Source organism: Peromyscus californicus, unplaced genomic scaffold (assembly GCF_007827085.1).
Source record: "Peromyscus californicus insignis strain IS unplaced genomic scaffold, ASM782708v3 Scaffold_5__1_contigs__length_169319896, whole genome shotgun sequence".
Classification (NCBI taxonomy): Eukaryota; Metazoa; Chordata; class Mammalia; order Rodentia; family Cricetidae; genus Peromyscus; species Peromyscus californicus.
Window position 1 is genome coordinate 156,221,076 of NW_026294573.1, and position 69,903 is coordinate 156,290,978.

A 69,903-nucleotide genomic window follows, 5' to 3' on the forward strand; every position below is an offset into this window, starting at 1 on the left:
TCCTGGTTATAGATCCAAAGAATCTAAGCCCACATACCACATACATATTTGCATATACATGTGTATTACTACACTCTCAAAAACCTCAAATATGGAATTAATCTGACATCCACAAAAAGGCAAATGGATAAAGAAAATGTAGTAGATATACACATTATAATTTCATTCAGTTTTAAAAACGTTTCAAATCATGACAGTTTAGATAAAATTCATGAAACTGGGTGTCAATATATTAAGTGACAAAAAGCTGACCAACACAGAAAAATGTGATATTTTATATGACATATAAAACCTAGATTTTATATATATATAAAATATATATATATGTGTGTGTGTGTGTGTGTGTGTGTGTGTGTGTGTGTGTGTGATTGTGTGTGTGTGTATGGTGTATGTAGGACATCAAAGAAGAAAGAAAATCATGAGAGTGATTACAGAGGTCTAATATAAGGTGAAAGGAAAAATAGTGGGTAATAAAGTGTAACTGTCATGAAGACAGATGTGAGAATTACTTTGTAGGAAGGTAGGAACTTGAAAGAAGGAGGGATAGGAGAGATGGGAGCATGGAGAAGACAATCAGAAAAATATAAAGAAATATACATGTAGATGTAACAATAAATCTCAAAATATTGCTATTAGAAAGAAAACAGGACATACTGGTGTAATATATATTTGTAAAATTTTAAATTATTTAAATTTTATGGAATATTATAATTTGATGAATAATGATATTTAATGTCATAATCAGGGTAGTCAACATTTCCATCTGAAACATTTTTTAAATTTCTTGATTAATGAATCAATGACAGTATTTATGGGTTACAGAGTTATGTCAAATGTGTGTGTGTGTGTTTGTGTGTGTGTCCTCATCAAAGTTGAGAAATTCACATTTCTTTCTCATATGTCTAATATGTTAACTTACAGATAGTTTACTTTACACATTAAATATATTGCATAGGACAGAAACCCAGTTTACTTTCCTTGTAATGTAATTAGAAGATGCTATGTCATCTCATTCAATGTTGTGTGTTGCCATATTCCTGCCATGTGCCTATGCTAATACCTAGCAAATTACAATAGAGCATAAATTATGACTTTCTAAAATACCCGGTAAAACCCTAGTCATTCAAAATTCTGGGGATCATCAACCTTTTAAAATTAGCTATATAGATTGGATTGGGTAATACTTTCTGAAGAGTCAATAAGGACATATTTTTGGCTGTAAATGTTGTGTGGTCTCTGTCACCATTGTTGAAGTAGGCAATGTACAGAGAGAGCAACAGAGAGGAATCACTGAATGTGGCTCTTTGGTTATAGTACACTGATTCCTTTCCTTAGACAGCACTTTACACAAACTTTCCCTCTTAGTGAAAATATGATAAATATGACTAAAGACAAATCTACTTATAAATGCTATGATTTGTTGTGTGTGTGTACAAAGTACACTTGCCAACATGCTAAAATGCTGTGAACACTTATATATCTTAGTGATAAAAGAAATTTCCATATTCTTTTAGTTATTGTGTATTTAGAAACTTTAATCTTATTTCTACTCATTATTCACAGAATAAAGGTGTTTAGGAGGTGAAATTGAAATTGTATAACAATGTTTGGGGTGGACATGATATAAGTAAGGACTGTGTTTAACAACATATACATCTAAATGTGAAATTGTAATAAAATTAGGTTATGCTTAGTTTCAAATAGACTTCTCCTTCCGTCAGGATTTTTAGGAAGGAATTAATTTATCTTGGTCCTCAGATGGTGAGACATTGAAAAACAATTGACAGTAACAAGTGATTGTGTCAAAACAAACAGCATGTCCATTAAGGTGAGCTTGAAGCCAGTAACACAGAAATCCACAGAAAAGAAAGACTACCTGATAGACATGCTCGATATTAGGAGACTGAATCACTGGCATGAAAATGAGAAAAACTGATGATGCTATAGATCCAAATATAACTGGAAGCCACACCTGAAAGGAGAAAAAATTTTAAGCTTATTGATGGCATGCTAAGTTCCTATGACAAAAGAACATTATATTTGTTACAGAACCAATAGGAAGTGAGTGCATACATATCTTCAAAAGCTTTAGAGTAGGTAGTCCTGGTATTAGCTAGTCAAAAATTAATTTATTGCATATCATATATCATAAAAATATGTGGTGAATTTTGTTGTACCCTAATAACATTTGACTGAAGATCAGTGAACAGAACAAGCCACTAGATTAAACATAGAGGCCAGGCAATGAAAACATACACCTTTAATCCTAGCACTCGGGAGGCAGGGATACATCTGGATGGATCTCTGTGAGTTCAAAGCCCCCTAGTCTACAGGAGATTGATTCAGTCTAGGAGAGAAACAGAGCCAGGCAGTGGTGGTACACACCATTAATCCCAGTATGTTGGATTCACACGCCTTTAATCCCAGCACTTGAGATATCATCCTTTGCTATCAGTACTTGGGAGGCACACAACTTTTTATCCCAGCACTAGCGAGGTTGAGACAGGAAGTGATATGGCTGGGCAGAGAAAGGTATATAATTCATGAGGAGGCAGGAACTAAATTTTTTGGCTAGAGGCCTTTTGACTAGAGAGGTATTTTAGCTGAGGACTTAGAGGCTTTCAAACAAAGGATTTGTGGAGTTGACAAGTGAGATATGGCAATTGCTTGTTCCTTTGTCTCACCATCTTTCTGTATTTACCCCAATATCTGGCTTTGGGTTTTTTATCAAAAGACCAATTAGAAATCATGCAACAAAAATGTTGTTGTGAACTTACATATTTAAATACAGTGTACTTGAATTAATATTTTATTCATCCCACTGAGTCATTCATCACTAAAGCCAGCTCTTTATTTTCAAACAATAGAGAAAAGGGTTCCCATGTGGAATTGCCATAAATTGAAATAGCAGCATCACTCTACTATTCATCATTCCAATGATCTTTTATCTGAATTAGGAAAACTACTACATATTTACTCATAGCCAAACTTCCCCCTTCCTTATTATCTTACTTTTTTATTAATTTTTTAGTTGGCATACTGTAGTGATGTATTTACATGTGTAATGAGTGTTTATTTCTGAAATTTTTTTTTTTGTTTTGTTTTGTTTTTTTGGTTTTTCGAGACAGGGTTTCTCTGTGTAGCTTTGCGCCTTTCCTGGTACTCGCTTTGGAGACCAGGCTGGCCTCGAACTCACAGAGATCCGCCTGGCTCTGCCTCCCGAGTGCTGGGATTAAAGGCGTGCGCCACCACCGCCCGGCTATTTCTGAAATTTTTATAGCCACAAATAAATCAGTTATGTTCTTATTCTTCCTTTCATTCCGTTTTCCTTCTTGCTTATCTCTTTTCTTCCACAAAATTATTTCCACTTTGGCTTTAAAATAAATGTCTGATTATCTCTTTTTGTTCTCATTAATCTGTCTTTTGAACAAAAGGAGATCAAGGGGACACAATTTGGAAAGGAAGAAGTCAATTTTCAGTTTTGCAGATGATATAATAGTATACATAAGTGACCCCCAAAGTTCTACCAGAGACCTCCTACAGCTGATAAACTGCTTCAGTAAGGTGGCAGGATATAAGATTAACTCAAAAAATCAGTAGCCCTCCTATATACAAATGATAAACGGGCTGAGAAAAAAATCAGAGAAACATGACCTTTTGCAATAGCCACAAATAATATAAAATACCTTGGGGAAACTCTGTCTAAGCAAGTGAAAGTCCTGCATGATAAGAACTTTAAGTCTCTGAAGAAAGAAATCTAAGAAGATATCAGAAAATGGAAAGATTTGCCATGCTCATGGATAGATAGAATTAACATAGTAAAAATGTCAATCTTGTTGAAAGCAATCTACAGATTCAATGCAATCCCCATCAAAATCCCAACACAGTTCTTCACAGACTTGGAAAGAACAATACTTAACTTTATATGGAAAAACAAAAAAGCTAGGATAGCTCAAAGAATCCTGTACAATAAAGCAACCTCTATAGGCATTATGATCCCTGACTTCAAGCTCTACACTAGAGCTATAGTAATCAAAACAGCTTGGTACTGGCATAAAAACCAACACGTGGACCAATGGAATTGAATTGAAGACCTTGACATTAATCCTCATACTTATGAACATATGATGTTCGACAAAAAAGCCAAAACTGTACCATGGAAAAAAGAAAGCATCTTGAACAAATGGTGCTAGCATAACTGGATGTCAACATGCAGAAGATTACAAATAGATCCATATCTGTCACCATGCAGAAAACTCAAGTCCAAGTGGAACAAAGACCTCAACATAAATCTAGTTACACTGAACTTGATAGAAGGGAAAGCAGGAAATAGTCTTGAACGCATCAGCACAGGAGACCACTTCCTAAATATAACACCAGTAGCACCAACAGTGAGAGCAACAATAAATGAGACCTCCTGAAACTTAAAAGCTTTTGTAGAGCAAAGGACACGGTCAGCAAGACAAAGCGACAGCCTACAGAATGGGAAAAGATCTTCACCAACCCCACATCTGACAAGGGCTGATCTCCAAAATATATAAAGAACTAAAAAAGCTAGACTTCAAAATATTGAAAAATCCAATTAAAAAATGGGCTACAGTGCTTAACAGGGAATTCTCAACAGAAGAATCTCAAATGGCTGAAAGGCGTTTAAGGAACTGCTCAACATCCTTAGTCATCAGGGAAATACAAATCAAAACAACTCTGAGATACCATCTTATGCCTGTCAGAATGGCTCAGATCAAAAACACTGAAGACAGCTTATGTTGGAGAGGATGTGGACCAAGGAGAACACTCCTCCACTGTTGGTAGGAGTGCAAACTTGTACAGCCACTTTGAAAACCAGTATGGCAGTCTTCCTCAAGACCCAGCAATACCACTTTTGGGCTTATACCCTAGGAATCTTCAATCTTACCACAAGGACACATGCTCATCTATGTTCACATCAGCATTATTTGCAATAGTCAGAACCTGGAAACAACTTAGATGCCCCTCAAGTGAAAAATTGATAAAGAAATTGTGGTATATATATACAATGGAGTACTACTCAGCAGAGGAAAAACAATGACATCATGAGGTTTGCAGGCAAATGGATGGAACTAGACAAAATCATCCTGAGTGAGGTAACCCAGACTCAGAAGGACAAACATGGTATGTACTCACTCATAAGTGAATACTAGATGTGAGGGAAAGGAAGGGATGACCAGACTCCAACCCACAGCTCCAGAGAGGGTAGCTAGCAGGGTAAAACTCTAGGAGGGACACATGGATGGCCCATCTAATGGGAAGTGGAGGAGATCTACATGAGTGGACTGGGAGTGGAGGGGTGGCAGAGGGCAAGGTGTGGGGCATGAAAACATAGGGAAATGGGAGGGTCGAGCTGGAACAGGGACAGAGTGGGAGGGGAGGGAGATTCCATGATAGATGAGGACATCATGGAAATAGGAAGAGGCAGTGTGCTGGGGATGCTCTCAGGTATCCACAAGGATGATCCCACCTTGGAGTGCTGGCAGTGGTCCAGAGAGTGCCTGGACTGGTCTACTCTGGTGACCAGTCTAGTGAATAACCTAGTTGTCATCATAGAGCCTTTGTCTAGTGACTGATGGAAGCAGATGCAGAGATCCATTGCCAGGCGACAGGCTAAATCCAATGGATGAGGGAGAGGAGGGTTTCTCGGGGTAGAGGACTTTGAGATCATGATGGGAAGACATGTAGAGATGACTGGCCACACTAATGGAAGCCCAAGAACTGTTGACTATTGGCTGTGGAGCCCCCTTGGGACTGGACTATGCCCTCTAGATAAGGAAGACAGTTGTTTGGTTCCAACTGTTTGGGGAGCACCCAGGCAGGGGGATCAGGATCTGTCCCTGGTGCATGGGCAGGCTTTTTGGAGCCCATTGCCTGTTGTGAGATGCCTTGTGCAGCCTTGGTGCAGTGGGGAGGGGCTTGGACCTGCCTAGGTTTAGTGTGCCAGACTCTACTGACTCCCCATGGGAGACCTTGATTTGGGGGATGTGGGTACGTGGGGTGGCTAGGTAGGGAGGCCTTGAAGGTAGGAGGAGGGAGGAGGGGTATCTGTGGGTGGTATGTAGAGTGAGTAGAAAATTTCTTAATAAGGAAAAATCAAAAGAAAAAAATAAAAGAAATGCACTGAGACTCTTAGATTAGTGATACCTAAATAAAAATATCTGTCAATGTGTCATAAGCTGGGAGTGAGGGCTACAGAAAGTCCCACATAGGAATTGTCTTAAATGCTAGCATTTGAAAGAAAAATAGTAAATGGAGATGAGATATACTCCTATTGTAGACTGTGTTGTTTCATTAAAAAAAAGAAGAATCAAAAAAAAAAAGAAGAATCAGTTTTGGTCTAGCACTTGCCTTGATATCTTGTTGCTTTATTGCAATCAAATTTGATAATATTTTTCAATTATTGTCTCATTATTAATGAAATATGTATTAATTATTCACAGAAATTAAGTGACGTGTGCCGTTTTGAAAAAAAACTCTTTCTTTAGGCATCATCATTCCCTTCGATCCCATTTCTATGTTTATTTTCAATATGTGCATGTGTACAAATACATATTTTAACAAAATAAATGTGATTTCTGACCTTAAGTGTAGTTATGTATAATATTATATTTATTGATTTAAAAATGTTCAATTATCTCTTTATTTCTTTAACTAAGCCAAAATTTCCCATTGTATCTGATTCTCCTTATGTGGTCTCATATTCATATTGGAAACATTTTGTTAAGAATTATTGTGTATATATTTTTCAGAAAAATTATTTTGTAGCTTTCTATATTTTTATAAATTCATAATGGTCTTATACATACCAAGATTTTGTAAGGATGGATCTGATGATTTTCCCTACAATTCTTGTTTTATTCTCACTTTTCTTTTCATATATAAAAGAACATTATTTTTACATGATATTTGAAATGGTAATAGAGCAAGCATTCCATTACCAAATACCTACTTTTCATGTTGTAGGTCTTTCACCAGGGATTGGTCCTAGAACGTACTAGGGAACTTGATTCTTTTTATCTTCAATTCTCTGTGTCAAGAGCAACTTTTCTTGCCTGACTCTTAAGAAGGTACCATCTCAATTCCTTGTTCTATTTGCTTTTCCACAACCATGTTCCTACATGTTTTTTGTCATTTTGGAAATGGTTCTGCCTAAATGTATTCTAACATCAAATGGACATCATTAGATTCTGTGTCTTTTCAGATTGTTAATCAGTTTTATACAATATGCCATTATATAGAAGACTCAGTGTTTTCTTCACTAAGAGTGTTTTCTATGTGTCCATTTTATAATATCTGATAACAAATAGGTCCTTAAATATAGGTCTGAGCATTGCTCTATTTAACATCTGCTGTGCTGATTCTTTGCACTATGCTACACAAATACCCAGTCTTTCAGTGATATCACATTTTTAGATTAATAATGTTTCTAGTTTGGACACACATCACACTGAAATACTCCTTGCTCTTGAGTAATCCTCTTGTACACTATAAAGATTTTTCACTAGAATTAGATTAATTAAATTCTGATTGGCCAGTCTCCAGGCAGGAATTATAGGCAGATCAACCAACCTAAGGATGCTTGGAGGAAGAAGAATGGATTCAGTAGAGTAATCAAAAGATGGAGAGAAGTTGAGATGACCATGATGCCATACTCAGAAAATGTACCAAGCCACATGGCAAAACATAGATAAGAAATATGAGTTAATTTAGTTAAAGTGTTAGCTATCAACAAGCCTGAGCTATTGACTGAATATGTATTATTTATATTAAGTCTCAGAGTTGGTTATTTGGGACCAAACAGTTATGACAGAAAAATTACATCTACAAATAGCACCCAAAATGGGGCATAGATCTACATAAGACCTAAAAAGCTTAAAATGGGGTTCTAGACACAGAAATGGAGCCAAGCGCTGCTTCCTAGTCTCATGTCTCTCATGCTAGCCACAGCACAGAGCTGCATCTCCTTAAAGCTGCCAGCTCACCTTGGAAACTGCAAGGTGGGATCCTGCAGTCTCTCACCCTGGCCATGAGCTAAGCTCTGTGGCAGTTTCCTTCCGTCTCTCACGCTAGCTGCAGTATAGAAAAGTCTCTCCTAAGACTCACCCCCAAACACTATGTGCTACTGCCATGTGCTAAACTGGAAAATCCTGGGAACTAAGAGCAATTTAAGATTTGTCTCATGTGAGGAAAAAAAATACAGATATGCAGTAAAGATAGATGCAGACCAAAAAATCCTTTAAACAGGTTACAGTGTGTTTAACAATATATGTAAGCTTTGAAGAGAAAGAAAAGGGGTTCAGAAAGTCCTTTAAAAAGGAATAGAATAATGAAGAGTAAAAAATGCCACATTAAGAGTTGAATTACACAGAGAGTCTGGATTCTTTGGCTGACTTGTATACAGTACACAGTATATACTTGTAACAATGTAGATATGTATGTTACCTTTAAAATTTTACGTATTTTCAGAATAAGAGGATGAGACACCAATGTAAATGGATGGTCTAGGTTATCTAGCATTTCAAAATGCATCTGTTATAGTCTCCTCAAAAGTCTGCATTCAAAACAGCTTTAAGGCTTCTGGTTGAGATGGTCCACCCTCACAGACCTTTCCAGACAACACTTCATTATTATCCCATTTTTTCAAGATTCCCTAAAAATACTAGTACCACCAAACAACATGAAGCAGTCTAAAATAAACAATGCCCACATTCCTAAAAGATTGGCTATAGATTTTTTTTGGCTTTTAAGATGGATTGGTTACAAGTTGTTATTGGTCATAGTCAGGATAAAAGCTAGAAAAAGAATTAAATTCAAAGATCTCTTTCTGCATGAATAAAAGGGGGTATAATATAGAAATGGTGAGATAAAAGTTGGATTATTGAATCTACTTTAATCTGAAAGAATAACTATCAATCTTAAATGTTTACATTAGTATAGATTTGGTTTACTGATGGAAATTTAAAGTTATTTCTGTTATACTTTATGTATATTTCTACTCTTGTTTGGAGTATTATGTTTATGCACATCATTTAAAAATGTAATTTATAATAAAATAGAGATTCATAGTCATCTATAATAGTCAAACTTATAGTCACATTGGGTATGTTTTCAAAATCATATATAGATTTTAGATAGACAGGTGGTCTTCAAACACATCAGAGGTCTACAAATAAGGCATTTAAGATGCCTTAATAGCAAAGTTTTTTATGAAAATGAGAAATGTATGCTCCTGAAAGTACCAACGTACTTCAGAGTAGATGATGGGCATCAAAGAAACTCCATATAGAGTTCAATTTCTTTGTGGTGAAAGTTAGCTACTGAGCAAGAAGCTTCCCTGGCCTGAACTACTGAGAGTATGTTTACCATATTGGACAAGCCAGACACAAAGGAAAGTGATACCAATCTTTGCCAAGACAAAGCATGGCAGTTATTCAAAAATCCTTCTTCATAGTTCATCTGTGAGATATTCTAGGCCTGCAGGTTAAAGATGGATGCCCCAACATTGCAGAGGAACCTTGGATGACTGTCCATTCAGGTGACTGTTTCTGTCATTTCTTAGTTTTGGAAGCTTTTGCTCTGCACTTCCTGTTTACTCAGGTAATATTATATCCTTCTCAGGTTTCTGATGGAGTCGAAGACTAGATAGGTATAGTTATACTTATCCTTGTTACCAAATTCCAAAAAGAAATTTACAAGAGTAATAAAGTGTATAAGCTTTAAAGTCATAAAAGAATAATTTTGAGTTGGTAATGCAAGTTAGGATATAAAGTGATTTAGGTACAAAACTCTGGACTCACCAACATAGGATAGATAATGGAGTATTTTCTTTAATTTTTCCAGATACAAATAGACTGGATAGTGTAAGTGTAATTCTTACTTAATAATTGTTTTGTTGTATATAGTTATACTAAGTTAAAATTAAAACTTTTTAATTAGACAAAAAGGAAATTTTGTGGGATAATCCTCTTGTAAATTGTAAAGATTTGTCACTTGAATTTGCTTAATAAAATACTGATTGGCCAGTTGCCAACCAGGAAATAAAGGTGGGGTGACCAAACTAAAGATGGTGGGATGAAGAAGGGTGGAGTCAGGAGTGTTACAAAGAGATGCAGAGAAGGAAGATGGGCATGCCATACTAAGAAAAGGTACCAAGCCATGTGGCAAAGCATAAATAAGAAATATGGATTAATTTAAATATAAGAATTATCTAGCAAAAAGCCTGAACTGTTGGCTGAGTATTTATCATTTATATTAAGTAACAGAATTGATTATTTGGGAGCAAGTGGTGGAGAGCGCAAGACTCCACCTACAACTCCTATTTGCCATGTACTGTGTTCAGGAAAGATAATGAAAGTTAATAAACAGGAATCTGAGAGGCATTGTGTGGGTGCATTAACTGATAACTTAATTGATATGTTCATCAGATTTTTTGTTGTTAAAATGATATCTGATATGATTCTAATAAAGTCTATATGAGACTCATGTCCACTAGAATGTGCTCAACAAATGAAATTTATTCATTATTTTGACTGATGATGATTTCTTTTTATGCCCCCTGAATAAAGCAAGGTTTAAAAATATATTTATCCCAATTTCTCTGACTTATCCACATGATTATCTGAAATATAGCAGGGATATCACAATGTATCCAATGTATCATTCACTTTTGTTCATGTAGGATGTACTTGAAGAGGAAGCAATTACAAGAAAGAAGAATATGGAATATGGTACAGTATGACACTTCTCAAAATATGGTCAGTATTCAACTATTTATAAGAATCTCAAGATGAGGCCCCCAACTGGATCAAGCCTTCTGAATGGGTGAGACAGTTGATTGGCTTGATCTGTTTGGGAGGCATCCAGGCAGTGGGACTGGGTCCTGTGCTCATTGCATGAGTTGGCTGTTTGAAACCTGGGGCTTATGCAGGGTCCCTTGGCTCAGCCTGGGAGGAGGGGACTGGACCTGCCTGGACTGAGTCTACCAGGTTGATCTCAGTCCTCGGGGGAGGCTTTGCCCTGGAGGAGGTGGGAATGGGGGTTCGTCTGGGGGGAAGGGAAGGGGGGCGGGGAGGGGGGGCGAACAAGGGAATCTGTGGCTGATATGTAGAACTGAATTATATTGTAAAATAAAATAACACACACACACACACACACACACACACACACACACACACACACACACACACAGAATCCCAAGATGAATTATATAGGAGTACATAGGAGAAAATTTGTTATTGTGGAACTTATTAACAATACTCATGTACTTATTATGGTCACTGTCATAAAATACAGAAGTTTTTTTTTATCATTTTGCATAATCTCTGCAACCATGATACAGCTTAAATCTTGATGAAATTCATAGGAATATTGAGAAGGAAAGCAAAAATGATGTGACATCCCTGGATTTATGTTATATAAATGTGTGACTTACATAGTGCAGAGATAATATGAATGAAAATTGTCCATGATAAGTCTTTGCTAAAAATCATGAATTAAATAAAATATCAGATAAAGAAATAAGCAAAAAGAGGAAGCTTCTTCTACTTTGTGAAATTATTATGTGAGCTTGTTCTTTTGAGCATGGGGACTATAGTTTTCTCCTGAGTATTATTATTTGCTTCCTGGAAGATAATGATGATATCTGCCTTTCCTGCAGTGTATCAGTTATCTGCTTTCACACAATAAAAATGAAGCCTCAAATAGCACATATCACAAAAGCTTAGTTGGAAGACATAGAGCTACTACCTCATAAAATGGGTTGAAAACTGGTTAGAAGAATCTCACAGTTACTGAGCAAGTTTTAACAGCAAACAGGCTGCATATTCAATATTAGTATTTACATATTGACTTACCTTATAAGGTCTTGGTAGATCAGGCTTTTGGTACCTTAGTTTAAGCAACCCTATCACATTCAGCAAATTTACACACGATGCTCCTAGCGTCACATATTTCACTAGGTAGATTAAATCTGAAGCTATTATTGCAATAGAAGATAAAATGGTAATCAGGATGACTGCTACAACTGGAGAGTGATGATCATTAAGCATTGAATAGATGACAGGTAATTGTCCATTTTGACTTGCACAGTAAAATATTCTTGATGCTGAAAGTATTCCAGAAGAACCACTGGTCACCAGTGAAGCTGAGATTCCCAAAGAAAGTACCCATTGTGCAGAAGGGAAGACTCTGTCCATCCATGTGACAGCAATAGAATCTATGAAAATTCGAAATGCCAAAGTCATTTTTGCTTGAAAGGAAATAGAACAGCACTCTGCAATTGTTTCTGTTGTCATGCATATTGTAATAGAACTTGGTCATTTTTTTCTAGGAGAGGGAGTCTCTCACTCTTCTAATCTGTTGTGCCTTGTGATTGATTTGTCCATTAAAGCACATTAGAAGTGGATGTTTGAGAGCTGCAAGGCTGCTCAGTGCCAGGAATAACAGTTCTTGCTTTCTTGATTGTTAAACTGTCTATCTCATGAATTTACCACCCCCAACCTTTTTGTCAGCTAATAAGACAGAAAAAAGTCATTCTAGCTGTGGAGACCTAGCACTGTATTATAAGTTTCTCCCAGTAAAAATGGCCTAAAATTCAGCCAGTATGGTGTTGCATAAATAGTGAAGTTTGTGTGATGTGACACCTCCCTCACATCCTCCCTTTAATGGCCCTGTGTTGCAGATGTACTTAGAAGTGCTCCTGTCCAATATCCTTTTTGACATTGCCAAATCTTGATTATACTACTATGTCAAAGACTGAAAATATCCTAAAGAAAGACTATTTGTGGCCCTCTCTCTTTTATCATAGTATTTAAAATCAATGCTGCCCACGTCTGGAATTGAAATTTCCCCAGTAATCTCATCTGGAGGAAGGGAAAGTTGAAGCTCTGGTTCCAACTAGAATAAGCACTTGTCTCTGAAGAAAAGTTTTCATGTGTTTTTTAACAATTTGACAGACTACATAGAGAAATCCCAGAAAGTAATGAATGAGTGATGATAGGGCTACACTTTTTCCTAGTGATATTCTGATGGGTATATGTAGAAGAGCCAATCATGAAAATTAGCGCTCACATTTACAAATAACTAGCAGTATCCTAGAAAAACTGAGAGTTACAATATGTGAAGTATGGCTGAGAACTGGTTGTGACTCACTTTTTGATCCACTTCTGATGGATACAAATGACAGCCTTAATGAAAATCATGGCAGTGGGTTTCACATCTAAGAAAGTAAAGAGATGTTGTCTATTTTAAACAGCCTCTTTCATTGCAAAGATAAATGTATATTTTGAAGCATAGTGTTTATTCTTTGTGTTCTTGTCCTGATTGTTCAGGTATCTTGATATTCTTTTTTACTCTTTTCCTACTCTTCTGTCTTTGTCCTTTATTTTAGTTTTTCTTGGTACATGGCCTTTCTGGATCTATAATTTAGTTGTTATCATATAATAGATGATTTAGGTTATTTTGTTTTCAGTAGATTCATTGAATATCCCAAAAATAAACATTATTTTCATAGCACTGTATGCATACTAATTATATTTATAGTATATAAAAACTTCAATCAATTTCTTATCACAGACAGGCATCTATCCTATTTAATTTTACTTCATCATACCTGAAGAGATGATTTCCTGTGGTGTCAGAACTGCCAAGTATGATATATTAGTCAGTAAGTACAACAGAGTCACAATGGACAGGCCAGATATTACAGATCTTGTAATTGTATCAGTAGGGCTTTTTATTTCTCCTAAGAAAAATAAATAAATATATTAGAAAATGACACATCAAACATATGAACTTCCCAAAGCCCCATGTCATGGAGATGATCACATTAGGCCTCTGATAAAGCATTTCTTTCTGTCACTAGAGATTATGTATACTCTTTCTTTCACTGAGATAGAAATATTGAGGGTTTAGATATAAAATACAGATCTTCACATATTTAGTAAGCCTATTGAATGTAAAGTAGTGCTTTTTTGTCTTTGATTGTTTCCTGAACACAAGAACCTAGACATATTAACTCTTTTAAGGTACATATTTTAGAACAAAATGTCTCATGAGTCAATATGAAGGACACAATTTTGTTCATTTATAAACAGCAATCCTACTGTGCAATGACGTAACTCTGTAAACATTTTATTGTAGATGTATAGTGGTGTTAATGAACTGTGGTCTACAATATCCATTTAAGTCAGTGCAGTGTTCCCAAAACTCAGGTTTTCATAGATGATGAGGGTCAATTAACATTAATGAGTGAGAAGTAGTCATGAAAAAAAATTTATAAGAGGCCCTGTGTTGGATGGAGCATTACCAAATACTTCTTTTCCTCCTTCTACTCCATGCATGGTCTGTTATCAAGTGAGGTAAAGTTTGAACTAAAATGAATGGTCTATTCCTGGCAGTGATGACAAGAAATGAGATTTCTGAATCAATATGGAGAAGCTGGTGGTGCTGGGAGAGAATAATCACATCTATGACTTGACAGATATTCCAGTAGAGCAGTTGGTCAGTTTTCACACACAAGTTGATTAACTGGTTTGCTATATTTGCTGGAGTCTGGTGTTGAAATTTATGAAATAGGAGTTATCTCTGAGGACATTTACAGCAGTAAAATAGGTTTCCCATGAAATGAAAGAAGTTCATCTTTAAGTGAAGACTCTAAACTCTTCTCATCAAATAGTTAAATTTTAGAGAGTTGTAACAAGATTAATCCAGATAGTAAAAAGTTATATTATTACATAATGCAAATAAGTGGAACCCTACAAATACTAGGAACATTAGTACAGACATGGTTGTGATTATTTGGAATTACAAGAAACAAATGAATGCCACATATTAATAGATTATAATCATGATCTGTTTGTCTTCCTTTCATAAATCATTTGTACCTAGTAGATATTTATGGAACATTGTACTTGAACAGAAAAGAATATACCTTCTCTTCTATAGCACACATAGGTTTCTACAAAATTGACCACTTACTCAGACATAAAGTCTCAACATATATACAAGACAATTGAAATAATGCCCTGAATCATATCTGACCACCATCGATTAAAGGTGGATATTGACAACAGAAACAAGATGAATCTTCAAAACTCATGGAAACTGAACAAATATCTACTTAATGAGAACTAGGTTAGAAAAGTATTTAGAACTAAATCAATAACTTTGTAGAATTGAATGACAATGAAAATATAACACACTCAAAACTTTGTGAAACAATGAAGGCAGTTTTGAGAGAAGTTCATATCATTCATTAAATACTCATCAAAAATTTAGAATGATCTCATGCTAGTAATTTAAAGGCACACCTGGAAGTTCTAGAACAAAAAGAAGAACTCATATTCAAAAGGAATAGCTAGCAGGAAACAATCATCTCATAGCTAAAAGAAGTTAAATAGAAAAAAAATACAAAGATTCACTGAAATAAAATGTTCTAGGTTTTATTTTATCAGCTATAGAAGTTCCCTGATAGATTTTTGGATCACTTACATACATTATCATATCTTCTACAAATAGCAATTCTTGGATCTTTTCTTTTCCAATTTGTATTCCTTGATTTCCCTTAGTGTATTATTGCTCTAGCTAAACCTTTAAGTACTATATTGAATAGATGTGGAGAGAAAGGACAGCCTTGTTTTGTTGCTGAGTTTAGTTCATTTTCTTTGAGCCTCCATTTAATTTGATGTTGACTATAAGTTTGCTGTAAGTTGTCTTTATTATATTTAAGTACATCCCTCGAATCCCTGATCTCTCCAAGACTTTTCCTATGAGTGGGGTGTTAGATTTTGTCAAAGATTTTTGACATCTAATGAGATGATCATGTTGGATTTTTTTGGAGTTTGTTTATATGGTGGGTTTCATTCACTGATTTTCATATGTTGGTCCATCTCTGCATCTATGGCATGAAGCCTACTTGATCATGCTGGAACAAGGGGAACATTTCTCTATTGTTGGTGGGAGGGCAAACTTGTATATCCACTTTGAGACTCAAAATGGCAGTTTCTCAGAAAATGAATTGGGGATAGATTTATCTCAGGCCCCACCTATACCAGTACTGGTTATAGACCCAAAGGAGATATCATCCTGCCACAAGGACACTTGATCAACTATGTTAACAGCAGCTTTATTCATTTTAACCAGAAACTGTAAACAACCTAGGTGACCCTCAACTGAGGAATGGATAAATAAGATGTAATATATTTGCAATGGAGTTTCTCAGCTGTTAAAAATGACATTTTCAGGCTAGTATGGAAATAGAAAAAAATTATCCTGAATGAGGTTACCCAGATCCAGAAAGACAAACATGGTATATACTCACTTATCAGTGGATATTAGCTATCAAGGAAAGGATAATCATACTAGCGCACACAGACCCAGAGAGGCTAAGTAACAAGGAGGGCTCAAGGAGGAACACAGAATCTCCCTGAGGAGGGTAAATAGAATAATTTTTGTCAGTGGACTGAGAGTGGAAGAGGATGGGAACAGGAGGGAATCAGGTGTGGGGGATGCAGGGAGAGAGTACGGGAGTGGAATCTAAATCTAGTAGAGTCATTGAATCTAGGATAAACATTAGAATGAAATAGTTCTTTCTTACCATATCTAGGGTAACATTAGAATATAGTCATTGTTTGCGGGAGGTACATATACCTTAAAGTAATTAGAAATTGTAGAGAATATTATTTGTTTTCTGTGATTTTACAGAGTTGTTTTTCTGGAGAAGTTTTCCATCCATTGCACGACTTTGGTCACAAGACTATCATGGCATATCTGGAGTGTCTTGCATACTGGGTACTGCAAACAGTACACGATAATGACTAAAGTTGAAAAGGTGAGATTATTTACTTCAGAGAACATATAGAATATATCAAAGGTGTTTTGGTTTAAAGGAACTTGTTTATAAAAAACAAATGTATAAGCCTTTGTACAGATGTTTGAAATTCAGTTCACAAAACCTTTTTCTCCTTGTCAGTGAGCTGAAACTTACATTCTTGAGTGGCTTTTCTTCTTTGAATGTCCTATGCAATACAAAACACGGACATTTGACACCCAACAACATGGACTCAAAGAAGAGAGGTGTCTGGATACTCCAGGACTGGATGCTAGTCCATAGGGCAGGTATGTGGGAAATTCACCATCTTAGGAGCAGAAATATTTGCAGTTGCTAATATGTGTGTTAAAAGGAAATAGATTGAAAATGGATGATAAACACCCTACAGAACTTTTGTTATTATTTCAATGGCAGGCTTATTGGTTTGAGGCAACTCCTTATATTCAATTAAAAGTGATAGTATGGGATCAAGTGTTGAGAAGTTTAAGGAGAGCTCATCAGAGAGGAGAGCCTATACCAGTGAAGATTTTGTCTTTATGTAATTAATCTCTAATGCTCTGGAGCCATTGCAGAGTGAGAAATTACAGAAAGTTCACTAAGATGAGAAACAGGGAAATTAAAAGGAAACCATTCTGGCTACAAAGTGTCAGTCAGCAGAGGAGAATTTTTTTTTACAAGAAGATAGGAATGTTGTTTCAGAGGGAAAAAGAAATGAAGAATGTCAAAACACTAGAAATGAATATGTTTCTTTAGATGATACAGACTTAGAAATGAGAAAGATTGAAATGCTAACTGCACATTTGCAGGAATTAAAGACATACATGAAAAAAAAAAAAACCTAACAAGACAAAGAACATGGGGAGAAAAAATATTCCTGGTAGAAAAGAGTCAAGGAAAAGAAATCAAAAAAGAAATTTCCTCAGTAAAAAGTGAAAGTGTTTAATCAAAGACCTCTGATGCCACCTTATGAGGGAATCGAGAAATGGTTGTCTAAGGTCGTAAGGACACCTTCACAGGTGTTTCCATTTAGTATGCAGGAAATGCCTGCAAATATTCAGTATCCTAATGTTAAGTTTAGATTACAGGCCTACAGATATGACAAACTTAATATCAAGAAGCAGCAGTGGCATATGGAATGCATTCAGCTTCTCTAAGACATGTTTTAAATAATTTTGCTGCTTAGAATACAATTATTTCATAACATCAGCACTTAATGGCAGTTATATTAGAAGCTGGTCCTCAATTACAATTGAGGCTCACCTGTGGACAGAGGACTCAGCAGGCATGGAATAGCGTAATCATGGTAGAATAGTGAAAATACAGAAGGATCATTTTCTAGGTGAATTTAAATATCATGATTTACAAAGACAGGTATAATTTGATGACTCCACTATCATGCAATGTCATTTAGCAGCATTAAGGGTCGGGGATGAGGTTAAGGGGCAGGGAGGAGAACTACCTCACTTACCAAAATGACACAAAGTTCAGGGGAAGCTGACACTGAATTTTTACAAAAATCGACTTCAGCATTGTAAAAAAGCAGTATCTGATCCTGATGTTATGAAGTTTTAGCTGAATATTTGGATTTTGAACAATTTAAAAAAAATGTGTCGCCTGAGTATAATCAAGAAAATGGCCTCAACCCTCAGGAGTTTGTATGAGGTACAGAAAAGTTACATATTGGACTAATGAATATAGATCTGTGAGAAAAGTGAAAGACAATCTTATAATGAATATAGATCTGTCAGAAAAGTGAAAGACAGTTTGTCTGGAAACCTGATGAACGGCTTAGTTCAGGACCCAAGAATAAAAAACATGAGCCAACAATATCTTTTCAGCAGTGGGATAGCTAACCAGCAAAGCAGTCAGTAGAATTCAAATTCAGTATTGGAGAATTAATGCATGCTACTTCAGGAAAGCACTGCTTCAGATTTAGCTGTGGGTAAACATCTAACATTATCCCCACAATTTACTAGTTATAAAGTAGCCACTGGAGTGTGTGGTTCTCTTTCACCAGGGAAAGTAGGAATAATGGTGGCAAGAAGTAGTTTAACATCTCAAGAATTTATTGTATACCCATGAATTACATAAGAGAAATTAAAATTGTGCTTCTATAAAAAAAGACCTTGCAAATAGAAGCTGGTGATGGAATTGCTCAGTTATTATTACTCCCACAACTTAAAGATAGAGCAGCTCCAGTATGTAGGACAGGAAGGTTTGTAAGTACAGGAAGAAAGGTGCTTTGGCAAATTCATTATTGATGAAAGGCCAAAATTCAAATAAAAAATGAATGGGATTGAGATTGAAGGGTTAATAGACATTGAAGCTGGTGTATTTATACTTTCTCAAGAGTCATGGAATACAAATTGATGTTGTCAAGAGGTGTCTACTGAATTTTTAGGAATTGGAATGTTATGTCAGATAAAACAAAGTGTAGAAGGGATTAAATGTATAGAACATGAAGTACAAAAAGGGATACTAAAGCCTTATGTGCCTGATATAGCCATGAATTTATGGCAGATAGATTTGCTTCAATACCATGGAACTTGGATTAATATTCCTACAATATCAGAAACAGCTTGTAAATTATGTTATAAATGGGATGAATTCCTAGAAATGTTGTTGGGAAAATTATCAAGGAAAATCACAGAATATACAGGTTGCCCAGAAAAAAGACAAGGCAGGAATTAGCTCCCCAAATTTGGAGTAGGAGACATTGCCATTAGCCCAAATGCTCTGACTTTAAAATGGTAAACTAATAAGCCTGTATTGGTGGAGAAGTGGTCCTTGATAAAAGAAAAAAATGTGGGTGCTTGAGTAACTAGTACAGGAACAGGTGGATGCTAAATGCATTAAGGAAATTATAAGTTCTTGGAATTCCCCTGCATTTGTCATAGAAAGAATCCTGGGAAAATGGTGAATGTTTACTGATTTGAGAGGTGTAAACCAAATTATTCAATATGTGGGTCTTTTAAGACCTTGAATTCTATTACTGTCTTTATTGCCTAAAGCTTGGCCTATAATAGCTGTTGATTTAAAAGACTGTTTATCCTGATTTGTACCTATTCTTTTAGCTTTTGTCTTTTTATAGGTGAATTGAGTACATTGATATTAAAAGATATTAATGATAAGATTATTTCTTTACTATTATTCAGTTGTATAAACGATATAGAGAAAAATTTGCTTTTACAATTCCTACTTATAATTCCCAAGCTATAAAATGATATTAATGGAAAGTCTTTCCCCAGGAAATAATCCAACTCTATGTCAATAATTTGTGAATCAACCAATGCAATTGGTTCATGATTTTCTCAATTCATTATTTATAATTATATGGGTGATATCTTAATAGTTGCCTCTGATAGCAATGTCCTTTAAAGAATGTTTGTTGAGATGCAACAGATATTATGTCAATGGAGATTGCAAATTGCTCCTGGGGAATTCAAAGAAGAGATTCTCTTAATTATTTAGGATTTAAATTAAATAAATATAGATTCCAACCACAAAAGATACAGATTAGAAGAGATCAATTACACACTCTTAATAATTTTCAAGTATTATTGGGAAATATTAATTGGTTGAAGTGTACCATTGGATGGACTATACAAGAATTAAACAATTTGTTTCAAATTTTCAAGGTGATTCAGACTGAAGCAGTCCAAAGCACTCAACAGCTGAAGCAGAAAAGGAGTTGACCCACGTAGAACAGAAATTACAAAATGCCTGTGTAGATTGATTAGATTTCACAATTGAATGCACTTTATCAATTTTACCTTCTACCCATTCCCCTATTGTACTCATTATACAAAGGGAGGAAAATATTTTAGAATAGATATTTTTTAGCCTATAAACAGAGGAAAAAAAGGTAAAAAAAAACTATAGTGAAAGGTTTCTGAATTAATTAAAGGAAAGAATAAGTCTTTATCAATTGTCAGGAATTCATCCAACTGAGATTATAGTGCCTTAAACTAATGTTGAAATTATGCACTTATCGATAACTAATGATAACTGGTAAAGAGCTTGTAGCAATTATTTAGAGGAGATCAAAAACAAATATCCCAAAATAAACAACTTCAATTTATAAAGAGAACTGAATGGATTCTTCCCCATGTAGTGAAAAAAGCACCTATTTTTGGGATGCGTACATTTGGGATGTATACTGATGCAAATAAATTAGGAATGGAGGGTTATATAGCAAGAAATGCAAGTAGTCCAAAATCCTTATGCTTCTGCCTAAAAATCAAAATTATATGCCATTTTAGTGGTTTTATTAGATTTTAATGAAACTATTAATAAGATTACTGATTCTCAATATGTAGAAAGAGTTGTATTATACATATAAACTGCTGAACTAATTCATAATTAACTTTATTGTTCATGCAACAACAACAGGCAATCTGGGAAAGAAATTTCCCCTTTTTATATTATTCATGTTTAGTCTCCTATGTGATTTCCTGGGCTAAAGCAAAAGGAAATCAAGAAATTGATAACTACTAATAAGAAACATTCTAGGAGCTTCAAAATTTTACTAAAATCATCATGTTATTAGTAAAGGTTTAACAAAATATTTCATTAGGTGATGACAAGTTGAAGAAATTATAGAAATATTGTCCTACTTGCTTTGTGTAATCATCATGTAGTTTACCTGCAGGAATTAATCATAAGGGCCTCCACAGAGAGGAAATTTGGCAAATAGATGAATTTCACTTGGCAGTATTTGGAAAATTAAAATATATACATGTAGCTAGAGTTTTCCTGCCTGGCCCACAGTCAGGACAAATCTCTCTCACCCGCCAGTCCCACAGCCATTCAGACCCGACCAAGTAAACACAGAGACTTATATTGGTTACAAACTGTATGGCCGTGGCAGGCTTCTTGTTAACTGTTCTTACAGCTTAAATTAATCCATTTCTATTAATCTATACCTTGCCACATGGCTTGTGGCTTACCGGTACTTTACATCTTCCTTGTCCTGATGGCGGCTGGCAGTGTCTCCCCCACCCAGCTTCCTGTTCTCTCAATTCTCCTCTCTGTTAGTCCCGCCTATACTTCCTGCCTGGCCACTGCCAATCAGTGATTTATTCATTGACCAATCAGCAACACATTTGACATACAGACCATCCCACAGCACTTCCCCTTTTCTTTTCTTAAAAAGGAAGGTTTTAACCTTTACACATCTCCAAAGTCAGCTTGGTATATTTGGGAATTTGGGCGTAGCTTCTCTTACTACTTCTTGCTGGAGGGGGGCGCTGTATCTTCTGGGGAAACAAAGAAAATTTTAGGATCATAGAGTAGTCCGTGAGGCTGTATCATCTGAGCCAGTTGCCTTGAAACGGTTCTGGATGTTGGATCATCTGGGCCATGGTGTCATCGGAGACCTTTCAGGTGGTCTTGGCTGGTCAAACCTGATGTGTCTTAATCTGGAACAAATCCATAGCCTCTGGTTTCCTGTGGAAACAAAAGCAGAGTCTCCTTCTCAAAGTAACATATCTTTATATCCAAATTTTGAAGTCAAGGTACCTTTAAAATATGTATATTGGTTTAACTCAGCTTTTTTTTTACAATCAAATATCTCTCTGTAGTTAAGAATCCCAAAGACAACACAATCCAGATTCTCTGTGTGATATCCATCTTTACGTGGCTTATTTTTTATACCACCTTTACTGTCTCTTTAAAGACTTTATTTTTTAAAACTATCTATTTGTTTCTATAACTCTATATATCATCTTTTTTTGTCTCTTTCAAGCCTACGTATCTTTTACACACATTGTAAACTATTACATCTGAATCTGTCTTATTGTGAATCTCTTGCCTTAAACTGCAGCAGCTGTGGCTGCTGGCTCCACCCACCTCAGCTTCCCAACATGGCGGTGGTTTACCTCCAGCTCTGGGAACTATCGTGGGTCTATGCTTTTAGCCAAGCAGCGTGTAGCCTAGAAACCTCTTTTTTTGTTTTGTACTAGCAAAGGCTAAATCTACCAAGCAGCTTAATGTGCCACTTGCAGAGGCCTCATTCCTGCCATACCGCAGGTCGAGCACGCACACTAGGAACCCACCAGTAGCTCAAACCGGCAGCTGCTGCTCATTTGAGAGAGACAATTAGGAACTGTTTTTAGCTCTGTTTTAGAATCTTTTTTCAGTTTTTAGGTGGAAACTCTTGCCCCACGTTGGGCGCCATTTGTTGCTTGAGTTTTCCTGCCTGGCCCACAGTCAGGACAAATCTCTCTCACCCGCCAGTCCCACAGCCATTCAGACCCGACCAAGTAAACACAGAGACTTATATTGGTTGCAAACTGTATGGCCGTGGCAGGCTTCTTGTTAACTGTTCTTTTTTTTTTTTTTGGTTTTTCGAGACAGGGTTTCTCTGTGTAGCTTTGCGCCTTTTCCTGGAACTCACTTGGTAGCCCAGGCTGGCCTCGAACTCACAGAGATCCGCCTGGCTCTGCCTCCCGAGTGCTGGGATTAAAGGCGTGCGCCACCACCGCCCGGCTTGTTAACTGTTCTTATAGCTTAAATTAATCCATTTCTATTAATCTATACCTTGCCACGTGGCTTGTGGCTTACCGGTACTTTACATCTTCCTTGTCCTGATGGCGGCTGGCAGTGTTTCCCCCACCCAGCTTCCTGTTCTCTCAATTCTCCTCTCTGTTAGTCCCGCCTATACTTCCTGCCTGGCCACTGCCAATCAGTGATTTATTCATTGACCAAGCAGCAACACATTTGACATACAGACCATCCCACAGCATATACATCATATTATTGATATGTATTCCAGATTTTAATGGGCATTTGCTGTAAATTCTGAAGAGACTTTTGCTGCAACTACCTTTTTTATTATTAATTACCTAATATTTGCATTGACATTACCAACATAAATTAAAACTGACAGTGCTCCTGATTATGTGTCCAGTAAGATGAAATATTCTTTGTGCATTATAATGTAAAACACAATATTGCAGTGATAACAAATAATACTACAGGACAAGCAATTGTTGAAAGATCTAATCACATTCTAAAAGTGATGCTTATAAAACAACAGGGAAAAGTGGATACTCCCAGATAGATTACATAATGCTTTACTAATTTTAAAGTTTTAAATGAGAATGAAACAAGGACAACAGCTACTGAAAGGCATTGGACTGTGGAAAAACTGCAGAACTGAGTCAGCCTTTATATAAGGATGTTTTGACATTACAATGTGAACCAACAAAGGTGTTATGATGGGGTTGAGGTCATGCTTCTACTTCTGCAGAAGACTAAAAGTTGTGGACACCATTGAAATTAATAAAACTTCAACATGAGCAAGGAAGTTTTTTGGATGCCTTGGCTGTTGACATGGATAACAGTACTCAGGGAAGAAAGAGATAAAGAAAGACTTGAAGCAGACAGCTGATCCTCCTACTTGGTGACAGCATAAGAAATTGTTGGAAAAAGTGGAAGCAATAGTTTAGCTGGATAATGAATGTTACAGCTTTGTTCATTGCTCTGGTGTCTGTAGTAACTGTACAGATAACAGGGACTAATCATACTTACTGGACTTATATTTCCAATCCTCCAATTAATAAAGGGGTAAATTTTGGATATTTGGATATTTATGTTGTAGTCAATGAATCTTCTTGGCTACCTGGTTGTTATGGCCACAGAGGACCTGCTAGGCTCCAGGAAGATGGTAAGTAAATTACAAATTATATTGTGAGAGTACAAGGAATTGCTATTTGGATTGGTAAGGAACTGTTTAAATATAACCTTTCAAATTTGGTTATCTATACTTAATACTACCCAGTATTTTTCTAATAAATTACATATGCTCCATGCATATTGTTTTAGAGGATAGGAGATTAATGTTACTAGTTCCAAAAATCTGCAGTTTTGTGATATGTGGGTTACCAACAAGGAATCTGCTTGGATGCATTGACAACAATATAAAGAGTCTTGGATACTCTTTAACATCTCCCAAGTAGAAGTCATTGTTTGGTGTCCTTATGTCATGTCTTCCCTTGAGGAAAATGTTCTCACTCTTAATAGAGATATCAAGGTTTGAATGGAACTAGGGAAATTAGTCCTACTTTTGAGGTCTCTAACTAGTGCCATAGAGTTGGGATGTCAGATTACATGCTGTGTTTTGACAATTTAGTTCAGAGTAATTTGTAGAAATTAGCAAGTGTTTTATATTCTCTTAAAGCATGGAAAAAAAGGTTAAATATTAATGGTGTGTATAATGAATTGCTAAATGATCTTATTAATCAACAACCTAGAGCCAGATATTGGGATGAAAACCAAGAGATCAGAGGAGCAAAAAAGCCACAGCCACAAGTTCTTACCCTAGGAAATCCTCAGTCCAAGAGAGAGCTACTTCCTGTACACTCACACCTATATCCTTTCTGTGCCCTGCCATCTCACTTCCTCTTTCTGCCCAGCTACATCATTCCCTCTTTCTGCCCAGCTCTATCACTTCCTGTCTGTCTGTAAAGACCTTCAGACCTCTATGGTGAACTAGTGCTGGGAATTAAAGGCATGTGCCACCACTCCTGTCTCTTTTCTCAATGTGGCCTTGAACTCACAGAGATCGGAATGAATCTATGTCTCCTGAATGCTGGGATTAAAGGTGTGTGCTACTATTGCCTGACTTCTATGTCTAATATAGTGGCTAGCTGTAGCATGAATCTTAAAGAGTCTTATTAATAAATCAAACCCAAGGCCAGTTTTAGGGGTGAATGCTGAAAGATCAGAGAAGGAGAACAAGCCACAGCAACCTCACATTGCCAATTCTTCAGCTGATCCTGTTTCCTCAGACCTGAAGTCTCTGAGTCCTCATTCAGAATGAATCTCAGCTGAACTGTTTGTTTCTCAAAAGCCTAAAAGCTTAACCAGGCTCTGGTTCCTGGTCCTCACTCCTTATATACCTTTCTGCTTCCTGCCATCACTTCCTGGGATTAAAGGCTGTTTCCAGTGTGGCTTTGAACTCACCGAGATCCAGATGGATCTCTGCCTTTGGAATGCTAGGATTAAAGGTGTGCCACCATTTTCTGGCCTCTATATCTAGTGGCTGTTCTGTTCTCTGACCCCAGATAAGTTTATTAGTGTTCACAATATATTGAGGAACCCAATATCACCACAGCTGGCTTTTTCTTCTGTTATCCAGATAAGCTTTATTGGGGTGCACAAATAAAATATCACCACAATGACGATAAGTATGCTTTGTCCTTTAGGTTGGATAAAAGTCATTACTTTTCTAGCATTTGTAACATCATGTATTATTGAAAGAGCCTATACAATGGCACCCTAATAAGTATAATATCATCTGTAAATGCTATACCTGCATACTGATATTAATGCTAGTATATTATTAGATGTATCTTCATTCAAGATAAAAAACTCTGACAAAATTAGTACTAGAAGAATAATACTTGAAAGAATTATAGATACATACCACCAACTGAAAGCCAATGTTAAACTAACGGATGGGAAACTGAGAGTATTTTCTGTACATTTTAGAATGAAGTAAGTGTGAATTCTGTCTTTACTATAGTACTTGCTGACTGATCTACAGCAATAAGACAGGAGAAAACCAGTTGTGTTTAATTCTACCCTAGGTCTTTGGGCCATTCAGATTCTGGTTCCTGTCTAATCAGGTAGTGTCAGTCATGGGCTCCTTCTCCTGGCTTGTGCCTCAAGTTTTCCTTCAGTTAGCTTAATATTGGGTCTAGGTTGGTGGTCTATATCAATCATTATAATGAATAACATTCTTCCCATCCAGATTTCATCAGAGTTTTTTCTTGAATGTTATATTGAATTTGTTGAAAGTCTTTACTGTACTAAACAATATGACCATGTGATTTCTATACATGTCTAACAATGTGCATATGTTCATAAAAACCTTGTACCACTGGAATAAAACCAGTTTTATTGTGATGTATAAATTTGCTAATAGTTCTCAAATTTAACTTCCCAGAATTTTATTCATGTTATATTAGAATATTGTCAAGACTTTGTATAATGTGTCCTTATATAACTTTGGTATCAGAATAATGCTGGCTTAAGAGAATATGATTTTAGACTTTTATTTTGTTTTCCATTGTATAGACTGTGTAACATTCTGAGAACCATTGATTCAAATCAGTGATTTGTTGGCTACTCCTACAAGCTGTGAGCCACCAATTCCAAGCACATATTGCAGGCAGGACAGGTTGTGGATAGAAGGTTTTGTGGCTGCGTTGGTGTCCCAATTCCACTGGAAGCCTTGCCTAGTTGTGAAGATAACCAGATCAGGCTTCTTATCCTCCATTGCTGGGAATCTCTACTAGGATCATCCTCAGAGATTCCAGGAAGTTTCTCTTTTACTAGGTTTCCACATCATCTCCCCAAATCCTCCCATTCTGGTCAACTCTCCCTATAATCCCTCTGTTCCTCCCTCCCCAACCTGCTCCTTCCTTTTTCCATGCCCACCTGCCCATGGTCCACATACATATTATATTCTATTTCTACTTCCCATGAATATCCATGAGTCAGGCCTAGAGCCTTCCTTGTTAGTGTCTCTGAGTCTGGGAATTGTAGTCTGATTATCCTTTAGCTAATAGCTAATATCCACTTATGAGTAGATATCATGCATGGCTGGCCAAAAAGTCAATAAAATAATTCCTAGTCATATTGTGCTATACTTCAAAGATATTGCCTAGCCCAAACATTATCAGAGAGTTTTCCTACAGCAGCTAATGAGAGTAGAATCCGAGACACACAATCAAACTGTGGGCAGAGATCTGAGAAACATGCATAATAGAGGGAGGAAGAATCATAGGGCTGGAGAGGGCTTGAGGTTACCAGAAGAACACAACCTGCACGACCCATAGAATCAACTAAATAGGACTCAGAGGGCTCACAAAGTCTCAAGTGGCAGTCATGGAGCTTGCATGGGTCTGCACTAGGTTTCCTCATCCAGCCTTAATATGAGGGTTTGTGCCTAGTCTTATTGTAACTTTTTATGGCATATTTGGTTGACATCCCTGGGAGACCTGCTGTTTTCTGTAGGGAAATGAAGGAGTAGTAGATCTGGAGGAGAGGAGAGGTGGAGGAGGAACTGGGAAGAGTGGAGGGAGAGGAGTTTGCTGTCAGGATGTATTGTATGAGAGAAGAATAAATAAAAAGAAAAGTGAAAAGAAAGACAAGAGAAGGAAATAAGAGATGCAGAGTATAGTGGATATCTGGTCTATCTATGACTTTGAGGTACAGCACCGCAAGATATAGCAGGTAACTGTTCTACCTATAACCTTGAAGTTCCTGTCTCCAGGGCATGGCCTTGGGGACACTCTCTTCTCTCACTCATGGGCCTGGATGGTGTGGACTGACTCAAGTAGCAGAACAGTGAGAGACTGTACCTCAGCCTTCAAGGATTCTGCAATAATTCTCCTGTTCAATGAATTTTCTTTCTTAATAAATTCTTTTTACCCATTAAGCAGACTCCCATCGATATCTCACTTTATCTCACACCCAACCATGTGTATCTGAGACCCAAGTGCCCATATTGGGGCTACTTGTATGACTAAACCTTAATGCCCACAGGCAGCTGCTGGTGAGTTCTCCACCCTGCAGAACCTAAATGCAGCCCAATCCCCCAGGAGCTGCATGACCCCTGCTCAGGTGACCACCGGTATACAGCAGTTATATAGAGAGTCTGTAGTCCAGTTAGCTCACAAGGTGTGTGAGCCAGGCACTCCCAGGCCAGCCAGATCATGCAACACCAGTTATTATAAAAACTGACAGAAAGCACATGCATTTAGTGGCAGATAGAGAACCATGCCAGAGGGAAACATGCCCATGCTAGGTACCTTTCTAGTTCTGCAATTGTAGAGGCTGGACCAGGTCACAGACCCCAGGCTTGTAAGAGATGGCCAGCAGACCATTCCTTTACTTTTAAAACTGTTTGGTGTAGCTGCTGTCAACTCCATCTTTTGAAATTCCCACTGCCACTGCTACCATCACCATTCCGTGTGCAGCCACCACCATTGTTCAGTGTATTGACTCATTTGTTGTACTCTCGGCAGCTCTGGCCAGTACTCATGGGTAGGGGTTGCCTGGGTGAGTGTTTGGTTCACAGAAGCCCATTCAGGGAGCTGAGTCAGCTCACAATTGACCTGTCTTGGCGCTCCTCCTTTGACACCTACTGGCAAAACATTGATACTACATCCAAAAATCATCCAGTGAACCAGGCATTCCCCAAACTGGTTCATTACACCTGCAACATCTGGACACTTAGGACCATCTTTTGAGGATCTTAGCTAAGATAAATTACTTGATAATTTCACACTTTAAACTGATAATAAATAAATTTTTTTCTTTACAAATTTTAAGTACATTTTACGTTGTGGTGGATAATGTAACAATTCGAGAATTTAAAGAGTTCTTTGTTTATACTATGGATGAAATTTACAAGACATATATGACCTTCCTGGGATGTATACAATTTTTACCATAATGGTGATTAGCGTAGTAATTCATATTATATCATTAAAAACTGGTTTAATAACATCACCAAATATGAGATATTAATGAGACTAATACAGACTTTGCAAAGTGGTAATGAGAACTTAAGCAAAAGGATTCATTCTTTGGAATTTGCTAATTTACCACATAAACTTCAGTCTTCTAATAATAAATTGACATCAAGATTTAATTCTATTGAAAATAAAGGTGAAAAACTAATGGAAAACTCAGTAAATCTGCAAAGCAATCTTAATGCCATATAGACAATTTCTAAGAAGGAATGATCATCACTAATCAATAAAATGAAATCTTTAGAATAATTTGTTTATGATGCACAGAAAATCTTTTTTGATTTAATGAAGTCACTGAAATAATTACAGTACAGGAAGTAGAGAATTTAGAAAAGGTTGTGGTTAATCAATTTCAAGCTTTGGAAGAGTCTGTTAGAACTGATAATCAGACTGCTAACAAGAAGAAGGGAAATGCTAGAGAGGTAATAACATTACCAGTGCCTTACAGAGTTAGGATGTCTTAACTAAAGTCACTACACATTATGACATATACCCTGTAACTGTTTGTGAAAAGCCAGCAACTGATAAATATTCTGAAGAATATATAGAATATGGAAGCCTATACATATAAAAAATTTAAAAAACATCATGGAAGCTGTAGTTACCTATGATATACATTCAACATAAGTGAAACAGATGTTAAATATATGGTCTTCTAGAAATAGGATCATGCTAAGTGACTGGAATACTTAGTATTAGCTGTATTAGAATATAACCAGTAATTAAAATGAAAAAAGTGGTTGAGAGAAGCTAAGGTCTTTGAGCAGCAAGGTAAGATTAGAGGCTTTGAGATGTCCCAAGACCAAATTCTTGATGAGGGCTGCTTAGATGACATAGATGAACAATCTACATTTGATGAGCATAGATTATCCATATGCCATACAGCAGTCTTAAATGCTTGGGAAAAGATTCCAGAATGAGGGAAACCAACTAAGGTATATACAAAAGTTATCCAGGGGTCAAAAGAACTATTTACTGATTTTTATTTTAACAAAGATTGACCAAGGCTATAAATAATACAATATCAGACCAAGAATTAAGACAAATAATTAATTCAATCTTTGGCTTTTGAAAATGCTAATATAGAATGTGAAAGGATAATTTAACTTTTAAAGATGAGATCAGCACACATAGAAGAATGGATCCAACATGAAATCAATGTTGAGTCTCTTAACTATGATGATGAGGCTTAGATAGGAGAGGTGATTTCCAGAGGTGTAAAGAGGCATCAAAGTGCCAAATTTTAACTGTGGCAAACCAGGCCATATAAGAAGAGATTTTATACAAGGCACTTTTAGAAGCAATGCTTCTTCTAGAAATGCCACAAACAGGAGACCAAAACTTCTGGATTATGTAGAAGATGTGGCAAAGGCCAACATTGGATCAATGAATACAGATCAACAAGATACATATGAGGCAACCCTTTACCACTGGGAAATGTCTCAGGGGACCTCTTGCAGGCCTCCAGATTGAATGTGGTCCAGTCATTTCCAGTCACTATGGAGGAAATTCTTCCCCAGCACAGTTAAATAATCCATGTCTTACATAAAGAATAATTCTGCACTGGATGGTATAACAGCTTTGATAGATGGATCTAAATTTTGAAACAATACCATAAAACTAATATTTTGGCAGAGTTTCATGAATGAACAAAGATCAAAGCTTAGAGTATGAATAAATAGCCTTATTATAGAAGGCTTAGTGGACACAGGTGTAGATATGACTATAATTACACCAAATCATGGCATCCAAATTGGCCTCTTCATGAGGCAGGTTTCCAATATTTCAGAATTGGAACACTATCTCAGGTAAAACAAATTTTGAGATGGGTTGAATGCTTAGGGCCAGAAGGACAGAGAAAAAGTCTGAAACCATATATGGGTGAATATAGCAGTGAATTTATGGGGTCGTGATCTGTTATAGCAATGGAATACTCAGATCAATATTTCCCCAATTTTAGAAGTTGAACATACACCAATTCATGTTTCTGGGAATAATATTATAAGATATTACAAAAAAAATCGCAACTAACCATTCACCAACATAAAAAAGAGTACAACGGCCATTGAAGTACCAAAAGCCCTAGTTTTAAAATAGATAACTGATAAAACTGTCTGCATTGGGCAAGGACCTATGACACAAGAAAAACTACAAGCCTTAGCACAACTGTTTCAGGAGCAGTTAAATGTTCAACATATGTAAGAACCTATCAGTCCTTGGAATTCTGTACTTGTTATTAAAAAGAAATCTGGAAAATGAAGGATGTTGATAGATCTGAGGGCCATTAATAAAGTATTTCAGCCTATGGGCTCCCTACAGAATGGGATGTGCTTGCCCTCTCTGCTACCTAAAGGATGGCTTATTATAGATATTGACTTAAAAGAGTGTTTTTTAACCATATCTCTATAAGAAAAGGATAGGTACTGCCTTCAAGTACCTACTTATAATAATTCCCAGCCAGTCAAGAGATATCACTGGAAGGTCTTCCCATGGGGAATGTTAAATAGCCTCATCCTGTGCCAATATTTTGTGTGAAAACCATTGGAAATAATTCCTGCACAATTTCCACAAGTTATCATTTACCATTATATGGATGATATCTTATCAGCTGATCCAAAGTTAGATACTTTAAAAAGCATATTTGATTCTTGAAGTAGTAAATCAATATTTTCACCTCCTCTTCAAGAATTATAGGATTATGAACACATGCTGCCATGCCTCATTCTTGTTATTTTATCAGTACGTGATATATTGATTTATAATTGATCAATAAATTGTGAGTTAAAAATATCAATCTGAAAAATCAACTGTATAAAAACTAATTAAAGAACAGTAACAGACACAATCAGCATTTCCTATAAAATGAGACTCTTTTACAAACATTATATAACTCAGATCATAGACATAGTAATATATTGATACATAATGACTGCAATACTTATATATCAGGATATTTTTTACCCTCATCAGCAATGTTTCTACAGTGAGTTTATATAACAATACTAAAAACATTAACCTTTCATTTTGAATGTTTTCTTTTTGAAGTCAGGTTTTCTCTGTGTAGCCCTGGATGTCCTGGAACTTGCCCTGTACATGGGGCTGGGCTCTAACTTAGAGATCCACCTGCCTCTGCCTCCCAACTGCTGCAACTAAGGTCATGCACTATCATTGTCTGGCTAACATTAACCTTTTAAAATCAGTTATTCTAATACATTGATATATAAAGATCATCTCCTTATAGCTTTCATTTCCCTTCCCTGACAATGGAATTCTGATGTTTTTCTTTTACCATCATTGCCTGGAAAACTCTTATTGGATCACTTTAATTGCAATAAATGGAGTATAAATCTCAGTTTATTTGTCTCTAGAATCATTGTTCTTATCATAATGATTAGGCTAAATTGTTAAATTTCTTTCATATGTGCCACTGTAAATATTAAATTTAATTAAGTTTTACTAGTTATAAATAAAAACATTTACTTCAAAAAAGCATATTTGAAGAAGTAAACAAAATTTTGCCTCATGGGGGATTAAAAATTGCTCCAAAAAATACAAAGAGGAGATTCTATTAATTACTTAGGATATAAGATAGATCTACAAAAAATTAGTTCCCAAAAGATACAACTCAGGAGAGATTGATTGTAGATTTTAGTGATTTTCAAAGATTGTTAGGAAGCATTTCCAACTTACCAACTATCATTGGAGTATCTAAAGCTGGACTAGTAAATTTGGTCAATGACCTAAAAAGGGACCAGGACTTAAATAGTCCAAGTAATTATCAGGCTGAGAAGGAATTGACTCTAGTAGAAAAGAAAATATGAGAGGCACATGTGGATTGTGTTAACCCTGAACTTAATTGCATTCTGGTCATAATCCCCTCCAGACACTCCCACAGGGATTTTGATTCAAAGTAAAGATATTATATTGGAATGACTATTTCTACCACATAAACCAAGTAAGAAGTTAAAGGCATATGTGAAAAAGATCTCTGATTTGATTGTAAAGGAAAATTAAGACTTTGTCAATTGACAAGAATGGATACAGCATAAATTGTAGTACCTTTAATTAATGTGGAAATATCTTTATGAAAAGATAATGAATACTGGAAAAGAGTCTGCAGTAATTTTTTGAGAGAGATTAACAACTGTTATTCCAAAAGCAAAAGAATAGAATTCATAAACAGAACTGAATGAGTCCTTTCTCATATTGTATGGCAAAAGCCAATCTCTGGAGTCCCCGCATTCTATACTGATGAAAATAAATCAGGAAAGGTAGAAAATAAATCAGGAGATTTAAGTAAAGTGGTTCAAAGCCCTTACAATTCTGTGTAAGAGTCAGAACTGTATGACATTCTTATGGATCTGATGGACTTCAGAGAACCTCTCCATATAGTTACTCACTCTCAATATGCAGAGAGAGAGTTGTTTTACATATTGAAACTGCAGAATTTATTCCTGATAACACAGAACTAACTTCACTATTTATACAATTACAGGAAATAATCAGAAATAGGGAACATTATATATATATATATATATATATATATATATATATATATATATATATATAATATATGATATATATATATATCATACAGGTCTCTCAGGTCCTCTAGCACAAGGTAATGATGAGACTAGAAGTCTCAGACTTTCATAAGAAACACCATGTAAATAGCAAAAGTCCTACATGTTCCTTCTATAACCAAACTCCATTACCTGCAGGAAGTAATTCTAAAGGTATACAAAGAAATAAAATTTGGCAGATGGATGTGTTTCATTTTGCAGAATTTGGAAAATTATTATATGTATACCATATCATTGACACCTATTCAGGATTTCAATGGGCAACTCCTGTCTGTTCTGAAAAGGCTGATTCTGTAATTAAACACCTATTAGAATTTATTGTCATCATAGGAATACCTATACGAATTAAGACTGACAATGCTCCAGCATATGTCTCAAGTAAAATGAAACAGTTTTTTGAGTATTACAATATAAAGCATATTACAGGTATACCACACAATCCCACAGGCTAGCAGTCATAGAAAGATCCAATTGAACTTTAATGGATATGCTAAATAGACAGAAAGAGTTAACAGTGACCCATAGAAATAGATTACATAATGCTTTATTAATCTTGAATTTTCTCATTGCTGATGAGAAATAGACAACAGTTGTGGAGAGACATTGGATAACAGAAAAAAACCTGAGCTAAACCAGCCTGCTTACTTCAAAGATGTGTTGATCTCTGAATGGAAACCAGGATAACTCCTACACTGGGGAAGCAGTTTTGCTTTTGTTTCTGTGGGGAATGGAAAGCGATGGATGCTAATAAAATTAATAAAAATTCAATTTGACCAGGAGAAACCCCTTGATGAGAAGTGATAGCTCATCCACTGATGTGATAATTCTACAAGTTGTAAAGAAAACTCAGAAACAAGGGTCAAGGCAAGGTTATGTTTTTTGTCTTTATAGGAAAATAGAGATACCCATCTTCAAGAAATAAAAAGGCTTTGGTCACAGACATCTACAGAGAAGGGAAGGATCTATTGGTACCAATGTACTCTACAGGGTGTTATCTCACTGCCTGACATCAATATCTCTTTAACTCTATTGTAGTCCTGATTCAATTAGAAATCAAGCTGGCTTTGAAGTTGGAATGTGGCTCTCTCCTTCTCTAAACCCAAGCATGTTGCTAAAAGAAAAATTTGGGAATTCTGTGTCTTATCAAGAGAGTCTTCTGGTGTGGGACAGAAGAAAAGCAATAAACTAGGGACCATTGTTGCCAAGATTCTATTTCTCTCCATGCTTATTTTTGATTTCTGGAAATACTTCTTCAAGTGTTACATCATCCTAAAATCCAAGCTTTCCATTTTGATATTAATAACTTTCAACTTTTCCACAGTGAAAAGTAAGCCTTTCCAATATCAGTCTTGGAAGTCTCCAAAAGGAAGATTGGGCCACAGACTCTACCTGGTCCATAATGATGCCAATGAACCAAAAAACATCACACAATGATCAGCTTTGAACTGCAAACTCTTCAGGAAATTTCCAAGATGACATGGTCCATCATATTGCAATTCTAGTCAGAATCTCGAATAACCATATCCATTACTATGAGCCTGGCTACAGACTTTACAGCTAGCCCTATTGAGACTCAACCATTTAGGATTCTTAAAATATCCCACAGAGATATTATTGCATCCTAAACAGCAGGAAGCAATTTTAAGAAAACGATGCCCCCTCTCCCAAAGATTTCATTTTCTCAGGGTTATGGATAAGTTGTTATAGGGTTGGATGGAAAAATAAAATTTAGAGTCAGGATTCTCTTTAAGAAAAGAGAAAAAGGGAATAGATAGGTATAGGATATTAAGGTAGATTATTGTATCTACTAGTAAACTAATTTATCAAACTATCAGACTTAGATAATTTTCACTGATATGGATTCTTATATTGACACAAATATAAACTATTATTCTATTTCTATTTAAGGTAAGTTGTATATTGATACAAATTCAAAATTATAATTGTCATATTGTACATATGTTCCTCCTTCTATTTGAAATCTTTTGTATATTGATACATATTAAGGATATTGTTGTCATGTTGCACTATACATTTCTATATCCATTTAAGATAATTTATATATTGTCAGAAATTTGAGGTAATTGTCCTTATAGGGTACATCTGTTTACAGACTGTTTACCTTGATATGTGAATCCTTAGTCTTTAGGTTATTTAGATAGTTAAGGCTTATGGATTAATTGTTACCCATGCTTGTCATATCTATAGTTATATTAGTTAGGTTTTATGAGACTACATTTACCCTTATCCCCAAACACACAAAGATGCAACAAAGAAAGAAAATTACACACCAATCTCCCTCATGAACATGTTGCAAAAGTACTAAATAAAATACTGGCAAACTGAATCCAAGAACACATCAAAAAGATTTTCTACCATGACCAATTAGGCTTCATACCACAGATGTAGGGGTGGATCAACATATGAAAATCTGTCAATATAATACACCACATGAACAAAGTGAGAGAAAAAAACACATGATCATCTCATTAGATGCTAAAAAATCCTTTGACAAAATCCAACACCCCTTTATAATAAAGTTCTTGGAGAGATCAGGAATACAAGGAACATACCTACACATAATAAAGGCAGTTTACAGCAAGCTGACAGCCAACATCACATTAAATGGAGAGAAACTCAAAGTGATTCCACTAAAATCAGGAACAAGACAAGGCTTCCCACTCTCCCCATATCTACTCAATGCTGTACTTGAAGTTCTAGCTAGAAAAATAAGACAACAAAAGGAGATCCAAGGGATACAAATTGGAAAGGAAGAAGTCAAAATTGAGCTATTTGCAGATGATATGATAGCATACATAAGTGACCCCAAAAATTCTACCAGGGAACTCCTACAGCTGATAAACTTCTTCAGTAATGTGACATGATACAAGATTAACTCAAGAAATCAGTAGCTTTCCTATATACAAATGATAAACAGGTTGAGAAAGGAATTAGTGAAACATCACCCATTTCAAGAGCCACAAATAACAAAATACCTTAGGGTAACTATAACTAAGCAAATGAAAGACCTATAAGACAAGAACTTAAAGTCTCTGAGGAAAGAAATTGAAGGAGATATTAGAGAATGGAAAGATGCTCATGGATAGGTAGAATTAACATTGTAAACATGGCAATCTTACCAAAAGCAATCTGCAGATTCAATGCAATCCCTATCACAATTCCAACACAATAATCAATAATCAACTTCATATGGAAAATAAAAAACTCAAGATAGCCAAAATACTGCTATAGAATAAAGCAACTTCTGGAGGCATCACTATCCCTGACCTCAAGCTCTACTCTAGGGCTATAGTAACAAACAGCTTTGTATGGGCATAAACACCAACATACGGATTAATAGAACCGAATTGAAGACCCTGGTATTAATCCATACACCTATGAACACCTGATTGTTGGCAAATAAACCAAAATTGTACAATGGAAGAAAGATAGCATCTTCAACAAATGGTGCTGGCATAACTGGATGTGAACATGTAGAAGATTGCAAATAGATCCATATCTATTGCCATGCACAAAACTCAAGTTCAAGTGCATCAAAACCCTACCATAAATCCAGATCCACTGAACCTTATAGAAGAGAAAGTAGAAGGTAGCCTTGAATGCATTGGCAAAGGAGACCACTTCCTAAATATAAAACCAGTCGCATAGACACTGAGAGCAAAAATCAATAAATGGGACCTCCTGAAACTGAGAAACTTCTGTAAGGCAAAGGACATGATAAATAAAACAAAATGGCAGCCTACAGAATGGGAAATGATCTTCACCAAACCCACATCTGACAGAGGGCTTAACTCAAAAATATGTAAAGATTTCAAGAAATTAGACATCAAAATACCAAACAATACATTTAAAAAATGGGCTAAAGAGCCAAATAGAGAATTCTCAACAGAAGAATGTCAAATAACCAAAAGACACTTAAGGAATTCCTCAACATCCTTCGTCATTAGGGAAATGCAAATCAAAATGACTCTGAGATATCATCTTACACCTGTCAGAATGAAAAAGTTCAAAAACACTGATGACAGTTTATGTTGGAGAGGATGTGGAGCAAAGGGAACACTCCTCCACTCTTGGTGGGAGTGCATACTTGTACAGCCACTTTGAAAATCAGCATGGTGGTTTCTCAGAAAATTGGGAATCAATCTACCTCAAGATGCAATGATACCACTCCTGGGCATATACACAAGGGATGCTCAATCATACCATAAGGAGAATTGCTCAACTATGTTCATAGCAGCTTTATTTGTAATAGCCAGAACCTGGAAACAGCCTAGATGTCCTTCAACCTAAGAATGGATTAAAAAAAAAAGTGCTATATATACACAATGGAGTAAAAACAATGACATTATGAAATATGCAGGCAAATGAATTGAGCTAGAAAATATCATTTTGAGTGAGGTAACCCGGACTCAGAAAGACAAACATGGTATGTATTTACTCATAAGTGGATCCTAGATTAAAACAATGCATAATTAGCCTACAACCCACAGCTCCAGAGAAGCTGGGAAACAAGAAGGCCTCTAAGAGAGATGAAAGGATCTCCTTGAGAAAGGGAAACAGGATATCTCCATGAGTAAACTGGGTATGAGGGAGGGCAATAGAGGTGAGGGGATGAGGAATTAAAACATGAGCATGGGCAAGCTGGGAGAGGAACAGGGTAGGAGAGCAATAAAAGATATGTCTTGATAGAGGGAGACATTATGGGGTAAGGGGGAAACCTGGTGCTAGGGAAATTCCCAGGAATCCACAAGGATGACACCATCTTAGACTACTAGCAATAGTGAAGTTGGTGCCTGAACTGGCCTACCTTGGTAATAAGATTGGTGAATACCCTGAGTGTCATCATAGAGCCTTCATCCAGTAACTGATAGAAGCAGATGCAGAGATTCACATCCAAGCACAAGGCTGAGCTCCTGTAGTCCAGTCAAAGAGATAAGGGGGATTATGTGAGCCATGTGTGTCAAGATCATGATGGGGAAATCTACAGAGACAACTGAATCAAGCTTGTAGGAACTCACAAACTTTAAACCGACAGCTGTGGAACCTGCATAGGACAGGACAAGGCCCTCTGTATATGGGTGACAGTTATGTTGCTTGGTATATTTGAGGAACCCCTGGCAGTGGGATCAGATCTATCCTTGGAGCATGAGCTGGGTTTTTGTAACTGATTACATATGGTAGGATGGCTTAATTATCCCTGATGCAGCAGGGAGGTGTTTGGTCCTGCCTCAACTGAATGTACTAGGTTTTGCTGACTTTCCAAGGAAGGCCTTTCCATTTTGAAAGAGGAGACGGAGGGAGGGTCAGGGAGGGAACCTGGGGGAGAGTGAGATGAGTAATGAGAGGGGGATCTGTGGTGGTTGGCATGTAAATCAAATTAAAAGAAGAACTCTGTTTTTAAAGAAATTTAGCTTATTTTTCAAGTGGATCATTTGTTTCCTTGACCATTTTTTAATTCTTTGTATATAGTGGATAATAATTCTCTGTCAGATGCATATTGACAAAGACTGTCTCCTGTTCTGTGGTTCTTTTAACTCAATTGATTTATTCTTAAGCTGTTCATAAGTCTTTTAGTTATATGAGGTCCCAGTTGTTGATTGTGCACCTTAATTTCCTGGCAAGTGGAGTATTCTTTAAAAAGACTTTTCCTACAACTGTACATTTTATCATACTGCCTGTATTTTCTACCAGAAGTTTTTAGTGTTACAGATTTCAAATTGAAGTCTTTAATTGACTTGGATCTCATTTTCTTGTGCAGGGTGATAGATATGGATCTAATTCCATTGTTCTGCTTGTAGACATCCAATTTTAAATGTCCTTCAATAGATAAGTGGATACTGTAAATATGGCAAATATACATTCAGCTATAAAGAAAAATGAAATCATGAAATTTTCAGGTAAATAATGGACTTAGAGAAGACTGTATTATGTGGTTTAATACAATTTAATACCAACAGACTCAGAAAGATAAATGTTGTGGAATATTATTTTACGATGTGTTACATTCGAATATGAGTGGAATATTTGTTTAATATTGCAAAGGTATATTATAGTGTTTTATGTTGCATTTGTTTAAGTCTGTGAAGATGTACTACTTTGACTGTCTAAAACATCTGATTGGCCAATTGCAAGGCTGTAGAAGGAACAGGCAGGGCAGGCAGGCAAAAAGAAAAAATAGGAGAAATCTGGGCCAGGGAGAGATTAAGGAGCAAGAAAAGGAGGATAGTAAGACTCCAGAATCTAGACACCCAGCTACATAGACAGACACGGAGAAAGAAGTAAAGAAAGATACAGTGAGCAGTACTTTTCTGTAGCTAGCAGTTCTGGGCCCTGCAGTCCTGTGGCCTGCTTATATAATATTCACACAGAGGCTTAATATTATTTATAACTGCTTGGCCATTAACTCAGGCCTACCACTGACTAGTCTTACATTTAAACTCAGCCCATTTCTGTTAATCTGTATGTTGCCACATGTTCCGTAGCTTAATTGCGTGCCATTACTTGCTGCTCCCTGCATGGTGGGCTGGCGTCTCCTGACTCAGCCTTCTGCTTCCCAGAATTCTCCTCTCTGCTTGCCCCACCTATACTTCCTTCCAAGCTACTGACCAATCAGCATTTTATCAACCAACAGAGCAACACATATTCATAGCATATAGAAAGACATTGATAACACTTTTCTCTGATTTTTTACTCAGAAAATTAAATATAGTGTATAGAAAAATGTATCCAATTTTGTATGATGATCTTTACATCCTGCTACATTGCTGATAGTATGTATTGGAATCAATGGTTTCCTTTGTAGTCTATGGGTGTTTTACATGGAGTGTAAATTGTTGGAAAATAGAATAAATAGACTTCTTTCCTGTGCTCTGTATTGTAGCAGAAGTTTTCCTGTGTCCTGCCTACTTCTGCAGCTGCTAGGTCCCAAGTGAACACACAGAGGCTTATATTAATTACAAACTGTATGGCCTATGGCTCAGACTTCTGACTGGCTAGCTTACAACTTAACTCAACCCTTTCCTATTAATCTACATTTTGCCACCTGGCTTTGTGGCATTACCTGTTCTCTCATATCTTGCTTCTCCTGATAGCACCTTGAAAATTCTGCCTAAATCCACCCTTCAGCTCTGTCTTCAGTTTGAATGCACTGCCTAGCCTTATTCTGCCACACCATTGCCAAAATAACTTTATTTATCAACCAATGAAAGCAACACATATTCTCAGCATACAGAAAGACATGCCACAGCACTGATAAAGTGAGATATCCACTGGAATCTGCTTAATGGGTAAAAGGAATTTACTAGGAAACAAAAATCAAGAAACAGAAAAGGAGAGTTATTGCCGGGTCCTCAAAGTCTGAGGTACAGTCCCATGATATTCTGCCGCATGAGTCAGTTCACACAGAGAGAAGAGAGCTGCCTACATGCATCTCAGGTTTTAAGGGTAGCCTTGAGGTTATGCCCCAGGGGCAGGTACTTTATTGGTTGTCAAATACATATGGCCAGCCTTGAGTCCATATACACACCAGCAACAGAAACAGATCAGCAGAGTGTATTTACATATAAATATATATAGTATATAAAATAATAAATATAGGAAAAGAGGCTATCAACATGAGAGTTTGAGAACACATTCGAGGAATTTGTGGAAGAGTATCTATGAAGGGCTAGAGGAGGAAAGGGTGGGAAAAACTTAGATAACTTGATTTCAGTTAAAACAAAAATAAAATTATATGTGTACATATGTATTTATGCATTTATGTAGGCCATTTGTAATGTATGCATTTGTAAGTGGAAGTGTGCTGAAGAGGGGACTAAGAAAAGATAACAGAACTATATGCGATAAGAAACAGAAGGACAACTATCCGGAAGAAGAAAAGGAAACATCCAAAAGGTGGCAGAGAGAGTGGAAGAACGGTAGTGTCATCATATTGATGACAAAATATAATGGTATATATAGTGCTCACTAATTTAATATCAACTCGACCCAAGCTAGGGTCATTTTAGAAAAGAGAACGTTAATTGAGAAAGTGCCCCACCTTATTGACCTATAGCAAGCCTGTGGTGCATTGTCTTGATTGATGATTGATGTGGGAGGTCATGGGTCACTGTGGGTGTTGCCACCCTTGGCCTGGTGTCCTGGGTTGTGTAAGAAACCAGGATGAGCAGGCATTGAGGAGAAATCTACTAAATAGAATTTCTCCATGTTCTCTGCATTAGTTTGCATTTCCAGGTTCCTGCCCTGGCTTCCAGGACGATGGATTACAAACCGTAAGATGAAATAAACCCTTTCCTCCTCAAGTTGGATTTTTGGTCATAGTTGTTCTGTCACAACAACAGAAATCCTAACTAAAACAAACAAGTATTGAAATGCCACAGTGAAACTCATCACTCTGTATGTTAAGCAATTTTTGAAAAATAGATAAAACTTTACATGATATGTAATGAATTCTTTTCATTAAATCTTTTAGATATTACAGGTAGAATTGTGTGCAATTATTGTCAAACTCTTATGGTACTGTGAAATGTGCATGAGAATTATTGCTCCACAGAAAATAATATTGTATTCTCAAAAATGTCATTATAACATTGTCTTTGGTATGAAAATATCAGAGACACTTGAAATGCTTATGATAGTGAGAAGTATTAGATCAGAATGTTTAGTTAACTGTAGTCTATCAGAAAGTCCTGTATGATGTGTGGTGGAATAAAATATAACTGGCATTTTAATATTCCAATTGATATATATATATATATATATATATATATATATATATATATATATGAAAGTACAATGTACTTTTCAATGCAAATACACCAAGAGAGATGACTATACGTAACAGACTTGATAGTGGATATTTCCAGGAAGAGAAAAAGTTTTGAAGTTGAGATGAAGTATATTAAAATCTGAGACCTATGATAGCTTTATAAATGTGCTTTTACTCATATATACTTTATATAATTATTACTTATTTCAAGATGCTTTTATCACATGAAATAAAGCCAAGTGTGTTTAAAAATCTCAATCATTTTCTGAAGATTCTTAACATTCCTAAGTTTATATAAAAGACATGGCTGAAAGAAAGCTAAATTATATAAAGTCTACATTAATGAATATATATGAGTACTTTAAATATAATCCCACATTATAGAGAAGATTGTACTTCATAATATAGCATGAAACAATCATATTAAAATTTCCCTCTAAGTCTGAGGCAAACTCTTATGGCATACTGCTAGATATTTATATGAATGGATTTACCTGCTATGTTGATCAGGAGTGATGCTCCTAAATATGAATAGTTTACTTGGAGAACGGCATCTGCAATCTGTGAGGCATCAGGAAGTTCAGCATCCAGTGCATTTTCAAACCTGGATATATTCTCCTTTTTCCCAATCACTAACAGCACAATCCCAGTTAGAGAAATGAAACAAAGAACAGCCATTTTCATGAGACTGCTGATAGTCTGAAATTGAGCCACTGTTTTTATCCCTCGAGCATTGAGAATTCCAAATGACCATAAAACAGCCAAAGACAGACATTTCTTTGGGAACTCTGGAGCTGGGCATCCAGAATAGAAAAGTTGAACTAGATTACTAGCTATTAGTAAGCATAGAGCACCAATGCCTAGGAAATGACCAAAAAGCTGTATCCAAAGACACAGGAAAGCAACAGAGGATCCAAAAGATCTCTTGAGGAAATAATAAGGTGCTCCACTCACAGGGAAGGTGGTTGCCAACTCTGCAAGACAGAGAGCCTGCATCATGTTCATCAAGCCACAACCTGCCCAAATACTTAGGGAGACAGGGATGTTCAGTGAGGAGTATTTTAATACTCCTTTAGGAGACACAAACAAAATCCCTGTCCCTAGGGTGGAACTAAGCAAAAGCATGTTTCCATGGATGAATCCTAATACTCTTAAGAGCTGCATGGTTTTGCCTTTTTCTCTCTTTTAAATCTTCAAAAATAACTCTTCTTTATTATGCTTCTCTGTAATTTTCTGCAAATGCCTGTCAGACAGAGTGTTGCCTTGACTAAAACATCTATTCCTTATAAGAGATTTTTAAGCCTGAACTTAACTTGGGTTTTAAAATAATTAACTTTTAGCTGGGTGATGATGGCACATGCCTTTAATGCCAGTACTCTGGAGGCAGAAGCAGGAAAATCTCTGAGTTCAGTGCCAGCCTGGACTACAAAGCAAGAACCAGGACAGCCATAGCTGTTCTACATCTCTACCCTATCACAAAAAACAAAAACAACTGAAAAAAACAGTTTTAACTTCTTTCTGAGACCACAGCTAACATATTTCCTGTTAATAATATTTAAAATACCAAATAAGCCAATGATAAAGCCACTATATGCTAATCAGAAGTATTTTCAGTCATCCTGAAAAATACTTTTGGATGTAAAACACTATGCCCCTACAGTCTGTTTGCTTGCTGGGCTAAAACCAATACATGCAAGGCCATTGATAGGGTTAAAAAAAAGGGGGGGAGGATTTTCAAGTAAAAGATACTGGAAAAGTCAAGGGACATCTAAGTCTATTACTCCTCAAAACAAACAAACACACTAAGTAAAACAAACCAAAAGAAAAAAACAAAGAACAACAACAAAACTTATATAGGTAAAACATGCAAATCATCTTTTATAAGGCAGTGCAAGGGCAGCAAGATGAACGTGCTGGGAAAATCTCCTCATGGAGCTGTGCTTCTTCTTTCTTTTTTCCTTCTGTCCCTTTCAGGAACAACACCATCCATCTTGACCTCCTGGAATTAGTTCCTGGAATTCTTCAGTCAAGCACATTATTATTCTACAAGTTAAACATTATAACAGTGTACCTACTTCCTCTCAGTTGATGCACATGACTGAGTAGTGAAGAACCCTCACCATTCTAATGTGAATTCGTCACTGATGTTCTGGTTCCTGCCAAGCAAAACAGGATTATTCAGCAGTGGAACTTCTAGTCAACTGAGGCTTGCTTTTCTTTCACAGTTAGAATGCAGTACAGAAACACAGTTTAATTTCAAGGGACAACTCGGAAGAGAACAGATACTGTTTTAATGTTATTATACAACCCTGAAATACTATTTCACATATTTACACCAAGACAGTGTCTTATAGCTGTATTAGATACTATTTACTTGGAACTCAGGTGGGCAAAGATTTGAACTTCATGGCCATTTAGCAACTATAAGCAAGATGCTGTCATTTCATTTTCAAGAAATCAATCCCTGTTTTCTTGTAGTTATTAGTGTATATTACTTCTACTCATAAATACATTTCAACTGTGACAGTTTGGCACATGAAAGCACATGATTTTGTTACCAGAGATAGTCTCAGTAGTATCCCATTGAGGTGAATTCCGGGTTCTTTGTGTGTTCTTCTTTTTTAATTTTTCAAGATTGTAACTTGAACAAAGCGAGAAAGATATGGAGTCCTAACAGAGAAAATTTAATTTACATGAAAAGTGAGAGTAAAAGAATAAAGTAATTGCACAGGATGGTTCAGGCTTGAGTAAGCATGCCACTCCAAAACCTACCTCTCCTGGTCTAGGGACTTTTATTCATGAAAATGATAGGGAGTAGTTTTATGAGGGATTATCCTTTTATGCTCTTGCAGATGATTGACTTGTTTTCTTCATGAGTGTAGCAGGTTTGTATAATCCTTGGGATGGTCCAGAGCAATTCTGTTATGGCTTTTCTTGATTGTTGAGTACTCAGATTAACTTTTTTTTAATGGCTCATATATTTGTAAGGCTTAATTTTCCTAACTTGGGTGTATTTGAGAGACATGATCTTTGCAAATTTTTATGAGAACCAAAGGAGACATTATCTTCAGTAACTGCTACTCTTTACAAAGATGTGTTGTCTCTATCTAAAGGGTGCTGTGGGATGGTCTGAATGTCAAATTGCTCTGATTGGTCAATAAATAAAACACTGATTGGCCAGTGGCTAGGCAGGAACTATAGGCGGGACTAACAGAGAGGAGAAAGGAGAGAACAGGAAGGCAGAGGGAGACACTGCCAGCCGCTGCCATGACAAGCAGCACGTAAAGATGCCAGTAAGCCACAAGGTATAGATTTATGGAAATGGATTAATTTAAGATATAAGAACAGTTAGCAAGAAACTTGCCACGGCCATACAGTTTGTAAGCAATATAAGTCTCTGTGTTTACTTGTTTGGGACTGAGCGGCTGTGGGACTGGAGGGTGACAAAGATTTGTCCTGACTGTGGGCCAGGCAGGATTGGAGGAAAACTCTAGCTACAAAAGGGATCATGAACTCTCACTCTAGATGATCTAGCTAAGACATGGAGACTTGAATCTTGTTCCAAAACTGAAATGAATCCCTGAAGTAATATTTGGAGTTTAATGGCATCTAGGCATGAAGAAACAGATTAATTTAGAATTTTATTGACAATGTCTGAACAACAGAACTAGAAGAAACAAAGAATGACCTTAACTAAAGGAAGGAATCAAGATATTGACGTCAAACTTTAGACTCTGAGTCCTATGATTCAGATAGCCGATACATTTTACTTGTATGGCCTATCAATTTTTGTCCAGCATTTCTGACTAATCCTGACCGACTAACAGGAAAATCATTCTTCTTTAAGGAAGAGACACAATACCCCTTTCAGCAGTTAAGTGATATAAACCCTTTCAATATTTAAAGCCCTTGCCACTAGTGAATATATTTGTCTTGTAGGGTAGTAATACTCTGAGCAATCAGTCACTATCTGAGAGGACTGTAGAGAATGCTCTGGTAACATGAGAGGAGGAGGCAAGTCCTTCACAGTCCTACCTATTCTAGTGGTGATTTGATTCCCATTCCCATAAGAAGGAGAATGAATTGTAGACCTCATTTAGACCTGACAAATGCTTCTAAATGAACAGATAAGACTGGTTTTTAGGTGCTATGTCAACATTAGGGGTTAAGTAAATGAGCAGGCGTTCCACTTGTTTGACTGAGAAGCATAGGCAAGAAATGATCCTTCAAATAATAAAAATTTCCTTAGTTTCAAAACAAAATTTGGCTTTGATTGTGATTATATGGGTGAGTCACCAAATACCTTTTCCCATGTATATAAAGTTGTAATAGTGTAACCCTAGTGAAAGGTTAAAATGTGCTCTATGAGATGTCTTATGTTGCAACCTTGGTTTTGTTTTATCAATGTATCAAGTGTCTTTTGGTATCTTATAGTATCCATTTAGGTTAATTTTCATAGTTGAGTATTATTCAAATCTCTGTGGTTTCAGAGTCAGGATTGTTCTTCCAGTATAAAATGCTCACACAGAATACAGGTCTTCTTATGCCATATTTTGAATTTTTATTTCTGTGCTTAATTTGTTTAATACCAACTTCCCTGAGTATTACACAGGCTGGTTACAGACTTCTTGCTGGGTTGTTATGTAACTGACTTGTATTTTGAAGGTTCAATTTCTAAGATTCAGTTACCCAGCTTGTCATGATGATCACTTTTAGAACTTTATTTGAGTTTTGGTTGTCCTGATACAGAGAGATCTCTGGAGTTGAAGAATCATCTGAATGCTTATTGGTTCCTAGATGGTTAATTGGAGGAGTGGAACATTGGTTTTTCTCCCTATCTGGATGTATCTGCTTATACCTGTAGTTTAAAAATTAGATTTATTTCTAATTTATGTGTAAGGGTATTTTACTTGTATGTATGTGTATCATGTTTATGCAGTTCCTACAGTCAGAAGAGAGCATCAGATGTTGTAGAAATAAGTTACAGACAATTATTATTCTTCATGTGAGTGATGGGAACTGAACCCGGGTCCTCTGCAAGAGTCACGTTTGCTCTTAATTGCTGTCCTCTCTCCAACCCGAATATCCACACTTTTTAGAATATAAAAGCCATTAATATTTTGAATTCAATCAGTCCCACTACTGGAAACGGAGTCACACCACCTGGCAAAAGGAGATGACCAGATTATATGTAAAAGATTTTCCCTTTTTTATTTTTAACTCTACATTATTTCATGCTTATATCTTTTTACATTATCCTTTTTACTTGATGGTTTATTTATATTTTCAATTTAAAGCTTAGAAATCATTTTATTAATGAAATAACTAGGTTTCAATATAAACAAAGGAATCTCTATCTTAAACACAGGCAAAACGTGGTAGCATTCCCAGAGGCATTGTATTTTCTATGAAATTTAAATCAAGCAATTTATTTAGAAAACTTAAGTCCTTTTATAACAGCATTTAGAAACACTTAAAAATTCATCTTTCTTTCTAGCTTTCTTTTTAATTTGGACTCATCAAATGGCACGACAAGACTTTGAAATTCTTGTATTTTGTGGTTTTCTCCCCCTCCCTTTCAGTTGACTAATTGCCTCTGCAAGCAATCACAATAATTACTCATGCAAACTTTATAACATGAACGTAAGTCACTATCTCAATTCTCAGTGTAGCACGGCCTAACAGGATTCTTCTTTTAGGTGAGAGCAGTTATTTATGAGGGTAAGGAAAACAAGCTTTGAATGGCAGTTTGCTGTATAGCAGCAAGGTGTATACTTTCAAAGACATGAACTGTTGATAGAAACAAATTAGCAAATTTAGGTTTCAGGGTCCTGATCTGGAAGCATCTGTATGAATCACTAGGTAAACTTTTTTTGCCACACAAGCCCAGAAATCTGAGTAATGTCTTCAAAACACATTTAAAAGAGGAAGGAAAGAACCAACTCTGCAAAGTTGTTCCCAGACCTCCAGACACAAGCCATGACTGTAGCTAGAGTTTTCCTGCCTGGCCCACAGTCAGGACAAACTCTCTCACCTGCCAGTCCCACAGCCCCTCAGACCCGACCAAGTAAACACAGAGACTTATATTGGTTTCAAACTGTATGGCCATGGCAGGCTTCTTGCTAACTGTTCTTACAGCTTAAATTAATCCATTTCTATAAATCTATACCTTGCCACATGGCTCGTGGCTTACCGGCATCTTCACATGCTGTTTCTCATCGTGGCGGCTGGCAGTGTCTCTCTGACTCAGCCTTCCACTTCCCAGCTTTATTCTCCTCCTTGTCCCGCCTACACTTCCTGCCTAGCCAATGGCCAATCAGTGTTTTAATTATTGACTAATCAGCAACACATTTGACATACAGAACATCCCACAGCACTTCCCTTTTTTTTTTTTTCAAAAAGGAAGGTTTTAACCTTAACAAAGTAAAATTACATACAATTTGGGAATTTGGGCGTAGCTTCTCTTACTACTTCCTGCTGGAGGGGGGCGCTGTATCTTATGGGGAAACAAAGAAAATTTTAGGATTATGGAATAGTCCATGAGGGTGTATCGTCTGAGCCAGTTGCCTTGAAACGATTCTGGATGTTGGATCATCTGGGCCATGGTGTCATCGGAGACCTTTCAGGGGGTCTTGGCTGGTCAAACCTGATGTATCTTAATCTTGAACAAATCCATAGCCTCTGGCTTTCTGTGGAAACAAAAGCAGAGTCTCCTTTCCAAAGTAACATATCCTTATATCCAAATTTTGAAGTCAAGGTACCTTTAAAATATACATTTTGGCATAACTCAACAGCTTTTACAATCAAATGTTTTTCTGCAGTTAAAAGTCCCAAAGACAACACAATGCAGATTCTCTGTGTAATATCCATTTTTACGTGGCTTATTTTTTATACTACCTTTACTGTCTCTTTAAAGACTTTATTTTTTAAAACTATGTATTTATTTCTATAACTCTATATATCATCTTTTTTGTCTCTTTCAAGCCTACGTATCTTTTACACACATTGTAAACTATTACATCTGAATCTGTCTTATTGTGAATCTATTGCCTTAAACTGCAGCAGCTGTAGCTGCTGGCTCCACCCACCTTAGCTTCCCAACATGGCATTTTCCACCAGCTCTGGGAGCTATCGTGGGTCTCTATGCTTTTATCCAAGCAGCGTGTAGCCCAGAAACCTCTTTTTTTTTGTTTTGTACCTGCAAAGGCTAAATCCACCATGCAGCTTAATGTGCCACTTGCAAAGGCCTCATTCCCGCCAAACTGCAGGTCGAGCACGCACTCTAGGAACCCACCAGTAGCTCAAACAGGCAGCTGCCGCTCATTTGAGAGAGACAATTAGGAAGCTGTTTTTAGCTCCGTTTTAGAATCTTTTTTTTCTCAGTTTTTAGGTGGAAACTCTTGCCACCACGTTGGGCGCCATTTGTAGCTGGAGTTTTCCTGCCTGGCCCACAGTCAGGACAAACTCTCTCACCTGCCAGTCCCACAGCCCCTCAGACCCGACCAAGTAAACACAGAGACTTATATTGGTTTCAAACTGTATGGCCATGGCAGGCTTCTTGCTAACTGTTCTTACAGCTTAAATTAATCCATTTCTATAAATCTATACCTTGCCACATGGCTCGTGGCTTACCGGCATCTTCACATGCTGTTTCTCATCGTGGCGGCTGGCAGTGTCTCTCTGACTCAGCCTTCCACTTCCCAGCTTTATTCTCCTCCTTGTCCCGCCTACACTTCCTGCCTAGCCAATGGCCAATCAGTGTTTTAATTATTGACTAATCAGCAACACATTTGACATACAGAACATCCCACAGCACATGACTCAGCCAACATTACTATAAAAATACAAATGTGATAAATACCCAACCGTTCCCTCCCATACCTCACCCATATTCCCCCACCACCTCCCTGTACCCGCTGCCAGAGAGCCTACCACCCCTAGAGAGGGGCTGCAGAGTCGGGGTGTGGGGAAGGAAAGGAAATGTTCTGTGTATGGGTGGAGGCTGGGGAGGAACAGGGAATTGGAAAGATCTATTTGGCAGCAGGGACACAGACCCCCACCACGCACTGCGCATTAGAGACACAGGCTTTGCTCCGTGTGCAGTGGCAGAGAAACAGATGTTCCAATCTGGGCACAGCTGTAGGCACCTGTAACCCTGCTGGCACTATGACATGGGCTGCAACAGTGACTACAGAACTCCTCTGCTGCCTCACACACTGCATGGTGGAGACACAGAACCCCACCTGACATGCTCACAAGGCAGACACAGGGCCCTGACAGTGCAAGTGGTAGCCAGGACATGAGACATAGGACGTCACCCAGTGTGCTCCTGCGCCAGACATAGGCCCCTGCAAGTCTCCTCACTGCAGAGACACACATGTAGATGAGTTTCTAAACAGTCTTATTAATAAGACTGTTTCTTATTTAAATAAGAAACACAGAGCCAAATACAGAAGTAATAGCCAAAAAGATTAGAGAAATAGTGAAGAGCTATGAAGAGCTAAGACTAGCCTTATCTTACCACCTTGCTGCTCTCACTTTCCGAGAGAGAGAGAGAGAGAGAGAGAGAGAGAGAGAGAGAGAGAGAGAGAGAGAGCTTCTTCCTGTCTAACCTGTGCTTTTACTGCCTTCCTGTTCTGCCTTCTCATTGGCTCCAAGCCCAGCCACTTCACTTCCTTGTCACTGTCTGTCTATTCAGACCTCCAGGTCTCTATGGTTGATACTGGTGTTAAAGATGTGTGTCACCACGCTTGGTTGTGTCCTTGACCACACAGAGACTCTGTCTGCCATCTGATCAGATTAAGGGCGTGTGCTACAACTGCCTGACTTCTGGTTTATGGCTTGCTTTGACCTCTGATCTTCAAACAACTTTATTTATTAACACACAAATAAAATAACACATTTCAGCACAAATAAAATATCACCATATTTCCCCTTTTTATTCCAATGAAAAGAATAAAGAAAAATGTTATAACTAATATAAGAAAAATGATATACAATAAGTACAATAACTATATATAATATATGCAAACAATAAATATCTCAACAATGTCTAGTCCATTTGCATTTGACAAACTCAGAGAAAATATTTCATTATGTATCCTATTTTGATAAGCCCAAAATGTACCTAATTCACTTTCCATTCTAACTTATATTACCAACAGAAAACTATCTGTTGGTAAAATTTATACACTTACACTTCTCTAGTGAATTTCTTTTCTGAAACTCTTTACAAGGAAAACTATAACTATAACTATCTAATCTTCAACTAACTATAATTATCTAATAATATTCAACTCCCTCAGAGACTCAAGAAGGATATATATTATCTAATAAAACAGGAAGTGCAAACAAGCACCTTCCAAAAAAGAATGTGAGTTGACAGAAACATTCAGCTGCCTGGATACTCAACCGAGGTTTCTCCACTGTGTTGGGACATCATCTTCAGCCTCTAAGCTTAGCGTACCTGACAGACTCATTTGTGAAGTAGGATGTACACAAGGCCTACAGTTCAACCTCACATTCGGTGTGAGTAGTCTATGAACCAGATAAACTTTAATTCCATCAGTGTCCTGTCATGAGTCAGGATTTTAAATTCTGGAAATTGTTGATGTTTTTGAAATTCGGCTGTCCGTTCTTCTTGACTTGAGGGTGGCTTCATCTCAGCATCCCATTCTTCTCTGCATCCCGTTCTTCTCGGCTTGTGGGTGTTTCATCTCTTTTATTAAATGCCAGTCTACCATTGAGATGTTAGACTCTGTCAGTCTAGTTACTCTTTCAAGAATAACTGTTTTAGCTACTGTTCCACTGCACATCAGAAGCCATTGGTCCATTGCCTGGGCAGTTGCCATCAAAAAAGGGGCCCTGTACCTTTTCTAGATTGCAAAGGCCACTTCAGTGATGGTGCCGTATTGTTCTGGCCTCAGAGGATGTCTGTTGTTAAAGCCACAACCACACTTGTCTTGGTAAGAATCAAAAGTCTTTTGTTTTGTGTCCTGTCTGTCCAATTTTTGTCCTGTTAGTCAGCAGTCGATGTGAGGACTCAGTGGCTAACTTTTGCCACAATGACAGTTAACTCCATATGCAGTTTCTTCAATGCCCATATCTTCTCTGAAGTAGATTGGTGCTGTCAAGAGTCTACATGTCTCATAGTCATAAAAAAGAAAAAAAATTCTAAGTTATTAAAACATTTTAAATGCCATATTCTGTAGATCTCTGAAGGATTTGAAGATGACCTGTCTATCTAATATATTTCTGCTCAACCCTGAAAACACACCTAATATGACTACAAGTTCAATTGTAATGTCTAACTACTAACTTTCATTTCTTTATATCCTAATAGTTGGTAATAGTAACATTCAAGGATTAGCAAATTGCATTACATTGTTAAATGAACTGTATAAGTACAATATCCTGAACAAGATTAGAAATATACATACAGCATTTAAAAAATATCAATTTCAATATATATAATTTGTATAAAATATATAAAATCCAATCCAATGTAAAGTATTTAAAACTAGTAATTGTCTTTTAAAAGTAGATTCAATAATCTACCTTTTTATCTATATCATAGCTGTATCCTCTCTTTTGTTTCTACAGGAGAAGATAAGCTGTGAATATCATCAAACTTTACTTTTCAGAGTAGATTCATTAATCTACCCTCTATTTTATCATTTCTGTATATCTTTTTTCAAACAAGAACCTTAATTGTAATCTCCTTTGTTTAGCCATTTTCCTAACCATTAACAACAACTTGTAACCAAACCTCGTAAACAATAAAAATTATCCCAGACCCCAAACCCACTGAAAGACCAAAACCCACCAACCCCACACCACCTCTTTGGGAATGTGGGTATCATGTTCTTAAAATTGCTTCCTGGTGGTTGTGGGTGAAGGCATCTTTAGGGGATTCTGAAAAGAAAAATTTGGGTTAATTGTCAAGGTCTAGAAAAGGTAGCTTTATCATTTGTTGTCCAGTCTCTGCATAATGCCAAAGTTCAGGGCTTATCTCAAGTCGTTGTTCAAGTCATCTGTGAAACTGGATCATCTCAGCTAGACCTCTCAAAATTGTTCTATGCAGTTTGTACTCCAAAGCTGATCTGTGGGTGATGTTTGTCAGCTTAGTGTTATTATTATTGTCCACGTGGAATCATTGTTGTTGGGCCCCATCATCTTTCTGGAGACTTGAAATTCGATGTTAGGACTGGCCTGGTCATGATTCCCTGCAGAAAACTGATAAAGACTCGAACACAAAAGCATGTATAGGCAGCTAATTGAAGCCTTTTTTCTAGAATTAGTACTCTATATGACCATTAATATCATAACAAAAGTTTAATATATATATATATATTAATCTTATAAATTTTTATATAATTTCATAACTTAAGAAAAGCTTAAAGAATCAAAATAGAATCAAATCAAATTTAGATTAGTAGCAATAGAATAGTCCCTTAATTTTTTTGTTTTCTTCTGTCCCATATCAGAAGATGGCTTTTCTGACATGATACAGAGATTTTGCATTTTCCTTTTAACAACATGGTTGGGTTTAAAGAAGGAGAGAGCCATTTTCCAACTCCAACATCAGCCTAATTTTTAATTGAACTAGGACTACAAAAAGATCATTTGTGTCAAGTATCTGTAGAGAAGAGCAGAAACAAACATTTAGGAATACTTGTGAAATTTTATAGATGATATACCAATAGGCCAATTTACTCCTTTTCTTGGGACATTTTTTTTTCTAGATGATTTGTCCTTTTTCTTCAGATGTCTCATTTGACCAGTGTTCTTCAGATTCCTTAGCCTTCATTCTCCTGAAAGAAAAAAACAAAAACCTTTCCCCAAGACTAACTTTGGGGAGGTTCCCTTTTGGCAAGTTATATCTGATTAAATGAAAACATTTGCTAATGATATGTTAATTTAATTTGGATTGTCATTCTGGTTGATGAACTATTACCTCTTCTAATTAAGAGGTCTCTCTTATTCAAATTGAACCTTTGTTAATTTTGATGGTATTCACAGCTTATCTTCTCCTGTAGAAACAAAAGCAAAACCTCATCCCCAATGTAACACATATCCTGGTTTCCATTCTGAAGTCATCACATCCTTCAAGTATATAGGCTGATTTAATTCTGTAGTTTTTCTATTATCCAATGTCTCTGTATCTGTTGTTCCTTTCTCATTAGCACTGAAAAAGTTTAAAGTTAATAGAGCATTATATAATCTATTTCTGTGGTTTTTGTTAGCCCTTTCCATTTATTTAGCATATCCTTTAAAGTTCTGTTTGATCATTCAATAACTTCTTGGCCTGTACGATTATGTGGTATACTTGTAATGTTTTATATTATAATAAGGAAAAAACTGTTTCATTTTACCAGAGACATATGCTGGAGCATTGTCAGTTTTAATTTGTACAGTTAAACCCATGATGTAACTTCCAGCATGGCCATAACTTTTAGCAAATGCCTGATTACAGAATAAGCTTTTTCAGAACTCAAAGCTGTTGTCCATTGAAATCCTGAATAAGTATCAATGGTATAGTGTACATATTTTAATTTTCCAAATCCTGCCAAGTGAAACACATTCATCTGCTAGATTTCATTCCTCTCAGTACCCTTTGGGTTACATCCTCCTGGTAATGGAGTCTGATTGTAAAAGGAACAAGTAGGACAGTTCCTTGCAATTTTCTTGGCTTGTTGCCAGGTTATGGAAAAATCCTTTTTTAATCCTTTATTATTGACATGATGTTTTTTATGAAATTCTGAGGCCTCCAGCAATTTCCTATCAATAATTTATCAATCTCATCATTACCTTGTGCTATAGGGCCTGGCAGACCTGTATGGGATTGGGTGTGAGTTATATATAAGGGATGCTTCCCATTCCTGATTATATCTTGTAACTGAATAAATAGTGAAGTTAATTCTTACTAATCAGGGATAAATTCTGCAGTCTCAATATGTAATACCACTCTTTCAGTATACTGAGAGTCAGTAACTATGTTAATAGGTTCTGAAAAATCCACTAATACCAATAGAATAGCATACAATTCCAATTTTTGAACTGAATTATAAAGACTTTGAGCCACTTTACTTAAATTTACTTAAATTAATTTTCTGATTTTTAACCTGCCTTTCCTTGTTTGCATCTGTATAAATTGTACGAGCTCCAGATATGGGTGTTTCCCGTACAATGACAGGCATAATCCAATCAGCTCTCTTTATAATTTCATTCTATTGCTTTTGGGATATTTGCTGCTAATCTCTCCTAAAATTACTGCAAGCTTTTTGCAAAGGTTCACTTTCTGCTCATAATTTTTCAATGTCCTCCTTAGTTAAAGGTATGATCATTTTTGCTGAAGCTATTCCTGCTAATTGATGAAGTCTCAATCTTCCTTTCAAAATCAAAAGATCTTTCCATATAAGTTTTTAATTTTTACTCTGTTTATTTAGTAGAAATATCCATTCCAATATAATGTTTTCCCTCTGAATTAAAATTTCTGTAGGAGAATGTCTAAAGGGTAAAATAACCAAAATGCAATCCAGCTTTGGATTGACAGGATCCACGTGTCCTTCTTGTACTTTCTTTTCTACCAAGGCCAATTATTTCTCAGCTTTAGTTGATAATTCTCTTGGACTATTTAAGTCCTTGTCACCTTCTAAGGTTTTGAACAAATTACTCAGTTCATCATTTTTTACCCATGCAATAGTTCATAGATGAGAAATGTCTCTGAATAATCTTTGAAAGTCATTAAGAGTCCATAATTGATCTCTCCTAATTTGCACCTTTTGGGGTCTAAAGTTTTGTAGACCTATTTTATATCCCAAATAATTAATAGAATCTCTTCTTTGTTTTTTTTTTCAGAAGCAATTTATAATCCCCCACAAGGCAAAATTTTCTTTACTTCTTCAGACATTCTTTCTGATGTATCTGCAATCGAGTCAGCTAGTAAAATATTGTCCATGTAATGATAAATTATAGATTTAGAAAATTTTTTTTACGTATTACTTCCAATGGCTGTCATACAAAATATTGGCACAGGGTTGGTTTATTTAACATTCCCTGTGAGAGAACCCCCCCATTGATATCTCTTAATTGGTTGAGAATTATTATCAGTAGGCACTATGAAGGCAAATCCTTGTATTTTTCTTGTAAGGGTATGGAAAAGAAATAGTCTTTTACATTGATAACTATAAGAGGCCATCCTTTAGGTAACATAGTAGGCAAAGGAATTCCAGATAGTAGAGAGCCCATTGGCTGAATTACTTTGTTAATTGCTCTTAGGTCTATTACCATTCTCCATTTCCCAGATTTCTTTTAAATAACAAATACAGGAGAATTCCAAGGGCTGGTTGATTTGTCAATATGCTGAGCATTTAACTGCTCTTGAACCAGCTCTTCTAAATCCTGTGGTTTCTCTGTTGTTAAAGGCCATTACTGAACTCATACAGGCTTTTCTGTTAACCATTTTCAAGGTAGAGCTGTTGATGTCTTTGAAAGATTGTCTGTTGTTGTGCCCTGTTCTTGTACAATCTGGATGGCTGGTGACCACTTGTTAGAATAATACCTTCTAATATTTTTCTCAGAAGCATGTGTTGGTTTATGATTTATTTCTGAGGTTGGAGGAATGTTAATCTGTGTCCTTTGTTGTAAAAATCACAGCCCCATAAGTTCATAGCTATATTAGCTACATATGGCTTTAATTTTGCCGTCTGTCCTTTGGAACCTATACATTCATGCCATCTTTTACTCTGTTTCACTTGAGATAATGTTCCAATCCCTAATAGCTGAACATTTACCTCCTGTAGTGGCCAAGTTGGATGCCAAAATTTTGGTGCAATTATTGTCACGTCTGTATCTGTGTCTACTAAACTATCCAAGAAAACATTTATTTGTATTTTTAATCTTGGTCTTTGTTTATTCATAGAAGTTTGCCAAAAAATTTGCTTTATGGATTCTCCTGATTTTTCTATTCTCTCTGCCTCAGCTGTTCTATCACCCTGAGCAGCCCGGTTTATTCCAATAGGCATCTGGCTATTTAATTGCTCTGAGTAGGGGTTTCTTCTATGATGGCAGGAAAGATCTGAACTGGATTTGTTGTGGGGGCCTGCATGAGGCCTCTCTGGGAGTTTCCCAAAGACAGAGGCAAAGAATTACCATGTCTGTCCCTTGTTGATCTACATTCATTGGTCCAATGTTTACCCTTACCACACCTTCTGCATATTCCTGAAGGGAGGTGCATTCTGTTGCTGTAGTTCCTTGAAAAAACATTCTTTCTAGGAATGCCCTGTTTACATTCCCTTTACAAATGACCACACCGAAAACATCTGACATTCCTCAAACCTTTTGAAATTGCTTCTCCTATCCACATATCATCATGGCCATAAGACTCAACATTAATTGTGTCCCTGATCCAGTCCTCCAAGGGTGCAGATCTTGCCTTTAATGGCCTGATTATTCTCTTGCATGCTGCATTCACATTCTCAAAAGCCAAAGATTCAATTATTATCTGTCTAGTTTCTGAGTCCGGGACAATTTTATTTACTGTTGAAGACAGCTTTTGTAAGAAATCCTTGAAGGATTATTTTGGGCTCTGTATAACTTTTGTAAATGACTCATTTTTTGTTCCTGCTTCCTCAATTCTGTCCCATGCATTCATGGCTGCTATGTGGCATAGAATTAATGTTTGGTTATCATAAAAACATTGTCTTTGTATTTCAGAATATTGATGTTCTCCAAGAAGCTGATCCTGGGAATTTTCCACACCTCTAGCTCTCCATTGACTTTCTATGGTCTTAGTCTCATCTCTATATCACATGCACCACTGCAATTGTGCTTCAGGTTCTAGGACCGCATTTGGGAAGACCCACTTGAAAAAGCAGTGGAGTTACTGACTGTTATTGACCTATTGCTTCTGTCTGTAATTTTTCCCATGTCCTACTTCATTTTATTGCTAAAAACAGCTATGGGTGTTTTCTCACTGCTTGTGTGTTTATCTCTAGAAAATATTACACATTTGGGCACACATTTAGCTGTGGATTTCTTGTTTAATCTGTATAACTCTGATGTAAGAAATAATACCAGAATATTCTTCTTTACTGACACAGGGAAGTAGCAGTATTCTTAGTCTGAAAGACAGCCTTTTACACATTTTGGGAAGACCTTAGAACAAATTCTAAACAGACTAAACTGCCCTTGCAGAAAATACACAAAGACAAATCCCCAAGTGTTGTTTATTGCTAAATCAAGGCCATTGAGATATAGCTCCTTGCAGTACTAGCTCTCTTTCTGCACTTACCCTGACCACTCAAGGTTCAGCCAATTGTTTACCATCTGGGATTCCTCACCAACTTAGAGCTATGTGCATGGGCCAATGTGACATTGCCAGCCTAAGAGAAACTACAATTCTTATCTTGTATTATGAGAATGGGTAGGTCCCTGAAAATGCAATTTCTTTTTTTTTTTTTTTTTTTTTTGGTTTTTCGAGACAGGGTTTCTCTGTGTAGCTTTGCGCCTTTCCTGGATCTCGCTCTGTAGACCAGGCTGGCCTCGAACTCACAAAGATCCGCCTGGCTCTGCCTCCCGAGTGCTGGGATTAAAGGCATGGGCCACCACCGCCTGGCGAAAATGTAATTTCTAACAGTCCAGAGTTTGTCTGTGAGAGAGCAGTGGGGGTGTGGAGAGAGACAGCTGTGTAGAGCTATGTGAGAGCTGCTGCAGAATGTGAGTGAAGTGTGTGTGTGTATGTGTCTGTGTCTGTGTGTGTGTCTGTGTGTCTGTGTGCCTCTGTGTGTGTGTGTGTGTGTGTGTGTGTGTGTGTGTGTGTGTGTGTGTGTGTGTGTGTGCTGAGTGAGAAATGAAGAAATAGGACCATGAGAGAAGTATGGGAGAGTAAGTGGGTGAAAGAGTGAGTAAAGAGTGAGTGAATAATCTAGAAGTATGTGTGTGTGAGTGAGTGTGAGAGGGTGAGCTGTGTGTAAGAGCTGTTGCTATGTAGAGGATCTGTGCCAAGGATCTGTGTAAAGTGCTATATGGTGAGAGAGCTACATAAATGAGATGTTTAGCTATGGCTGTGTGGAGATTTGTAGCTGTGTGGAGGCAAGAAGAAGCATTATAGAAAAGAGATGTAGAGGAATATAAATATATATATAATATATATTTTATATATGTAAAAAGATGTATAGCCTTGTGAAATATGTATGTATGTAAAGATATGTAGCTGTGTGCAACAGTGTGGAGATATGTAGCTCTGTGGAGACAGAGTAAGAGACCATTCTGAAGATGAAGTAAAAGAAAATTATCCTCAGAAAGAATGTGTGTTTCTTCATTATTTACTCCTCAGATAGACAATGTCTAGGCTTCTGATAATAATATTTCCTAAGCCCTGACCACTCTGAGGTCTTCTATTCACAATTCTGGAGCAGATCATGGGAGCTGGCCCTCCCCACTCTGTGATAATAAAATAAATATTTACATCAAAATTTTAATATTTATACATCAATATGTTGTGAGTTCTGTAAGACATATTACCAATATAATTCAGAACAACCTAAGACCAGTGTCTTTCAACACCACTGTCCTGTAATTAAATAGTTACTCAGTTATAGTATTATACTATCTGTCCCTGGCACACAGCAAAAGTAGGAGTTCTGAACAGCAATGTACAGAAATATTGAGAACACAGATCTATGTGTCTGGAGAAAGAAAAGAAAGGCAAAGAAACCACGAACTTTAATTATCTGCACTAACAACTGGACTCTGTTTAGTGGCTTCCATTTCTGGATATTAGTGAGAAAAAGGAAGAATTAAAAAGTGTTGGATTTGCCACTAAGAGGACTATAGACAGATGAATATAACAAGATTTGATAGAAATCAGAACCTATGAGAGTTCTCCATGTAGCAGCCCATAACCTATTGAATCCTCCTGGAAATAAAAAAATAGGTCCCTTTATTAAAATGTGGACCATATGCCTTTGAGTATGTCTGGAGATTACTCATTGTGTTCTTATCATGTCCTATCACAGATGAACCAATGTAGATCAGAAAATAACTAAGTGCACTAACAATCTTGTTAAGTTATCCTATATTTTGCATGCTGTTCTAACATATGAGGTATGTTCACCATGCCTTGATGGTTGGATATTCTGATGAAAAATATAAACAACACTGATATATCAACCAACTCATACTATGATGGATTGTCAGGCAGACTTCCTAGAGCCAACCTATACTGCCCATAGAGAATGAAAATATACCCTTATCTATATGCAAAGTGTCAAAGGCCTCTTCCAAAGATTTCCATGCAAGTGACTAGTAGATGAAGTCATCATCCTCATAACCTAACTGGATTTCTGCAAGTGCCAGGCAGGGTAACAAAGCATGAAGAGGTGAGAATGAAAATATGGTGCAGATTGACTTTGTCAAGCTGGATCAAACCTTCTAGAGAGTCTGATGTCAGATGGTTAATTCCCAACAAATTAAATACAGTATAATTTGGAAAAAAGCTTTCCTGGTTGTCTTAAGGTTTTATTGCTGTGAAGGTAGACCATGACCACAGCATTCTTATAACGGAAAACATTTAATTGTTGCTGGCTTACAGTTCAGAGGTTTCATCTATTATCTTCATGGCAGGAAGCATGATAGCATGCAGGCAGACACGATATTGGAGTAGTAGCTGAGAGTTTACTACATCTGGATCCACAGGAAATGGGACTTGACTACGATATACTGGTGAAGTTAAAGTTTCTGAGACCTCAAAGACCACCCCCAGTGAAATCTCTTCTCCAACAAAGCCATACCTACTCCAACAGGGCCTCCTAATAGTATCACTCTGTATGGGCCTATCTGGGCAATTTTCATTCCAACCAGCACACTGGTGTAATACAATCCCTGGTGCACAAGGAAGCATAATTACATTGAAACTCAACTTAGAGTACATGTCATTTCTTCCCAGAAAATGGGATCTAGAGGTAGGCCACATGTACTGGCTTAAGGGTATAAGGAATGATCGGGCTTGGCCTCAGTCATGCAGATGATATGGAGATCATTTGGACTATCAGCCACCTTTGGTCTTGTTTTCATGAGCCTGGGTGCACCTCTGGCTGTACAGACACATCTAAACTGTCAGGAATCTCCTCTACTGATTGTGGCAGCTTGAGGAGTCTCTGGATATAAAGGCCATTTAGATTACTAGCCACTTCCAGTCCTGGATGTAGGAGCTTGATACAGCCTGTCCTAACAGATAACTCAGACCACCAGGTTATTAATTGCTTCCAATTCTCAGCTTTCTAGATGGAAGAACAAGTTTTACATCTTTACTAGTGAAAGACAATCCTGTATGCTTAACATTATTGGTTTCTCTGTAAACCTGTGGACATGAGGACTTTTGTGATATATTCCCAACACTTACCCAAAGCATTTTACTTTGGTACCCAATGAAAACTGACAGTGATAGACTCATTTATTAAAAATTGATGTCTTACTGGGCTGAAGACAACCAGCTTCAATGGCTTTTCTCAATTCCTTTCAATCCAATTGCATGTAGGATAACTGAAAGAAAAAATGACTGATTACAATAGTGGCTAAAATCAAATGTAGACTATGTCCTTTAGGGGTAGAAAGTGCAATTCCCACAAAGCCATAAAATTATTAAGTGACTGTTAGTGCTAGGGGTGAGTGTTCCCCTATGAGTTGTTGGCCAAGGAATCCCTTGATGTGATGCAAACCATGTAGGCTATTGCCACTGCTGTCGGTGGCATTCAGAGAGATTGTAAAACTTCATTGTTGAAAACACTATATGCTATGAATACAGAACATGAGAAATTAAATTGTGACTGAACTGAGTTTTCCTTTCCTCCTGGATGTTTTAATAAAGATGGAAGGTACCATCTGTGCTACTGTGGGAGAATTGTCATTAACAATCTGATGAGTTGTGAACTCTGTGTGCTATAGTCACAAAATACCAGGCTCACTACTGCAATAGTGTTATGATTACTATGCATTGAACTAACTGTTCTTCAATTGGATTTAATTCCATTTGATGGGGAATATTTTTCAGCTATGAATTGGGTGAAATTGTTTCCTTAGTCTGTCAAAAGAGTCCTTTGAGACTTGATTAGACATATGTTTACTAGTCTCCAAGAAAAGTCATACAACATGCAGATACAAGAAAAACATTGGAATCTGGTTCCTTTGGGTGTGATGCACTTTTGTTTCTTTAAGAAACAGCTGCTACTCTGGACGCAGAGAAGTATTTGGTTCAATCAAAAACATCCAGAACCACAGATCTTCATGCTAACCATCAATCTGAATTGCATAAATGTGTGGACTTGTTTCGTAGAGTTACAAAAGAACCTTCTATGTTGGAGAAAAAAGTTATGAAAAACTAAATTTGAGCTGAATATCATAGTTTAAACATCAAGTGTTTATAATCTAAGCATTCAGGAAATGGAGACTGGAGAATTGTGAGTTTGAGGCAAGGTTGGGCTGACAGAGTTTCTGGACAACCTGAGCTACATGGTGGAACACAGTATCCAAACACCAGACAAAAAGTTCTGTAATTTTAAATGGTCAATGGACAATGAAATAATTTTGGCATTTAATAAGGATAGGCAGTATTAAGGAATGAGTGCATAGTGGAAGGGAAATATTGAAAGGAGGAGGTGCTTAATCTGTGGTATATCCCTGCCTGAAGGAAGCATAGAGTAGACAAACTTTGTCACAAAGACCAGGAGATGAATAATATGAAAAGTAGAAGGCCATTTCAGAAATGTCTGGGAAGGGCGGCCTTGAAACTTAATAAAGTGAGAAAAACATTGCATTAACAAAAGAATTGAGGTACAAAAGGTTTAAGTTAAGAATCTGACTTCAGAGAAAGATAAGCTGTGATCCTGAGATGAAGGTTAGTTCTGTGAAGTTAGTTCACATAAAGTTTAACCAAGATGTTCTAGCCAACTCGGTGTAAAGTCCCATCAAAGACACATTTTTTCAGTTTTAACATCAATCGCTGTTATGCACTGTTACATTTACTCTCAGTAGTTAACCAATAATACTGCAGAAGAAGCCCACATAGCTCAACACCCCCTTTTTATCCACTCAACTTTGTGTCTTTGAAAAAAATAGTAACAAAAAAAATCTTTCCATATCAGATTATACTTCCCAAACATTCTTGGATATGTGGTTTTCCTTTGGAGCATTGTGAAATTAGCAGAGGTTAAACTCTTAGAGAAAACACATTTTGCTTCCCAACGGTTGACAATAAAACCACAGGTAGGGTGGGATTATGTACCCAGCTTCTCTCTTCCTATTGGCATTTGGTCTGGCCTATCAAGGACATTTTTAAGCGAGACTAGCTTTTTCCCCTTTAAATGAATATAGTAGAAAGTACATTCAGCACTCACACAGTCCTACATTACTGTCTTAATTTGTTCTGACTTTGAGTAACTGTAAAAGAAAATATTAACTTGTCCAACAAAAGTAAATAAGAATACACTATTAATGTGAATTTGATTTTTGTCCCAGAACCCACATGGATGGGTTCTGGTAACCTCAGATCTGTAGAGACCTATTGGTTTCTTCCCTTACCTTTAGTTGCTTCTCAAAGGTACCTACCTGTGGTAGTTTCAATGTATTTGGCCCCCATAAGCGCATAGGGAGTGTACAGGCAGAAGTTTCTGTATCACCAGCAACTCTCAAATACCCAGCAGCTACTTCCCCATCAATTAAATCAGGGGCTTAATATTATTTGTAAGTATTCAGCCATTAGCTCAAGTTTATTAATAGCTAACTCTTACATATTATGTCAAACCATATTTCTATTTATGTTTAGCCAAGTTGCTTGGTACTATTTCTCAGTGTAGTATTCTCATCTTGCTTCCTCTGTGTCTGGTTGGTGACTCCTGACTCCGTGCTTCCTCATCTCAGAATTGTCTTAGTCTGGATGTCCCCCTTATACTTCCTGCCTGGCTACTGGCCAATCAGCATTTTATTAAACTGATTGGAATGACAAATCTTTGCAGTGTACCAGAGCATTATCTCACAGCAAGAGTGGCACGATTAGTAGGTGTTTCTTTGTTGAACTAAGTGTGGCCTTGTTGGAGGAAGAGTGTTACTGTGGGGGTAGGCTTTGAGGTCTCTTTTGCTCTACTTTTGCTCAGCGTCACAGTCTACTTCTTGTCATCTGATCAAGAGGTAGCTAACACCATGTCTGCCTGTATATACCATGGCCTGTGCCATGATGATAATGGATGAAAACTGTGAAACTGTAAGCCACCACCTCAATTAAATGTTTTCCTTTATAAAAGTTGTCATGATCATGGTGAAAATAATAGAAACTCTAAAACATATATACTACCTAATCAGGGAAATTCATAGAATGTAATTCTACTACAACCACTATATTTCTTTAACATTCTCAATACATACTTGTAGCACACATCATTTCTGGATATCTCATATAATTTTCTGATCATTTGTTTTCTATTTCCTATTATAATGAAGATTTATTATGCTATCTAAGAACACAGTAAAAATGACAGTCCTTTCCTTCTTTCTGTTTTATTTTGATATTGAAAGACTTGGTTTTACTATACATCCATGACTGGTCTGGAACTTGTTATGTAACCTAGGCTGCCCCTGAACTTATAACAATCCTCATGTTTCTGGTATCTCAGTTTTAGAAATATAAGTAGGTGTTACTATAGTCAGCTTCACAATTACTTAATTGTTTATTGTTTTAACATTGCTTCTTTATATCAGGAAGTTTTGGTATATGTTAGGAAATACATACCTACATAGATACATACAAAGAATCAAATAAACATATTTCAAAGAAAGATGTCATAGGAAAGGCAACAATTTAAATACGTCAGAGCAAGAATAATTTATCAAATGCAAATCAGTTAAGGTGTCCATTGCATAAACAGAATGAAGAACATAAATCATGTTGAAGAAGAAAAGACAACTTCTAAATTTCAATAATGATTTATAGTTAATTGCTGGCCCAATTAGGTATAGAAAGAACACACTGTGGATTAACCAGAGCCATATTTAACTAGCTCATCACTAACATTGTACTGAGTGTGTTTTCTTTAAGAGTTGGAGCAAGATGCTCTCACCACTTTTATTCAACAAAATATTTGAAGTCCCAACCAGAACAATCAGGCAAGAGAAAGAAACAAATCTGATTTATATTAGAACAAAACGCAGATTGCTTTAACTTGTGGATGACTAGCTCTTATATTTAAAAGTTCAATGGGTTCAGTCAATGAACTATTGAAACTACATTGTATGGAACTAGCAAAGATCTATTAATAAACTGCTAAGTTTAATTGTTTTAGTTTTAAATTTTTAAAATTCATTTTACATGTCAGTTGCAGTTTCTCCGCATTCCTCTCCTTCCACTCCTACCCCCATTCTCCCATTTCCCCTCTGTCCCTGACCTAATCTTCTCCTCTGTTTCTATTCAAAAACGGACAGGCCTCCATGTAGAGTAAAGGGTCCAGTGAAAGAAACCCACCCTGTCCCTGAAACCAGAGCAAGTGAAAGAAACACACCTTGGCCCTGAAACCAGAGATAGTAAAAGAAACACATCCTAGCCCTGAAACTTGAGCCAGTTCAAGAAACACTTTAGCCCTGAAACTGAAGAAGCCTAACTTAACATTAATATAGCCATGACAGACTACAGACTAACAATATTGAGACTAGGCCACATCCTTACAATAACTAGGAAAAAAACACAGACTGTACGCTGCAGGAGACCAATCAGAATTGAGACAAACAAGTACTAGATGCTCCAAGACATAAAGAATAGCTTACATCACTTGTATATAGGTTACCAATTCCTTGCAGCAACTCCAGTACCAATCCCTGTTTGACAATAATATTGTTGCCCAACTCCTACCAATTAAGGAGTGCAATGCCCATCTGAACCTGAAATTCTCCTACATCTCTATTCTCTACTCCTTAAAATTCCTGCCTCAACTGATCTCTAGGCTCTCCTTATACAACTGCTATGTCGGAAAAAATGGAGAGACCAGACTCAGGCTTGCAATAAAGGCTCTTTTCTTTTGCAGATGAACACTGGCTCCTGGTGGTCTCTGGGGAACTCATGATGCAGATATAACAAAACCAGAACCAAAGAAACACACCCTGACCCTGAAACCAGAGCCAAAGAAACACCTTGGCACTAGAACCAGGGCCCATGAAAGAAATACACCCTGGCCCTGAAACTAGAGCCAAAATATTTAAAAGAGTCACTTAAAGAAACAGAGTTTGGCCCTCAAACCAGAGCCAAATCTGCCCCTGACCAACTGAATATGAAAGTAACAAATCATTGAGTAAGAAAAGCAACCAGACTCTGCACAGAAAATCATCTCCCTGGAAAAACTCCAACCTTAGGAAGCCCTATATAAGCCCCTCTGCCTGTTCAGTAATGGGCTGTCCTTCTACACCCTGGCAGAGGCAGCCACTCTCCTGGATTCCTCCTTCCCTAATAATCTCTTTCTTAGGAGTTTTGGAAGAAGATCTTTTTTTTTTAATTTTTATTTTGCAATACAATTCAGTTCTACATATCAGCCACGGATTCCCTTGTTCTCCCCCCTCCCGCCCCCCTCACCTCGTCCCCTAGCCCGCCCCCCATTCCCACCTCCTCCAGTGCAAAGCCTCCCCTGAGGACTGAGATCAACCTGGTAGACTCAGTCCAGGTAAATCCAGTCCCCTCCTCCCTGGCCGAGCCAAGAGATCCTGCATAGGCCCCAGGTTTCAAACAGCCAGCTCATGCAATGAGCACAGGGCCTGGTCCCACTGCCTGGATGACTCCCAAACAGATCAAGCCAATCAACTGTCTCACCCATTCAGAGGGCCTGATCCAGTTGGGGACCCCTCAGCCATTGGTTCATAGTTCATGTGTTTCCATTCATTTGGCTATTTGTCCCTGTGCTCTATCCAACCTTGGTCTCAACAATTCTCACTCATATAAACCCTCCTCATTCTCACTAATTGGACTCCCAGAGATCCACCTGGGGCCTAGCCATGGATCTCTGCATCCAGATCCCTCAGTTGTTGGATGGGGTTTCTAGCATGACAATTAGGGTGTTTGGCCATCCCATCACCAGAGTAGGTCAGTTCGGGCTGTATCTCGACCATTGCAAGCAGTGTGTTGTGGGGGTATCTTTGAGGATTTCTGTGGGCCTCTCTAGCACTTTGCTTCTTCCTCTTCTCATGAGGTTTTCATTTACCATGGTCTCCTATTCCTTGTTCTCCCTCTCTGTTGTTGATCCAGCTGGGATCTCCTGCTCCCCCAAGCTCTCTTTCCCTCGACCCTTGCCCTTCATTACCCTCACTCATGTCCAGGCTGTTCATGTAGATCTCTTCCATTTTTCCATCATTGGGCGATCCCCATGTCTTTCTTGGGGTCCTGTTTTCCAGGTAGCCTCTCTGGTGATGTGAGTAGCAGTCCAGTCATCCTTGTTCCACATCTAGTCTCCTCCTATGAGTGAGTACATACCATGTTTGTCTTTCTGAGTCTGGGTTACCTCACTCAGGATGATTTTTTCTAGATCCATCTATTTGCCTGCAGACCTCATGATGTCATTGTTTTTCTCTGCTGAGTAGTATTCCATTGTGTACATGTACCACATTTTATTTATCCATTCTTCAGTTGAAGGTCATCTAGGTTGTTTCCAGGTTCTGGCTATTACAAACAATGCTGACATGAACATAGCTGAACAAGTGCTCTTGTGGTATGATTGAGCAATCCTTGGGTATATGCCCAAGAGTGGGATAGCTGGATCTTGGTGGAGATTGATTCCTAATTTTCTAAGAAAGCGCCATATTGATTTCCAAAGTGGAATACAAGCTTGCATTCCCACCAGAAGTGGAGGAGAGTTTCCCTAGTTCCACATGCTCTTCAGCATAAGGTATCTTCAGTGTTTTTGATCTTAGCCATTCTGACAGATGTAAGGTGGTATCTCAGAGTTGTTTTGATTTGCATTTCCCTGATTATTAGGGATGTTGAGCAATTCCTTAAATGTCTTTCAGCCATTTGAGTTTCCTCTGTTGAGAATTCTCTGTTTAGTTTTGTAGCCCATTTCTTAATTGGACAGTTGGGCATTTTGATGTCTAATTTCTTGAGTTCCTCATATATTCTGGATATCAGTCCTCTGTCAGATGTGGGGTTGTTGAAGATCTTTTCCCATTCTGTAGGCTGTCTCTTTGCCTTGTTGACCGTATCCTTTGCTCTACAAAAGCTTCTCAGTTTCAAGAGGTCCCATTGATTGATTGTTTCTCTCAGTGTCTGTGCTACTGGTGTTCTATTTAGGAAGTGATCTCCTATGCCAATGCATTCAAGACTACTTTCTACTTTCTCTTCTAGCAGGTTCAGAGTAGCTGGATTTATGTTGAGGTCCTTGATCCACTTGGACTTAAATTTTGTGCACGGTGATAGATATGGATCTATTTGCAGCCTTCTACATGTTGATATCCAGTTATGCCAGCACCATTTGTTGAAGATGCTTACTTTTTTCCATTGTGCACTTTTGGCTTCTTTGTCAAAAATTATATGTTCATAGGTGTGCGGATTAATGTCAGGGTCTTCAATTTGATTCCATTGGTCCACATGTCAGTTTTTATGCCAGTACCAAGCTGTTTTTATTACTGTAGCTCTATAGTAGAGCTTGAAGTCAGGGATCGTGATGCCTCCAGAGGTTGTTTTATTGTACAGGATTCTTTTGGCTATCCTGCGTTTTTTGTTTTTCCATATGAAGTTTAGTATTATTCTTTCCAGGTCTGTGAAGAATTTTGTTGGTATTTTGATGGGGATTGCATTGAATCTGTAGATTGCTTTTGGTAACATTGCCATTTTTACTATGTTAGTCCTGCCTATCCATGAGCATGGGAGATCTTTCCATTTTCTGACATCTTCTTTAATTTATTTTTTCAGGGATTTAATGTTCTTGTCATATAGGTCCTTCACTTGCTTGGTTAGTGTTACCCCAAGGTATTTTATGTCATTTGTGGCTATTGTAAAGGGTGATGTATCTCTGATTTCCTTCTCAGTTTTTTTGTCCATTGTTCATAGGAGGGCTACTGATTTTTTTGAGTTGATCTTGTATCCTGCTATGTTGCTGAAGG

The 69,903-nt window shown here is 37.0% G+C and overlaps 1 protein-coding gene across 1 annotated transcript; it reads right to left on the reverse strand.

Annotated features, from left to right (window-relative positions):
* Positions 1-1,550: 1,550 nt before the first annotated feature.
* Positions 1,551-43,941, reverse strand: LOC128097668 (solute carrier family 7 member 13-like). The gene is made up of 4 exons (XM_052718328.1): positions 43,272-43,941; positions 13,640-13,771; positions 11,883-12,244; positions 1,551-1,972 (listed from the first exon to the last, which is right to left on the reverse strand). The coding sequence occupies exons 1-4, from the start codon at positions 43,939-43,941 to the stop codon at positions 1,727-1,729; spliced, it is 1,410 nt and encodes a 469-aa protein (XP_052574288.1). The 3' UTR covers positions 1,551-1,726.
* Between the last annotated feature and the right edge of the window lie 25,962 nt (positions 43,942-69,903).

Coding starts and splice junctions, on each gene's coding strand:
- LOC128097668 (XM_052718328.1), bottom strand. CDS start 43,941: ATGCAGCTCTTAAGAGTATTAGGATTCATCCATGGAAACATGCTTTTG. Junction 13,772..43,271: donor ACTCCTGATCAACATAGCAG/GTAAATCCATTC, acceptor TATTTTTCTTAG/GAGAAATAAAAAGCCCTACT. Junction 12,245..13,639: donor ACAGGAAATCATCTCTTCAG/GTATGATGAAGT, acceptor GAATTTTCATAG/ATTCTATTGCTGTCACATGG.